General features: G+C 38.4%; 2 long non-coding RNA genes across 2 annotated transcripts; both read left to right on the top strand.

The window, feature by feature from the left end:
• Positions 1–11890: 11890 nt before the first annotated feature.
• On the top strand, positions 11891–16464 carry LOC133819352 (uncharacterized). The gene is made up of 3 exons (XR_009886320.1): positions 11891–12720; positions 13655–13718; positions 14879–16464. It is a non-coding gene; the product is annotated as an uncharacterized LOC133819352 (long non-coding RNA).
• A 40-nt stretch (positions 16465–16504) lies between these two features.
• Positions 16505–20949, top strand: LOC133819353 (uncharacterized). The gene is made up of 3 exons (XR_009886321.1): positions 16505–18529; positions 19466–19529; positions 20690–20949. It is a non-coding gene; the product is annotated as an uncharacterized LOC133819353 (long non-coding RNA).
• The last annotated feature ends 51140 nt before the right edge of the window (positions 20950–72089 follow it).

The following is a 72089-nucleotide window of genomic DNA, read 5'->3' on the forward strand; positions in this document are numbered from 1 at the left end:
GTGTTGTTTAAATCATTCTAATGATGTTTTTATTAATTGGTTTTGAGTTGGGAGCTTTGGGATGGCCAAAAGTGAGGTTTAGAGGTTGAAAATGGTGGGTTTTTATGGGTTCGAAGGGTCGGGCCGTGGCATAGTTCTTGGAGAGCCGCGACCCTTCGAAGCTGATGCATGCTGAGGAAGGAGGGCGGGCCGCGGCATGGTCTAAGCAATGCCGCGACCCTTACCTACTTTTGTGTCTTAGAAGGGCTCTGTTTGGGGCCATGCCGCGGCATGGATGGCCTATGCCGGGGCCCTTAAGGGATTTTGGGATTTTGAGATTTTAGGCTTGGGAATTTAACCTAGGGTGCTCAGGATTGAATCTTTTACCATATTTGGTGAAGTTCAATGTTCCGGGGACTAGAACTTGGTTTAGAAACTCATTTAAGATTGTTAATGGTATCCTTCATCATGGTTGTGACTAGGTGCTAAGCTAGGACTCGGGGATCGGATCGCGCTCAAGGAGTATCGGTCGTAACTAGTATATCTAGAAGCCAAAGGTAAGAAAACTACACCCGGTTGAATATTTGAACGGGACTAAGGGCTCCCTGATATATATATGATTGAAAGAATAGTATTATGCCATGTAAACTGTAAACCAACAACCTAAGCGTGCCACGGTTAACTTGTGCAATTGGCACGGCTCGGACACTGGTATCCGAGGACAACTTATTATGCACTGAGCTTGGTTTAAGCGGGCCGGAGTCAGTGGGCTAAACAGAGGGTGCGACCTAAGGTGTCAGCCCTAGCATTTGAGTTAATTGATTATTATATTTGGCTATGAATGTGATTAATGAGTTTGTTGAATGATCAAAGTATAGATGAGGTTATTTGTACCTTGAAGTATGCTTATATGCTATGGATTGAACATCTGAACATGCTTATTAGAATATTTGTTTGATAATATTGTATATGCTGTGTATGTTGTTCTCTTGCTGGGCCTCGGCTCACGGGTGCTGCGTGGTGCAGGTAAAGGCAAGGGCAAGATTGATCAACCCTGACCGGAGAGCTCTGCAGGATGAATGTACATGTCAGGTCGCTCAGCTGCCATGGTTGAGGATATTACAGGGACGAGAAGACCAGAACCTTGTATTTTTCCTTAGTATGACTAATGTTTACCTTTAACTGTTGAATTTTGTAAACTGGCTTTTAAACTTTGTACTTCTGGGGATCCCTTCTGTAAATTGTTTATAACTTATAAAATGTATCTTTTGAGGCCAAAATGTCTTTTAGCCCTAGAACACTTTAACTAATGACACATTTTGATTAAACGACTTGATTAGCAAGTCTCACACTTTTATAAATACACAGTGTAGCGGTCTTGGCTATCCAGGGCATTACAGTTTGTTTGAGCCATTTCGGGGACCATGGACCTATAACATTAAGCTTCGATAAATTGAAACTAAATAATTAAAATCTTTAATTATAATAGTCAATTTATTAATTATGATATTTCTCTACTATAAATTCAGAATTGCACTCTTTATGTTATAGATATACTTTTACAGAAATCTTATCTTAAGTCATCCATTGATATAACCATCTTACAATAGTTCAACCCTCTAATTAATTAGTTCATAAATTAGAATGGAAGAATTACCATTTTACCTTTCTAATTTACCTCTTATTCCTTAAGTACCATTAATTCACTAATGAATAATTAATCTATAATCTAATTATAGATTTGAGCTCAAAATCATTCAGTTCCAGAATTAACCCTTAAGGGAACTAATATACGATCCGTTAGGAAATATTAGATTCCATATTGTTGATACCTGTTCCCAGCCATTCATGATATTAAATCTCCAAAACAAAAGTCATTAGCCTCATTCTATGAAGAGACCTTAACGAATGAATCAAAAGATTTAATAAACATGAACAGGAGTTCATGAACACTCAGGATTTAGGTTGATCTATAAATGATCATCAGTTATGATATGAATTACAAGTCTTTATTGTTAAATGGTTTTTGGATAAAGACTTTAATTCATATCGGTCCATGTCATATATAATCATATTATATAAAGCACATTTACCGAGATGTCTTACCACATCAACAATCCGAATATAGATTATTTGTATCATTATGATACTCAGCAAATCGTACTTACAACTTTAATTAAAGAATTCCATAACTTTAATTTGTTGTTGTTGACTATTTTTATTCATTCATGTGATCTCAATTCTCTCGTACTAATACAAGATCACATCCTCAATAATGAATATGGAATTTTTCTGATATTTACAAAATTATTCAAACAATAATTTAACAATCTAAATATAACAATAATAATAAACTATTGTATTTATTTATTCATAGAAAAAACAAATGTCTTTTACATGCTTTTAGGACACACTCCTAACAACCAAAACCTAGCCTCCGAGACATCGAATCCCACTAAACTGGGTAGTAGGAACGATCCCGAGGCCTAAGGTTTAGTTCCCATGATCAAAACATCCGTTTGGCCTCAAACATCCTCATGAGCCGCGGCGCACTTTACCCAGTGCTGCGGCCCCCAGCACACACAAAACCCACCGTCATCAGAATCGAGCTCGGGCCGCGGCGCCCAAGAACAGGGCCGCGACCCCACCTGGGAAACCTGCCATAACTCTGATTTCTCACTTTTAAATCCCTCCAAAAAACATACCTAAACATCTCCAAATTCACAAATCAAAGTTTCCAAACATCCCAATGATCCAAAATCATCAAATCTCGAGGCTCAAACGAATCAAAAACTCATCAACACACAAAATCCAAATCAAAGCTTAGAAACTCTAAAACTCAAAACTTAAAGCTTGGATTACCTTTGATTGGGTTGTTTCTTACTAAATCCTTCGGTCAAGAAGCTTCTAATCTTTCCTAGGATCGCTATGCCTCGATCCTCGCTTGATTCCGACTCCTAGAACTCAAGTTTTCTTCGAAATTGCCACTAATAGTCACAAAGGATAACGGGAGAGAGAGAAAGGTGTTTTTAACGTAATGTTCTTTCTGACAGACTACTTCAGGCTTAAGTAACCTCAAATAAAACCTAATGCTCAGGGTCCCAAAAACACCCTGGGGACAAAATAGTCAAAACTCCTAGAATTTCCTCCTGATCTCATTAACTCCCAAAATATCATCAAATAAGCATTCTCATTATCCAATATCCCAATAATTGACCCCGTTATGACAAAACTGCTAATTTGCAATACAAGATCATCTCATGCCAAATAGCTCGAATATATCCACATAATAATGAGATCTCATCCATAAATCACAACATGCACCAAAATATACAAATATGCCATCAACAGGCCAAATTACCAAAATGCCCTTCTAATCAAATGTGGACCCATATGCATGCATTTAACATCATAATATAATATAATTCACATAAACATGCATATAATCATTTAATGGCGTAATAAAATAGTTATAGCCCTCCCGGCCTACTAATCCAGCCATTAAACCGCATTAGAGATTTTGGAGCATTACAATATTAGTGGTAGTAGTCCCTGGAAAAAGAAAAGAAAAGAAAACATGGGTGAGTGAAAGGTGGTCGGCCAAGAAGAAGAATAAAGAAGGAGGCGGGGGGATTTGCACAATATTTCCACATACTGTATATTTTAAAAAATAATCATTTTGGAGTGGGTTATGTAATTTTTTCAAGTTTAATTCTAAGTTTTCAAAAAAGCAAAAAAAAAAAAAAAACACTGTTTGGTTTTTAAATCAGCAAAAAAAAAAAGACTTTCTATTTGCTTTTAGTTAAAATTTTATTTAAAAAAAATGTTTGACTATTAATGTATTTTAATTAAGAGTATTATTTTTTGTCTTTTAAAAAAAAAACTGACTAAGAATAGACTAAAGGATCATTTTTTCATACTATTTAAAATAATAAAGGTCATTTTTTAATTTTTTTAACACATGGTTAAACTTTGTAATGGACTCAAATCAAAAGGGCCAAAATAATAATTTTTTATTTCATGATTTTAAATTATAAAAAATTATATAAATGGTTCACTTGACACCCACAATAAAAAGAGTGAGGGTAATTAAAATAAGATGAATGCGAAAAAATTTGATCGTAGTTGAACTACGAATAGACATATTTGTTTAATAAAGTAATTGCGTGATAAGCATATAATTGAAAGTAATTGGAGACTCATCATAACATTTTTAATTCTCATTCCTTCTATTGAGAATTAATGTAATTATATTGGATAATTACTATCTAAAAATAATTTTACTCATCAAATATAATTTTTTGTTTTGTTTTTACTCTACAATTACTAATTGTCTTACAACAAACAACAATGAGAATTTATATATAATTACTACTTAACATCCAAACATATCATTTTATTTTAAATATAATACCCTCAAATAAAAACAAAAACACCATTAAACTAAGAGTAATTGATCATTTTGCCAAGGACCCTCAAACTAATAAACAAAGCATAAAGCACATCATCACAAGTGATGAATTTGTGTGCATGTAAGATGAATGAGAAATATATACACTTAGCAAGCAACAAGGGAAGATGAACCCAACAATTAAAGTTGAAACTTAAAACTAGTAAGTAATAGTAAGAGGCAAATAATATAGGTCATATCAGCAAAATCATTACCCAAAACTTATGTATAAAGAGAAGCACAAATGAATATAAAATGAGAAATTATAGGAAATGACCCAAAATAGTAATATGAAGAAACTAATGTCCTTATTTTTAAAATTGTAGAGAAATGACTATTTTATATTGTTAATTACCTAAGTTATTATTTTGCACCAAGCCCAAAGTGAATATTAATGTTTACCTAAGGCTAAAGAGGTTGAAGAGGGTAAGGGTAAATGTGGAATTTCGCTATACTAATTTGTTGTATTGAGTCGTTTATTGATTTTTTTTAAAACTGAGACATTTATCTAAATAATAATTATTTTGTGGGCTATTTTGCTCGTTGCCTGTAGCATCTCGGAATTTTACTTAGTTAGCTAGATAGTAGTAGTTGTAGTATTTTAGATTCCGTGGATTTTGGTTCAAACAAGGACTTAGTTGGAAACTCCTAGCAATAGTTATGAATTTTATAAGTTAAACCTATAGTTTAAGAATATTAATTATAACATAAGGTTTGATTAATATTGCTGGTTATTAATATGATAATTATTATAACCTAAAGTTTAGATAGAGCCAATAAGAATATGATACTTGTCATGAGCATGGTTATTCCTAAGGTTTAGATAGAGCCTATAGGATTATGACACTTGTCATATGCATGAATTATTATTTTAATGATAAAATAAGGGAAATATAAGACTTAGTCTTCACCAGAATCTGTTAGGAGCATCACATTTGTTACGATTTAATTTAATTGTGGATTAGGTTGTTATTTAGATTATTAAATAGATTTTCCTGTAACTTAAGGGTACTGTAACTTCCGACCTATTTTTGACCCAGTTATATTATAAATTTCAAAAAATAGTATTTCTAAAAATTTGTAGATAATTGAATTAGCTTTCTAACAGTATAAAGATGGTTTAAATCGGAGTCCTACAGCTGTATTTATGTTAATTTTACTATAGATGATTTTAGACTTACGAGATTTAGGAAGTTAGAAGTTAGGATTCTATTATTTTTATTTTTTTTATTTTTAAAAAACCAACTTTGACTCCTTAGACCAACCTCTAATAGTTTTTACCGAGTCTTCAGCCTCTGATTGACGAATATTCAAATATCTTCAATAAAATTCATTATTTTTATTCAAGCCAAAAAGAAGATTTTTATTCCTAGAACTCTATAAATATGACTTAGGACCGAGCCCTTTCACTTACTCTTCAGCTGTGATCAGACTCCAATGTGCTAGTGAGACCATAAGAGTGATAAACATTTGGGTTGAGAAAAAGCTTTTCTATTCTTAAGCTTTATAAAACACTTTGGGAAGTGAGGTTAGAGTGTTTCGGTATTGGAGTTAGACTAATCCATAAGGTCAACTGAGGTACCCTTATTCTTAAGTTTCATTTTGTTTGATTCCTTAGTTTCTTTAGTTTTCATTCAGGTTCTAACTTTTGTTATGATTTTGTGGTGAGGATTTTAAGTTCTTTGAACTTAAGGTGTCTTTTCGGTAAGTTTCCTCTTGGTGGTTTAGTTCTATTCCTTTCATCTCTGTCCTTTAGAAATACTCACTATTTTTATTGCTGGTTTTAGGAGTGTTCCAAGTTCCGTATTTGTTCTTAATTATCCCGGTGTTGGTAAGGAAAATTAGATAGTTTAGTATTATGATCTAGTTTATGTAATGTAGGATATAACTTATGTTTGTATGACCTAACATTTCAGGTACAATAAAGGGGTAAGTGTGTCTGGACCTAAGGTGTCCAATGATGTATGACGGACTATGTCCGGTAGGATCGGTTGCCAAAACTTTATGATGGACCTATGTTCGGTGTATGACGGACTTTTGTCCGGGGCTTAATTGACACCCCTGTATAAACACGTATCTTTTTATTATATCTGATTTGTTATTTTTAGTTATGATTATGATATATGACCTATAGTTATGATTTATGATCTATGATTTATGACCTATGACTTATGGCTTAGAGTATGATTTATGATATTATGGCTTAGATTATGATTTAGAATTATGAATTAAGATATGATATGATCTAGATGTTGTGTTTGTATGACTTTGGTGAATATATGTTATGTTTGATTATATGACTAACCCTTATTTGTATTTTTCTTACTGGGCTTAGAAGCTCACTCCTTATGATGTTGTTATTTCAGAAAATTAAAGATAGAAAGGCCGGTGGCGAGTGAGACCTAAGAGCTTCGTGATGTATTCGTTGGGGACCATATAGTCGAACAAGATCAAGCGGGCCAAATTATTTATTTATTTATTTTAAAGTTTGTTTTATTTAAATGTTGCTCATTTTTATGTTAAAGACAAGTATTTTATTTTTTTAAAACCGTGGATCCATGTATTTATTTTTAAGTTTTTATTAAATAAAAGAGCAATATTTACGATTATGACCCAACGCTGTATTCTCGGTAATCTATGAGAAATTAGGGTGTTACATTGCCCCTGCCAAGAAAGCCTCATAAATGTGGGAATGATTATTGAATTATTTTGGGATAGGCTCAATGGACACCTATATTTACACTAATTTTATATCATTAGATGAAACTTAATACAATATTTAACATTAAACCATATTAGAATAAATAAATTTTAAATATATATTCCAAAAAGATAAAAATAGTAAGCAAGTAATAAATAAGAAATATATATGGCAAAAATAATATCTTCAAAAGTATTAAAGGAAAGAATAAAATAAAAAATTGGAGTTGAATTTCAATTTTTTTTTTAAAATTGATCAAACTTTAAATTATATTGTTAGTAATATATTGTAGTTACTGTTGTTTTTTACAATTTACATTTTGTTATTAGGGATATTTGTAGTGAAAATATCTAAGTTATACAAAATATTGCACTTAAGTATCCGATATATTTTTTTGATGGCAAAAGTACTAAAGTTTAACTTTTACTTGCACCGTTAGTACCCATCTAAAGACGAATTAATGACGGGTACTCATAATGCAAGTAAAAGTTGAACTTTAGTACTTTTGCTGCAAAAAAAAGTAAACTTGGGCACTTAAGTGCAAATTCAGATAACTTGGGTACTTTAGTTGTAAAGTCATTTTTTTATTTATAAATTCATAATCTTAAATAGAATAACAAACTATTAAAAAAATATATCCAATTTTTTTTATTTTAAAAGATATAATAAAAATGAATTTGCTATTTTAGTTGTATAAAATTAATATTTTAGGATAAAAATCAATATGTCAAAATTTTAACTTTGTTTTAAGGAATTTGTAAAAATAAATTAATTTTATAAATAAAATAAAAAAATTGGTCATTTTTTTTTATCTTAATGATTTGTTATTTCATTTGAGGTTGTGAATTTATAAGTTTATAATAAAAGTTAATAAAAAAAATGATATTTGTTGCTAAAGTATCGAAGTTATATGAATTTTCACTTAAGTACCCAAATTTATTTTTTTGGGCAAAAATACCTAAGTTCAACGTTTACTTGCATAGTTAATACTCGCTGTTACTATCTAATGACAAAGTTAACATCTTAAATTAAAGTAAAAGTTGGATACTTAAGTACAATATTTTGTATAACTTAAGTAAAAGTTGAACTTTGATACTTTTGTAATAAAAAAAATAACTTGAATATTTAAATACAACATTTTGTATACCTTTTCACCGTAAATATATATTGTTATTATATGAATTCAATTGTGGTATTGTGGCTTGATGATTCTCGTAAAGTAAATCAGAAAAATAATATATTACAGGAGAGTAATATTAGAATGTTTGACTGGTCCGAATATTTTTTTTTCTTTTTACAAATGTCATTCATTCACAAGAAAAAAAAAAGCAAAAAGAAAAACCACCAAATGAGAGGAACCATTCATTTAAATCACAAATACAAATAGTATGAACATTAGCTGTGAGTACAACTTCTAGAAATATGTGACAAAAGGAGCAACAAACAAAATTACCCATAATATGTTAGACTCAAGAATAGAGTTATGATCAATCTTTTATTACTGGAACTGCCTTTTTAAGGCTCCAATAACAATAATGTGTTAGATTAAATATGTGACAAAAGTTTTGAGTTTGGACTTCAAGGGTGTTGTCAACCACAATTAATCTTGCTCTTGAGGTGGAGGGTTCTGAAAGATATTTCTCAGAACCTAAGTCCCTGGATTGATCACTCTCACTAATCAAGACATTTTCAATAAATTTTGTATTCTTTGATTCCACAATTTTAGTACTATGAGATGGACAATACAACTTGTAACCTTTAGACCGTACAACATATCTAATAAAGTATCTACTTATAGTCCTTGGGTCCAGTTTCTTTTCTTGTGGATTGTATACCCTAACTTCAGATTGACATCCCCAAATGCGTACATGTTGCAAACTCGGTTTCCAATCTTTCCATAATTCAAAAGGAGTTTTTGAGACTGCCTTGGTTGGAACTTGGTTTAATAAGTACACGGATGTCTTTAGAGCTTCAGTCCACAAGGATTTAGGAAGATTAGGGTTGTTGCTAAGCATACTGCGCACCATGTCCATCAATGTTCGGTTTCTCCTTTCTGCAACACCATTTTGCTCAAGTGTACTAGGCATGGTATATTGGGCAACATTCCCATTTTCTTGAAGAAACTTTGCAAAAGGGCCAGGTGCTTGTCCATTTTCAGTGTATCTACCATAATATTCTCTATCTCTATCTGATCTCACTATCTTAATTTGCTTGTTGCATTGTTTCTCTACTTCAACTTTAAATATCTTAAAGACATCTATCGCTTCGCTTTTGTTATGAAGTAAGTAGATATATATGTAGCGTGAGTAATCATCCATGAAAGAGATGAAATATTTCTAACCATATGAGTCCATGTCTGGACTACATATATCACTATGTATGATTTCTAATAGGTCATAACTCCTATGGACACCACTTTTCTTGGACTTGGAGGTATGCTTTCCCTTAATGCAATCCACACAAGTATCAAAATCAGTAAAATCTAAGGTACTGAGTACCCCATCTTTCACTAACCTTCTAATTCTATCAATGGAGATATGTCCCAATCTCCGGTGCCATAATGTAGAGGAATTCTCATTCATAACACATCTTTTATTGCCAGCGTGAACGTGCACAGTATTATAAGCGGTATTGTTTTGTAAATTAAGGTAGTAAAGACCATCAGACAAAATACAATTTCCAACACATTCAGATTTATTATATAAATTAAAAGATTTGTCTTGAAAATGTATAGGAAAAACCAAAAGGAACAAGTCTTGAAACGGAAATCAAGTTTCTAGAGAAACTTGGTACATAAAAGGTCTTTTCTAATTTTAAAATAAAACTGCTACTTAAAACTAAATGGCATGTACACATGTGAGCCCATCTTATTTCCGGGTAAGATGCTTTGCTCACTTCCCACTGACTTCCTTAGGTTTTGTAAACCCTGCAAGAAATTTGAAATGTGAATTGTTGATCCAGAATCAATCCACTATGTTAATATTATCATTAGCCATATTAGATTCATAACATACGAATGAAATTGGAATGCCTTTGTCGTCCATCCATTTCTTGAACTTGGCACATTCCTTTTTCGCATGTCCCTTCTTTTTGCAGAAGAAACACTTGATGGAATCCTTCTTTATTTTTCCTTGGGGAGGCACTTTATTTTTCCCCTTGTCCTTCTTGGATGGTTTGAGTTTCTTTCCTTGGGTGGCCATGTGAGCACTTTCACCTTGTTTCTGTAGGAGCATTGCTTCTTCTTGAGCACACATGGTTATCAGTTCATTGATACTCCATTTGTCCTTATGTGTGTTGTAGGAAATTTTGAAAGGCCCGTATTGAGGTGGAAGATTGTTAAGGATGTAGTGGACCGGGAAGGTTTCAGGAATGACTACATTGAGCTTTTTTAGTTGAGCAGAAATGTCCCTCATCTTTGAGATATGTTCTCTAACTCCTTTGATACCAGTGAGCTTTGTGGATGAGAACTGGTGGATGAGATTGTTGTAAAGTGGTTTGTCTGATGTGTTGATCTGCTCATCGATCAGTTTGATAAAGTCTTTGACTTTCTCATGTTGCTCCACCGATCCACGCATTCCCAGAGGGATCTTGGACATGATGAACATGATGCTGGGGCGAATGGATCACTCCCATTTTTCATATAGAGCGATCTCAACAGTAGTTCTAGTCGCAGTGATTGCAGCATGTTCGTCCTTCCTTATTGCGTAGTCCATGTCGGCGCAGCCTAAGTGAAGAAGAACTCGTTCCTTCTAGATTTTGAAATTGTCACCCCTAAGCTCAGGAATTTCGGTAAGGATTTCAGCGAAACTAGAGGAGGATGAAGAAGCTGCATGAATGAGATTACAAACTTAGATTTTTTAAAGATTGAGGCTTAATGAAGTCATGTTTTACCAATGTATAATATGCTGAATGATGGAATTTTATTAAACAAAAATTGCCCGTGGGCTGAATTTTTATTTTAATAAAGTTGGATGTACATGATGATAGATTATTTAAACAAATTATTTGGGATAAATTAAGGTTTGATACTTCTATCTAAATTAAACTTTATGATAAAACTATTAAATTAATTATCATAATTGCTGTGGGTAAATTAAGAAAATTAAGTAATATATTATCATAATTAATTATATAAATATAATAAAATCCCTGTGGGGTAAAATTATTATATCTATATAATCAATCACAATTTATATCCATTATGTGATCCTTTCATATTAATATATAATTTTATATAATTAAAGATGTTGTGACTACTCCCTAATTATTTAAAATTATATGGTTCACTAGACATTATGTTTTAGGCACTATGAAGACCTAAGAACAATTTCGTTATAACATAATAGGCAATCACAGAGAGTTGTGCTCCTAGTGTGGTCGTCCGAAGATCATTAAAAATCGTTCTAGATTGAGCATTTGTCTCAGTTTCATGCGTTCTTATGTCAACCACAATTTTTTTTTATGTATTATTCATAATTTTATTCACCCTAAATATTTTATGAATATTAATGTGCTAAATATTATTCAACCTAACTTAATATTTGAATATAATCTAAATATATCTAACACAATAATGGAATATATAACGTATTTAAAATTATAAAGTCATACATATAACATTAAATATAATTATACTAAAAATAAATTTTGCAGAATAATAGCAAAATAATCATACAAATTAGCATAATTATTTATATGCAGGAAAATAAATACAATAATTCCATATATACACTTTGTAATATCCAACATTTTCATAATACATTTATTTATTATAAATCAAAGTTTTAATACATAAAATGTACAACTTTACAAATTTAAGAAATAGTAATGGAAAAATAGTGTTTAAAATATGATTTTATGTTTTTAATGAGATTAAAGAAAGAGAAACTTGAGTAGTCAAGTATTGGACCCAAATGTCAAATAATTTTAATTGGGGATTTTTATAAAATTAAGAAAGTTTGGCTAAAGGGCTTATTTGAAAAGAATTTTAGTATTTTGGGTCCAAGTGTAATTTTTAAAAATAAAAAAAATAAAATAAAATAAAATAAAATAAAAGGCTTCAGCCTTTCATTTTACCCGAGCCCCTCTCTCTCTCTCCTCAGAAACCCTCTCTCTCTCTCTCCTCAGAAACTCTCTCTCTCTCTCTCTCTCTCTCTCTCTCTCTCTCCTCTGCGTATTACTGTTGCCGACGACGCAGGAGTACTTTCCGGCCACCATTTTTAGCCACGCGCCGGACCGTTGGATTCAGAGGCCTCCGAACTATCGACCAACGCGGGAATCTAGAGCTCACTCGCCGATTAAACGCCTCAACCACTCGATTTAAGTTCGGCCACCCCGCGACTTCAAAGTTGCGATTCGGCCACCTCGGGCATCCGTTTGCCGATCCGTCACCACCATCGTGCTCCTCGTGTTGTGGGCTTCAAAACCCAATAACTTGTTCCTACATCTACCATAGTTGGGTGGTGGGCCCACCACGAGCCACCGCGATCCACCGTAGATCGACGGTCGAAACTTAGTGTTCGAGGTTCCGAAGTACGTTTTGAGTCTCAGAAAATCATCGTTTGACTTATTGTGGAACCCGATCATTTTGGTATAATTTCTTTAACCTATATATTGTGATTTAATTGTGATTGATTAGAGTAATTGTTATTATGTGTATTTATAGTATATAATTATATATTATTGATATGTGGAATATTTTCTGTAATTTACTGGCTGTCTGGGATTATATATATTTTTTATACAGGTTTTGATTTTGGAATTGTCCACTTTATAGCCGTTGTGCTGTCTAATTTTCTAGAAAATATTAGATATTAAATAAAGTATAAAAATACATATTTAATTGATTTTATATTAATATGGAAATTATTATGATTAAGTAATTTTAATTATTATTGTTATTATTTTGTTAAGTAAATCAAGAATACAGATTCATATATATATATATATATATATATGAAAAGTATGATTTATAGTAAACCTATTATCTAACCATTATTATTGTATATTAATATTTGAATATTAAAATAATATCAAATATTAGTTTCTTACAGTTATTGATATTTGTAAGACCAGTGAAGTTTGGAGAAAGTATATTTATTATATCACTGGAATTGATATTATGACTAATTAATAATAATATAAATATTTATATTTATATTATTATCATTATATTGATTATTACAACTTTATGTTAAAAATATGATTTCTTTTATAAAATGACTATTTGAATATATACATCCATATACGTATTGCTATTGAAGTATTTTGTTATTAATATCGAAATAAGTTTAATTATAGACGATAATTATTATTTTTGTTGGGATTATTATTATTATTATCATAAGGGTACATTATCTTATGAGCAAGGTTTAAAGCATGGTTTTATATGAAGAGTTATTTGCATTACGTTGATAATAATTTATTATTATCATTTATATAGTTTCTGGTATTATTAATATACACTATCAATAGTGTATATTTATGATTTTGATAGAATTTAATAAATGATGTGCCTTGAATAGGATTTGTATGGATTTGATTGATTGACTCTTGGTGAGGAATTTTAAAATAAGCTAAGGACCTAAGGTAAGTAAATCTCACATTTTGTGCTTAAGTGTAAGATGCATGACTACATTGATTGTGTACATCTGATGAGTTAAGTATGGTATGATGATGATGCATATGATAAGTATGTGAAAAATGGTTATATGAACACCATAAGGGTGTTGTGTGATATGTAATTGATGAATTCTGTGATATGTGAAAGATGTCTTACTTGGTTAAGAATGATATGAATTATGTGCAAGTATGTGTTCTTATGTTGATGGATATGTGGATTACTCTATGTTCATGATTTGTTATATGTTATGATATATGAAGCGTTTAAGTTTTTAGGCTGGAAACCTTAGACCTGAGCCATAGCTCTACGTTAAGGTATAACAACGCCACCAACCCAAAGCTTCATGTATTATGACTAAAGATGTTTTGAGTTATATGAGATGTGATACAATGCCTTGATTGAATACCATCAACATGAATCATGAACACGAACATTGGCATTTCAGCATCAGCATGTATGCATGGCATGTACAGTTATGTGATACATTATTATGTGATATAAGACCATGCATATGAATATGAGAAAAGTTATGAAATGTCTTGAAAAGTCTTATGTAAAGTTAAACATTTTAATGACACAAGGCTTAAGCAAAGTGATAATAAGATGTTTAAAAAGGGTGCCACTGTTTTGATGAAGCAATCAAGTAAGTTCAGTAAAGAAGACGGAAGTCTATAAGACTTATAGTGGCTGCCCACTAGTGTGGGCTAGGTCAGAGTTGACCATTCAGATATGTTTGCCATGTTTCCGTCTTTCTCCTCCATATGTGTAATAAGTATGGCAGCTATGGCAACGATGAAATGAGTGTTATGATGAGCCTAGCTGAGATGATGGCTAGCCGGAGGAGAACCCATGGGATTCTATATGATATGTGTAACAAGCCCTGCAGGCATTGGCTGAATCAAACAGTGTGCACAAGTGATATTGGGCCCATAAAAATGTGAAACTAAAAGAAAGAGCATAAAAGTAAAGTTTGAAAGTGCATGAGCAATAAATGAAATGCATAAGTATATAAGTCAGCATATTAGTATATGTGCACTACAAACTCACGACATTCATGTGTATGTGTATGCATGAGATTTGCTTACTGAGCGTTAGCTCATTATGTTATTTTCCAACATTTTTCCAGGTGTGGCTTTAGCTGTTGAGCAACTTGTGGAGCACGGACTCAGTAGCAATGCAATAATGGTTTTAGAGTTTTCATATGGCTGCCTTAAATTTAAAGTATTCATACGTGTAATAATTTCTTCTAATAAGTTTATATAAAAGTTTAAATTTTTCTGTATTTCTTCGTATCATTTTATTTAATTCTTTTGGTCAAGTGCCTTACATACTCGTAAACCCTAGAATTACGAGTATGTGGCAGACGTACCCTACCTTAGGGACGTTACAAATGGTATCAGAGCTTTGAGTTTGTAGATGTCGTATACTCGTTATGTTATTAGATTTTGGGATCTGAAATGCTACTGAGTTCCGCCACAAGACAAGCCACACGTTAATGGTTAGTATAATTTATCCATATTTTAGTTAATGTATGTTAATGATGTTGTATAATTGTATTAGAAACTCATTGTGTGTTTGAGTTTCCATGATATAAGTATGAGTTTGGATTAAATGAATATTCTCATGCACGGTAGAGAAATTGAAGTTTGTTATTTATCTGAATGCATGCCTTTATTATTGATGTGATAAATAATTGATGATTTATCGATGTCGATGTTTGGATTGTTAATTGATATTCTCAAGCTTTGAAAGTGACCTATTAGTCCAGTTAGTGTGTTAAGAGTTAATATGTCAGGTTAGTGTTTTGGAGAGCAAAGTTTTAGGTTGTTGCTGAGAGCACACACAATAAGAGACTTTAGTGAAACAGTAGTAATATATAGAAAAAAAAAAAAAAAAAAAAATACATAATACATTAAGGATTGGGGTTTTGGACACGTTCTACCTCGTCAATCAACTTTTGTTGTTCAACTCTAAGGGTCTCCCCAGTAGTTTGCAGTGTCTGAAATTTTTCCTTCATATCGACTGAGTAGTTAGCAAGAAGTGTAGTTAAAGTCCCATTCTCCTTAACCAACTTCTCCTTCTCTCGAGTCAATGCCTTGTTGGCATTTCTAATGGTTATCATCTCTTGTTTTTGTGTTTCTATATACCTTTTCAAGTGGTCAACCTCTTGTTCTCTTGCAAGAACCCGTTGGCCTAGGTTTGAGACCGATGCTGCCGCCTGAGTGGTAAGAACTAAGGAATCTTTTACAGCTTGTAGGTCTGACCTATGGGATAAAATTATTTGGTCTTTAGGGGTGAGTATGCTTTGACCTATACTAATGGCCACCTTTTTATCGAGCATAGCTGAATCCTCCACCGTGACAAGGCCAGTATCAGAATAAAATTTGGGAAGCCAAACTCTGGGAAATTGAGTATTTCGTTCTGGGATGTGTACCGTAGGATACACCATTAGCTGTGGTAGGGGTGCAGAAATTTGTGGTGAAGATTCGATAGTGGGAAGATTTGGCTCAGGTAAAGCTAAAGTTAGGTCTAAGTTCAGCTGAGATGATGAGGATGCCATAGGTTGCTTAGCTTGAGTAATGGACGGAAGTAATAATGATTTGGTTTTCAAAAGCTTGAGATTGATTGTGTTTTAGTGTGTATGTGATGAATTTTATTTATAGAAAAATGTGTTGAACTGTTGGGTCATTGGATCCTTGAGTTTGTTTGTTTTCAAGATAGATATCACAGATTTTATCTTGTTCAATGTGTTACGCTATCCTCTCTGATGATGAAAGTCAAACTTATTAGATGTTGTCGACATGGAAATCACTTCTATTGATTTTGCGATCCTGATTTGAACATGGAAACAATTTGTAAATTGTTGAATGAATCGAGGTGATAAATGTTATTTACTGAATTACTATGTAGTGTGAATTACTTTCGGCGATTAAATTATAGTATATTAGCTGTTTTATCCCGAAAGTAAGATAATGTATTACTTGTGTGAAGTGATGACTGAGTATTATTGGTATAGGTGTTGAAATGAGACATGTCTAACTTATTAGACATGTGAGAATTATTCGTTTTCGTAGATGAAGTGGTGGATTGGTCAGTCAAGACTTATCCCATGTTTTATTCAATGAAGGGATACTAAGCTAAGTGTGTGAATTTCCGAGTGGCCACGGTTATTTGCATTCTAGCATAGTATCAATATGCCCTTTATTATTTTATACATTTGGAAACAATTTTGATTTTTAAATGTTTTCTTAGAGAAAGAATGAGAGTCAGGCTTTTCTGAACTGGTACCTAATGAATGGCCTATCTCACTATTTCTCATTCAGGGCAAGAAGTCGGTTTTGACAACGAAAGGGTTTCACAGAGACTTGGTTTTAAAGAATAATCTTCATCGGCTATATAATTGTTTTCTAGTTATCCAATTTTTTTTTTTATGCCGAAAAACTTTCTATTGAACAAACTTGTTGCTCAATTTAGCATCTATTATCAAGGTATAACCAGTCAATTGCATCTGCTTAAAAAAAAAAATTGACTGTAAGACATGAAGATCAAGGATGTTTTCATGATGATGGTCATTTTCTCTTCTTACGTTATGTGGTTTGTGTTCAAAAGTATGGATGATGAGGGTTCGTTTGTATTTTCGTATACATTCATTGTAATTTATACTATTGTTATAGCTTATTTCCTTTCTATCTATATTGTAGTCCTCATGTGAGGTGTTTACACATCCTCGCCTTTTTATATATGATAAGGATTACAAGAAGTCAGGAATAAGTTTTGTTTTCGGGGTGAAAGTAAGTGTTGTGTATAAAATCTTATGCTGTGAAATGTTGTTCTGTTTATTTGTAATGGTAGTTATTGTCTCCGATTATCAAATTTTAGTTTGAAATTTCGAGGACGAAATTATTTTAACGGGGGAAGGATTGTAATATCCAACATTTTCATAATACATTTATTTATTATAAATCAAAGTTTTAATACATAAAATGTACAACTTTACAAATTTAAGAAATAGTAATGGAAAAATAGTGTTTAAAATATGATTTTATGTTTTTAATGAGATTAAAGAAAGAGAAACTTGAGTAGTCAAGTATTGGACCCAAATGTCAAATAATTTTAATTGGGGATTTTTATAAAATTAAGAAAGTTTGGCTAAAGGGCTTATTTGAAAAGAATTTTAGTATTTTGGGTCCAAGTGTAATTTTTAAAAATAAAAAAAATAAAATAAAATAAAATAAAATAAAAGGCTTCAGCCTTTCATTTTACCCGAGCCCCTCTCTCTCTCTCCTCAGAAACCCTCTCTCTCTCTCTCCTCAGAAACTCTCTCTCTCTCTCTCTCTCTCTCTCTCTCTCTCTCCTCTGCGTATTACTGTTGCCGACGACGCAGGAGTACTTTCCGGCCACCATTTTTAGCCACGCGCCGGACCGTTGGATTCAGAGGCCTCCGAACTATCGACCAACGCGGGAATCTAGAGCTCACTCGCCGATTAAACGCCTCAACCACTCGATTTAAGTTCGGCCACCCCGCGACTTCAAAGTTGCGATTCGGCCACCTCGGGCATCCGTTTGCCGATCCGTCACCACCATCGTGCTCCTCGTGTTGTGGGCTTCAAAACCCAATAACTTGTTCCTACATCTACCATAGTTGGGTGGTGGGCCCACCACGAGCCACCGCGATCCACCGTAGATCGACGGTCGAAACTTAGTGTTCGAGGTTCCGAAGTACGTTTTGAGTCTCAGAAAATCATCGTTTGACTTATTGTGGAACCCGATCATTTTGGTATAATTTCTTTAACCTATATATTGTGATTTAATTGTGATTGATTAGAGTAATTGTTATTATGTGTATTTATAGTATATAATTATATATTATTGATATGTGGAATATTTTCTGTAATTTACTGGCTGTCTGGGATTATATATATTTTTTATACAGGTTTTGATTTTGGAATTGTCCACTTTATAGCCGTTGTGCTGTCTAATTTTCTAGAAAATATTAGATATTAAATAAAGTATAAAAATACATATTTAATTGATTTTATATTAATATGGAAATTATTATGATTAAGTAATTTTAATTATTATTGTTATTATTTTGTTAAGTAAATCAAGAATACAGATTCATATATATATATATATATATATATATGAAAAGTATGATTTATAGTAAACCTATTATCTAACCATTATTATTGTATATTAATATTTGAATATTAAAATAATATCAAATATTAGTTTCTTACAGTTATTGATATTTGTAAGACCAGTGAAGTTTGGAGAAAGTATATTTATTATATCACTGGAATTGATATTATGACTAATTAATAATAATATAAATATTTATATTTATATTATTATCATTATATTGATTATTACAACTTTATGTTAAAAATATGATTTCTTTTATAAAATGACTATTTGAATATATACATCCATATACGTATTGCTATTGAAGTATTTTGTTATTAATATCGAAATAAGTTTAATTATAGACGATAATTATTATTTTTGTTGGGATTATTATTATTATTATCATAAGGGTACATTATCTTATGAGCAAGGTTTAAAGCATGGTTTTATATGAAGAGTTATTTGCATTACGTTGATAATAATTTATTATTATCATTTATATAGTTTCTGGTATTATTAATATACACTATCAATAGTGTATATTTATGATTTTGATAGAATTTAATAAATGATGTGCCTTGAATAGGATTTGTATGGATTTGATTGATTGACTCTTGGTGAGGAATTTTAAAATAAGCTAAGGACCTAAGGTAAGTAAATCTCACATTTTGTGCTTAAGTGTAAGATGCATGACTACATTGATTGTGTACATCTGATGAGTTAAGTATGGTATGATGATGATGCATATGATAAGTATGTGAAAAATGGTTATATGAACACCATAAGGGTGTTGTGTGATATGTAATTGATGAATTCTGTGATATGTGAAAGATGTCTTACTTGGTTAAGAATGATATGAATTATGTGCAAGTATGTGTTCTTATGTTGATGGATATGTGGATTACTCTATGTTCATGATTTGTTATATGTTATGATATATGAAGCGTTTAAGTTTTTAGGCTGGAAACCTTAGACCTGAGCCATAGCTCTACGTTAAGGTATAACAACGCCACCAACCCAAAGCTTCATGTATTATGACTAAAGATGTTTTGAGTTATATGAGATGTGATACAATGCCTTGATTGAATACCATCAACATGAATCATGAACACGAACATTGGCATTTCAGCATCAGCATGTATGCATGGCATGTACAGTTATGTGATACATTATTATGTGATATAAGACCATGCATATGAATATGAGAAAAGTTATGAAATGTCTTGAAAAGTCTTATGTAAAGTTAAACATTTTAATGACACAAGGCTTAAGCAAAGTGATAATAAGATGTTTAAAAAGGGTGCCACTGTTTTGATGAAGCAATCAAGTAAGTTCAGTAAAGAAGACGGAAGTCTATAAGACTTATAGTGGCTGCCCACTAGTGTGGGCTAGGTCAGAGTTGACCATTCAGATATGTTTGCCATGTTTCCGTCTTTCTCCTCCATATGTGTAATAAGTATGGCAGCTATGGCAACGATGAAATGAGTGTTATGATGAGCCTAGCTGAGATGATGGCTAGCCGGAGGAGAACCCATGGGATTCTATATGATATGTGTAACAAGCCCTGCAGGCATTGGCTGAATCAAACAGTGTGCACAAGTGATATTGGGCCCATAAAAATGTGAAACTAAAAGAAAGAGCATAAAAGTAAAGTTTGAAAGTGCATGAGCAATAAATGAAATGCATAAGTATATAAGTCAGCATATTAGTATATGTGCACTACAAACTCACGACATTCATGTGTATGTGTATGCATGAGATTTGCTTACTGAGCGTTAGCTCATTATGTTATTTTCCAACATTTTTCCAGGTGTGGCTTTAGCTGTTGAGCAACTTGTGGAGCACGGACTCAGTAGCAATGCAATAATGGTTTTAGAGTTTTCATATGGCTGCCTTAAATTTAAAGTATTCATACGTGTAATAATTTCTTCTAATAAGTTTATATAAAAGTTTAAATTTTTCTGTATTTCTTCGTATCATTTTATTTAATTCTTTTGGTCAAGTGCCTTACATACTCGTAAACCCTAGAATTACGAGTATGTGGCAGACGTACCCTACCTTAGGGACGTTACACACTTAATGCCAAAAAATATCCATGCTAAATAAGACAATAAAGTCATTTATTGATTTAGTGAATTAATAAAACAATTGCACAAACTTAATTGTAAAATAAAATGTAATTACATATTTAAAATAACACAATTATTTAATGTTGCATGAATAATAACAAATATATCATACAATAAATACACCAAAATCAAATATTTGCACATTTTAATTAATTTCCAAATAACATACAAATTACCAAAATTATATGTTTTAATTAAATTGACAAAAAATTAAAAAATAAAATTTATTGTCTAAATAAGCATTAAAATCAAGAAAATAATGAATTCCAAAAATAAATTAAAAAAGTAATTTTCAGAATTTTTATAAATTTTTCTTCATTTTTTTTAAATTCTGCATCAGGAGTCGTTTTCTTGATATTGTGTCGTACGGTTGAGAAAATGACAAGTCGTTTTCAGCTATTCAGTGGAAAATGACACGTCGTTTTGTGTCGTCCTCTTCAGTCACCTGGGTCGTTTTGACCCGTTTTTCTGAAAGCGGGTCACGCGACCCGATTTCCGAACCGACTAGAAAATTCCATTTTGACGTCGATTTTCGAGATTTCAAAGCCCAGAACACACTTAAATGAGTAGATAAAGAGATCCATGACTTTAGATTGATTAAACAACAACTAAAAATCGAACTTTAATATCAAATAAATTTTTTGGCCATAACCAGTTCTTAAGGTTTCAAAGCTTGTTTTTGAGGGTCTATAATATGTTTTTCATTCTTAAAATCATTAGAAAATTAAATAAAACATGAGGAAAAGAATCTCTAATGACATTGAAAAATAAATATGCAAACCTATATGAACTACACTATTGGCCAAAAATAATATATACGTTTTTTAATATATATTGATACAAACACTGTTTCTAAAGTTTTATTGATCAGAAATGTGAAATATATATATATATAAATATATATATATATAAATACTAGAACGTTCCCAATAATAATATGCAGTTAAACAATCCAAACAAATTTTTTTAATTATTCGGCAATATAAACATACACGAATACATATATGTGTATCTATGAATACATAGACATATATAATTCATAAAAATATATATGTATATATACATAAAAAAAAATAAGGCAGAGATAAAACTGGCTCTTGATACCAAATGTTAGATTAAATATTAATCTAGATGCATAACAATCCTAATGCGGAATATACAGATCGTTATAAAATTTAGAGGATCGAATATATGTACCTCTATCCGTTGCTATTGATAATCTCGATCTACAAAAGAAAAGAAGAGAAATTAGAACGAGTACACATGCTTCCAAGCTCTCACTAACTATTTTAGATGAAGTTACTGAAAGACAGAATAATGAGTTGTGAGTTTGAGGACCGGTACTCTATATTTATAGAGTGAGACATTTCATCAGAGTCTCTGCTATATATTAAGATATTCTCTCAATCAGTTGAGATATGAAAAATCGGGTAACAAATAAAATTGAGTAACAAATAATGTGAACATTAATTAGAATATTTGTCAATAAATAAAATATTGACTTCGATATATTAAATCTAGTTGTAACAAATTAATTTTATATACCATATAAATAAATATTTTAACATAATAGAGTAATAAGAGTCACCTTCAACAATCACCACAAATAAATATTTGTCTTCGGCAGCCTTGGTCAAGACCAAAAGAGCAACTTGAGCTTCTCCCACAAAGAAGCTCAGATTGAAACGAATCATAGTTCAAGGCTTGCTGAAGATAGCATTAGGGGCAAGAATATACACCTCAATGCCTCATTTCTAGATTTCCAAATCTAGTCTGATGCAATTGAAGCATAAAGCTTAAATAGTGTGTATCAATTCTAGAAAAACGTCGAGAACAAAAGATTCTATTTATAGACTTTTTATTTAACTATATATAAATGTAATTTTTAATTGTTATTAATATATCAAGTTTCATCTAATGCTATAAAATTAGTGTAAAAATGTGTGTTAAAAGATGTGTCCATAGAACCTATCCCCTAAAACATAAGGTTGGAAATATATAGTAAGTATCCTCATTAGTTATGTTGGCCAAACACACCATATATTGGTAATGTTTAAAATATTATAAATTATTAGTAATATTATGATTGATAACCCTATCCATGTTTTTTTTCCTAAAAAAGTTTGCACGGGTAACTTCTCAACAATATAATTTAATTCCTCAGCATAATAAGTTGTGAAAAATTAATCGATATCTCAGAAAGAGAGTAAAATAAGAGAAAAAAAAATGAGTATGAATAGATGAAGGTTTATTATTAGTTATTTTTTAACCAATTCATTGACATAGGCTTGTGTTTATGTTGTGTTTGTACAATGAAGTTGCAATATGTAGCTTAAGCAAATTTTTAATTCTTTTTGATGGAGAACAGATTTGGTTAATGGAGATACCTCCACCTATGTGCTATTGTAGTTAATAATTTATGAAAATTTTATTGTATTTATATATAGAGGAGCTTTCATTTTTTTTTTCAATCATTGCGTTTTTATATAATAGTTATATATGACATAAAGATCTATGTCATAAAATTTATGTAACCATTATTAGTCCATATATATAAAGGTAACAAATTTTTTGTATCAATATAGCACTGTCATACTTGTTTCATTGCCCATTTATATTTAAGAAATACATATATCAACAAAGCAATTCCCAATTGTTCACAAGTTTATTACTTTCTATAATTTATTAGCAATACCAACTCCATTTCATATTCAACATTTTGTTTTGTTGCCAATATTAAAGAAAAAAATATCTCTTTTTCTTTTTGTGTTTATTTGATCAATTTCAACGGCTTTATAATTGTGGAGATTTTGGGTAAACAAGTTTGATGGCTTAGCCTTAGCCAGCTTAGCTGCTCAATACACTAGCTGGTGGTATGGTATGGTCTTCTGCTGCGAACCACATGCAAATATGAAATTTCTAACCACTAATAATTCACCGAAAGCATCACCAAATAGTGTAACAATATATTTTTATATGAATATTATATATATATATATATATATATTTATAGCACACATTTCTTGACAACTTTTTTAATTGAGCTCTTTTTTGCCTTATTTTCGTCCCTTTTTGCTTTTTACACTACGTGGGAAAATATGAGAAAAGAACAACAAATATAATATATTTATAAGAACAAAGGCAAACCATTATATCATCTCCTTTAAAACTTTTTGTTTCTTTATATTTTTTGAATTAGAAAATAGAAAGGAACCAAATCAATTGTGGATCTCTCTAATTAATAATTACTAATCAAAGCAGAAAAGGTAGCAAAGTGAAGGCAATACAACATTATCTTTGTTTATTTAGATTCCCTTTTCTATTTTTATTCCCAATATGTAATGTAAAGATATTTCTTTAATGCATTTCACCTCTTCACTAAGGAACACTATGCCTTGTTTGGACCCTGTTCAATTTTTTAATGAAAGAAAGTGTTTTCCACAAATTTGATAAAAGACTTTTTTTAATATTTTTTTGTATGTATTTATAATTGTTGTAAAATTTAAAAATTATATTACATTTAAATTTTAATTTTTCTACAAAAAGAATTTGTTATTTATTGATTCAATCTAAACATGAGAAAATGGAATCCTTAGGATTTTATTTTGTTCTCTCTTAAAATCCAAAGTCTAAACAAGGCATAATCAAACCCCAAGGATTTTAGAATACACCACAGAAGAAGAAAAAAACAACATGCTCTTAGATTCAAGAAGAAGAAGTAGAGACTAACAAAATCACCATGAACCAAGTACTTACCCTAGGGATTTCGAACCCTAATCCCTTTCTTCTTCCTTCTTCTTTTCCTCTTCTCCTAGCCTCACGAGCCCTTCTCTCCTCCTTCCCTCTCTAGGATTCGGCAGCCACCACAACAAATGAGCCTCCAAACCTCACTTGTTTCCCTTTCTTAACCTAGCCGAACCCTTGCATCACTTGCCCAAAATTAAGCCTCATTCTTCTCTTAATTCCCTCTCCCCAATCCATTTGATTGCCATCTATGACCTAATTGATTTGTGCACAAAATGGAAACTCTCCCTATGCACTCACTGTAACGCCTTGGTTACTCCAAGACTGTTACTGTGGACTTTAAACAGTGCTTAACTTGCTAAACAAGTCATTATGTTATAAACGTGCATCTAAGTGTTATTAATAGGCCAGGGTGAAAATCTTGGTCAAAAAGAATGGATATATTTTATTTAAAACATTAAACTGTACATGGGCCCATAAAAATGTTTACAAAGTTATTTACAATCCAAAATGGTCATTACAGTATAAAAATTACAACCCGCCGACCTAAGCGGCAAAAATAGGGTTAACCCCTAGTTCCCCTGAGAAACGCCTTGGCCGTGGTGGTCAAGCGACCACATATGTACACATCACCACCTAAGCTCTCCACTCAAGGATGGGTGAGCTTTTATTTCCCTTTACCTGCACCACATAGCACCCATGAGTCAAGGCTCAACAAGAAAACTTATTACTGCATGTATACAATATCAATAAATGATCATGTAATCATTATGGGGCTTGCAGCCCTAATCAGATAGGTGACTAATGAGTCACACCCTGGATAGGTGACTAATGAGTCACACCCTGGATAGGTGACTAATGAGTCACACTCTGGATAGGTGACTGATGAGTCACACCCTTGATAGGTGATTGATGAGTCACACTTTGGGGCTCTGCACCCTAAGCCATGTGATGTTTCAGTCACCTGAGCCTTTTGGCCCCGACACTAAGTAACTAGCCTTTAGACTAGACCAACGCTTTAGTTTTCTTTGACCTTTGGGTTGATCAAGCATTTAATGCTCATGTTGATTAGATCTAATCATTTCGGCCTGTGTTAAACACATTAATGTCGTTCTTGACTCGTAAGCCAATACCATACGACCAGTGCTCAATACTACTGTTGATCATGACTGATATGTCAAGACTTCACGACCAGTACTAACACCATTGCCGTTCCCTGACTAATAAGTCAGTGCCATACATAGATAAGCAAAGCTGCTATGCATTTACTATGCAATCAATGTCCATATATAGAGCACTCAACATGCCTCATCAATAACCATGCATATCACATACTGGGTGCAGTTTTCTTACCTCTGGTTCAAGCGTGATATAATAAAAGAACGACCCTTGAGAAAAATCGGTCTTTAGGCCCCTTAGCAGTCACCTAATCATAACCAAATATGAAATCCCATCAATAAAATAAGTAATAAAAGGTTCCCGGACCAAGACCTAGCCTCCGGGACGTCGAATCCTACTAAACCAGGTAGTAGGAACGATCCCGAGGCCTTGGGTTTGAGTTCCCATGATTAAAACACAATTCTGGCCAAAAATGCCCTTAAGTGCTGCGACCCCACACCTCTGAGCCATGACCCGCCTCCAAACAGAGGCGCCAGCTACACATTTCCTGCACCACGCGCCGTAGCCTGCCTCCTAGGCGCCGCGGCCCCAACGCTGTTCAACCTCTCCTCTCTTCTTCACTAAGCTTGGGCCGCGGCACCCAAGAACAGGGCCACGACCCCACCTGGAACTCAGCCAAAAACCTTCATTTTCCCATTTTAAAATCCTCCAAAAACCTATTCAAACATATCCAAATCCCAAAATTAAAGTTCCCAAACATCCCAATGATCAAAACCATCAAAACCTGAGGCTCAAAGAACTCAAAAACTCATCAACACATAAAATTCAATTCAAAGCTTAGAAACTCAAAAACTCAAAACTTAAAGCTTGGATTACCTCTGATTGAGTCGTTTCTCGCTAAATCCTCCGATGAATAAGCTTCTAATCTTCCCTAGAATCGCTATAACTCGATCCTCGCTTAAATCCGAATCCTAAAACTCAAGTTTCCTTCGAAAATGCGACGAACGATAAAAAGGGATAACAGGAGAAAGAGAAAAAAGTGTTTGAATGTATTTTCCTTCTGACAAGTTACTTCAAGCTTAAGTAAACTCAAGTAAATCCTAATGCTCGGGGTCCCAAAAATGCTCCCGAGGGTAAAATAGTCAAAATTCCTAGAATTTCCTCCTGATCTCACTAACTCCCAATATATCATCAAATAATCATTCTCATTATCCAATATCCCAATAATTGACCCCGTTATGACAAAACCGCTAACTTGCTTCCTAGGATTGCCTCATGCCGAATAGATCAAACATATCCACATAATAATGTGGTCTCACCCATATATCACATACATGCACATAAATATACAATTATTCTCTCAATGGCCAAAATTACGAAAATGTTCTTCTAATAAGAAGTGGGCCCACATGCATGTAATTATCATCATATAATAATATAACTCACATAATCATGCAGATAATCACATAATTGCATATTAAATCAATTATGATCCTCCTGACCCCCTAATCTAGACATTAAGCCACATTAGGGAATTTAAGCCGTTACACTCACATTATGCTTGACCGAACCCATCACCCCCTCTCTTTCTATACTCGGCCAAAACCACATATTCTCTCCATCAATTAATCATTTACTTACCCAAATAATAAAAAGACAATTATTGTCATTTTCCTTAATGTAATAAAGTCCTTTTTTTAAAAAAAAATATATTGTTTTTTCTATAAATCTTAAATTTGAGAAAAGATGGAAAATGAAGAAAAAGTAAGGTTTGCACTCTTCCAACCTTGCCCGTTCACACTACACGCCCCTCTCCCTATTTCATTCCTTTTTCTTTTATTTTAATTACTAAAATAAATAAAAAGAAAAAGAAATAATTCAAAGGAAAAACTATTGCATGCTCACCATGTAACCATGCACATGCACACAAGCAAGTGCTCAAGTGCATCTTTACTAACCATGCATCTTGGCGCACACAACCAAAACTCATGAACTTACAAATTAAAATAATTAAATAAAAAAAATTAAAAAATTAAATTCACATAATTTCTACCAAACAATTAAAAATAATAATTTCCTAACACTTAATAATTAATAATAAAATAAAGCACAAAATTAATTAAAAAAAGTGGTGCGCTACAATATACCCTCCTTAACTCAGGGTATCTTTCTCTCATGTCTTCCTCCAGCTCCCATGTTGCCTCTATTTCCTTGCTATTCTTCCACATGACCTTAACTAATGGAATCCTTTTGGATCTCAGTTCCTTGATTCCCTTTTCGATGATACGCTCTGGCTGCTCATCGTAACTCAGGTCCTGCTTTAGCTGTAACGACTCATAACTCAGAACATGAGAGGAATCTAGCACGTACTTATGCAACATCGATATATGAAAAACGTTTTGCATTTCAGCTAGTACTGGGGGCAGTGCTAAACGGTACGCAACTTGCCCAACCCTGTCCAAAATCTCAAATGGACCTATAAATCTCAGGCTCAATTTCCCTTTCTTCCTAAAATGCATAACACCCTTCATTGGCGAGACTTTCAAGAACACAAACTCGCCAACTGAAAACTCGATGTCCCTTCTCTTAAGGTCTGTGTAGCTCTTTTGCCTACTTTGAGTTGTAAGCATCATTTGGCGAATTTTCTCAATTGCCTCACTGGCTTCTCTAATAGCCTCGGGGCCTAAAATATGCTTTTCCCCAACCTCATCCCAGTGCAAGGGAGATCTACATCTGCGCCCATAAAACATTTCATAGGGAGCCATCCCAATAGTGGAATGATAACTATTGTTATAGGAGAACTCCATCAGAGGTAAGTATTGGCTCCAAGACTCTGAAAAGTCCAAATGCACAACATCTCAACATATCTTCTAGAATCTTAATAGTCCCCTTAGACTGCCCATCAGTCTGGGATGAAAAGCGGTACTGAACTTCAACTTTGTGCCCATAGGTTTCTGCAATCCCTTCCAAAAGTTTGACGTGAACACTGACCCTTTGTCAAAGAAAATCAACTTTGGTACCCCGTGAAGTCTCACTATCTCACTAACATACAATTCTGCGTACTGGTCCACATAGTAGGTAGTCTTAACTGGCAGGAAATGGGTGGACTTAGTGAGCGTGTCTACTATCACCCTAGCAGAATCATGTTGTTTTGTGGTCCTAGGTAATCCTACCACAAAATCCATTGTTATGTCTTCCCACTTCCATTCTGGAACGTAAAGTGGTTGAAGTAGCCCTGCTGTCCTTTGGTGTTCTGCTTTCACTTGCTGGCACGTCAAACATCTAGCAACAAACTCAACAACATCTTTCTTCATTCCATCCCACCAATACAATGCTTTAAGGTCTTGGTACATCTTAGTCAAAAATGGATGTAAGGAATAGGGCGTTGTATGCGCCTCTTTCATAATACTTTCCTTAATATCATCACTGTTAGGTACATAGATCATATCCTTATATCGCAGCAATCCTTCGTTAGACATAGCGAAGTCACCGCTACCACTCTTTTGTACCAAAGCCTTTTGCTTCATTAGGGTTTCATCTACCTTCTCTGATTTGTTCTAATAGGGAGGATTGTAGAGTGAGATTTGTTAGGCCTCCTTGTTACTAACTTAATTCCAGCGTTAATAATTTATTTTTGCAGAGGTGCCTCTACTGTACTCGGAGCTAAGACTGTTCGAAAAATATGAATTTGCCTCAATGGAAATAGTAAGAAATTACAACTCTATGCAATATATTACAAATAATAATGATTGATTTAAAAGAGTTACAACTCTATAACTGAAAATTACAAATAAAAGGAGAAGGAGATGTAAGATGATAGAAATAGAAAATACAACTCTATTACAAAAGATATAAATAAACTATAAGTGTTTGAACAAAAGGAAATAAAAAGATTACAACTCTTAAACAAAAGGTACAAGTAAATAAAACAAGAAGAAATAGTAGAAAAGCAAATGGAAGAAAAATAAGAACAAGAATAAACTCTCACTCACACAACCAAAGTGAAAAGTGTTGGGGATCACCAACTTGAACAAGGTTTGAAACCTTTGTCCAAAAGCTTATTTCCCCCTAACTCAAGCACTGAGGGATCTCTCACAGATATTGGAAAATCTTTCTGGAATTATCAAGCCTCAAGGTGTTTCTAGCCAAGTGCTCTAATTGATAGAAATGTTGTGTCTTACAAGTGAGCTATAGGCTCCTATTTATAGAGTTTAGAGACACCCTTTGAATTTCAAATTCCACCAACCCCCATAGCTGTTACCAATGTTTAATTGGATTAATATGGAATTAAAAATGAGATTTGGGAGCTATTTGGGTTTTTTGAGCCGTTCAACGAAGATTGAAAAAATTGAAAAATTGGTCAGTTTTGGCCTGTGGTCGCGACCAGAGACATTAGTGGCCGCGGCCACTGGTCTCTGTCCCATAGGCCGCGGCGACCGACCAATTTCAGCACAAAAAATGTGCTGTTTTTCCAAACCCTCCCAAATGATTTTGTAACTCCCAAAACACATTATTGGGGTGAAAGTCATATCTCTAACAGTCATATCACATATGGCTTTATGAAATTCATCTCAATATTGTGTAACAACAATTTTACACAATAAAGGGTAATATTTGGAAGTTACAAATTTGTAACACCAAATATGTTACATTATTTGGATATATCTCATATATCTAAATATTGTAACTCTTTATTATATGTTACAATATGTGACCCACTTTGTCACATTTATTTAATCTAAAATATTATATTATAATATAATATAATATTACATTATTTATAAAATAATATAACAGAGACACTTCCATGTACTCGCCTACTTAATGCATCGACCACCACATTGGCCTTGCCTGGATGGTATAGAAATTTGCAATCATAGTCCTTTACTAATTCTAACCACCTTCGTTGTCTCATATTCAACTCTTTCTAGGTGAAGAAGTACTTCAAGCTCTTATGATCGGTGTATATCTCACACTTATCTCCATTAAGGTGGTGCCTCCATATTTTTAGTGCGAACACTACTGCTGCTAGTTCAAGATCACGAGTGGGGTATCTCTGCTCATAGTCCTTGAGCTGTCTTGAGGCGTAGGCTACCACTTTCCCATTCTGCATCAAGACACATCCTAATCCATTCTTTGATGCATTACAATACACCATGAACTTCCCGCCCTCTGTAGGAACACAAAGGATCGGTGCAGAGGTCAACTTATCCTTCATAGTCTAGAAGCTTTCTTCACACTTCTCAATCCATGTGAACTTTTGGTGTTTGTGAGTTAAGTTGGTCAAGGGTGTGACAATCTTAGAGAAACCCTCAACAAACTTCTGATAGTAACCCACTAACCCTAAGAAGCTTCAAACCTTTGGGGCATTCTTGGGTTGGGGCCAGTCTCTAATGGCCTCGACCTTTGCTGGATCCACTGCTATTCCATTCTTGGACACTATATGCCCTAGGAAAGTCACTTGTTCCGACTAAAATTCACACTTTGAGAACTTAGCATTGTTAGGATTAATGCCTTAAAAGCATGTAATGACATTTTATTGGTTTTAAAACAAAGTACAATTTTATTATATTTGAATGTTATAATTATTGTTTGAATTAATTATATAATAATATCAAGAAAATTCCATATTCATTTATGAGAATATGATCTTGTATTAGTACGAGAGAATTAAAATCATATATAATGAATAAAATAGTCAGTAACATATTAAAGTATGGAATCTTTAATGAATGGTTACTTGTACAGTTTCCTAAGCATACGAGATGCGAGTAATCTAGATTCAGATTACTGATGTGGATAGACGTCTTAATAAATGTGTTGTATATAATAGAGATTATATATGAAAGAACTGATGATAATTACTTATCTTTATAACTTGTCGTTTGACGTAAATATTTAATTCTTATCATAATAGATGATCATTTGTAGATCAGTCTAAATCCTGAGTATTCACGAACTCCTATTTATATTTAATGGATCTTTTGATTCACTCGTTAAGGTCTCTTAGAATAATGAGGCTACTAACTTTTGTTTTGGAGATTTAATATCATGAATGGCTGGGAACATGAATTACAATAATTGAATCCATGCTTTCCTAACGGATCGAATATTGGTTCCCTTAATGGTTAATTCTGGAACTGAATAGTTATTGAGCTCAAATCTATAATTAGATTATAGATTAATTATTCGCTAGTGAATTAATGGTACTTAAGGATCAAGAGGTAATTAGAAGGGTAAAACGATAACTTTGACCAGCTCTAATTAACGAAATAATATTGGAGGACAGAACTACATATATTGATTATATCAATGGACTACAAGAGAAAACTCTGTAAATATAATTCTATAAATACTTAGAATGAAATTTCATATATATAGTGGAGTAATTATGAAATTAATAAATAAGATTGTTAGTGTACGCCCTGATTTTCCCACGGGCTGATTAACAGGCCGAGTTACTGACTAATCACAATTAGTCCACGAACATCCCCAAGACCGGAGCTCCCGCTTCAAGGTCGTACCTTCTTAGCTCGAGCAATCCCTAAGGACACGCCATGGTTGCCCAGGACTGGGGGAAAGTACCTGAAGGCCGAAGGTCGGGTCAGGGGAGCAGCTCGTGGTACGAGCTATATACAGAACTCTGACCCTCTGTAAAGTCAACACACGCAAGATAAACGTGCATATATCTGACATCACGTGTCCGATATCTCCCTGACTTCTCGGACACGCAGCAGGAACGTGCATGTTCTGAAACCCACGGCTGGATTGGGCCGTGCGGCCCAATATCTTCTTACCTATCAATTTGACCATACTTATGTGTCAGGTTTATGAATTAATCATGAATGTCACAGAGTTGATATGACAAATAATAAGGTCACGGGATGACCTCCTTACCAACTTCCAGGTGCCTTCTCCTATAAATATGGAGAACCTGGGAGTTGATAAGGGTTGGGAAAAATAGTCTCTGAATAGATATATGCTTTGTAGCCAGATACCCAGAGTATATCAATAATATTGACTAGTGGAGTAGAAGGATTTTAACCTTCGAACCACTTAAAAAACGTGCCTGGAGTCACCTAGTTCATTCTCTAAGATTTTATATTTGCGACGGTTCTATATTCAACACTAATCCCTTTCTCTTATTCTCTTAATTACTTGTTGGCGAAGAACCGCGTCAACAGTTTGGTGCTTTCATTGAGAGCAAGTTTGATTAGTGCTGCCACAAACATCCAACTATGGTGACTACTCGATCCAGGCATGGAAACGAGACAGAACAGCATGATGGGCAGGAGGCTCATCATATCGCCATCCCTGATGAACAAATTCCTGAAGTCCAGCAGCGGCCAGGAAAGCAGCCAGCGGGCCAAGACGATACGGGTAGTTCGGCGCCCCGACCACCTAATCCGAACCCGTGTTATTATACTGCGGTGGAGATGGAGAACGCTCAGCTGAGGAGCCAGTTGGCCACTGCTAGTCGGCAAATCCAGGATATCCTGGCCCGATTACCCCCTCTCACAACCAACGCTAACGTTGGAGAGAGGCAAGGTGAGGCTCCTAAGTCTCGCCGGGGTAGTCGGTCCAGGCATAGCCGTTCGGATAGACTTCCAGCAGCCAACTCCACCCCTTCATCACACCATCGAGACGCAAACTTCGGGGAAATGCCTGGGACCAGACAACAGCAATACAGCCGTTCGGTTAGGACGTCGACTCCTAGCTCTCAACCATCCACGAGGACGCCCAGGAGAGCTCGAGGAAATTCTCGGAGGAGATCTGAGGAGGGCCAAAGACGTCAGCCCGTCCCCGAAGATCGTCCCACGCCTCGTCCAGGTCTCCCGGCGCGGGACCAGCAAGCTGGCACCACCAAGTTTGATCCGTCCAGATGGAACCAGAATCGCTTCTCCAGTCAGGCATCCTCCATCTCCGATCAGATATCCGTCTCCTCCTCGGCCCGTCCGAGACGTCCCAGCTTACGGGAGTAGTAGGAGAAACCCACCATCAGCGGGACCTTCCCGGCATAGCAGGGCGCCGAAAGAAAGCCCAGGTCCTCACCACCAAAGATGGACTCCAAGTCTGTCCAACAGGAGTCGTTGGACCGGGAGTCGCCGGAGTGATCTCTCTGGAGGAGAACTACGTCAGCAACTAAGTTCGGCACAAAGCCACCAGACCACCCAGGGAGGCGACCTTCGAGATCACCTCAACTCTCACAGAGAGGACAGGGCTAGAGATGGTAGTCAGGCTCGCTCGGGGGGGGGGGGGGGCCCGATCTGAAGTACGTAACGGAGGGAATGTCCCAAATAACCTATCTCAAGATAGGAGGGGCAATAACCCACCTAATATGTACAATGGATCCGGAGCTGCTGGACAGCCCCGAAATAACCAAGGATCTCAGGATCAAACCCTCGAGCGCTTCACTCAGATGGAGGAACTGATGAAGAAGCTCTTATCAGAAAAGGAAAAAGACGAATATGATTCGGGAGACGAGATGGAACTCTTCGCCCCCAACATAGCAGCGACGGCATACCCACCTGGTTTCCGTATGCCTCATTTATCAAAGTTCAACGGGGACGGAGATCCGTCGGACCATTTAGGGATGTTTAACACCTTAATGATGGCTCATAATATTGGCCCGGAGCTGAGATGCTTGATCTTCCCCTCCACACTGACCGGACCTGCCCGACAGTGGTTCAAGCAAAGTAAAAAACAGTCCATCAGCTCCTGGAAGGCCTTCTCAGCCGACTTCAAAAGGGCCTTCCGCGCCTCCCAGGCCGCCCGAGTTCAAGCCGACTCCCTGGCCAATGTGAGACAGCAGCCCGGCGAGACGCTGAAGGCCTACCTGAGCAGATTCGCGAACTTTGCTGCCCGAGCTAGGGACGCGGATGATAGCTCCAAGCTCATGGCCATGAGAACCGGAATCCTTGTCGGGGGAGACCTATGGAAGGATATACAGAGGAAGGGAGTCAGCTCGGTTAACGAATTCCTTAACAGAGCCCAAGAGTGGATAAACTTGGAAGAAGCGGAAGCCTCAGCCGCGGGAACCAGCCAGGTTCCCGAGCAGCCCACCGGAGTGGGGACGGAGGTCGTGGCAGCGACCCCAGGCGCCATACAGAACAACCAACCGGGTGGAGGCAAAAGAAAGGGAAATGGCGAAAACAATCAGCAAGGCCAAAAGAAGAATAAGTCTGTAGACAAGTTTAAGCCCGTGTTCGCGACATATACCGAACTCACCCAGTCCAGGGAAAGTATCTTCCTGGCCAACTCTACTCGGGTCCCCTGGAAGAGGCCGGAACCATTGAAACACCACAAGGGAAAGAGAGACACTTCCAAGTTCTGCCGTTTTCATAACGACGTCGGCCACAATACCGACGATTGCAGGCATCTCAAAGATGAGATCGAGACTCTTATTCGAGCAGGCCCCTTGGCTCAATACTCATGGAATAGGGTCCCAGCAAGTCGACCTGCTCCAGACGTCCCAACCAGTCAGCCTGGGGCTCGGATAGATCAGGACGTCCCTCCTCCCGTGATCGAAGGAGAGATATCCACCATCTCTGGAGGACCGCATATGGCTGGCACGAGCAGAGGCGCCTAGAAGAGATATGTGAATGAATTAAAAGCTCACAACGGAGTGGAGTTCGTCCCGGAGCAACGTCAGTCAAAACAGCAACGGTTGGAGAAACAACCGATCACTTTCACGGAGGAAGATGCAGGCCATGTCCAGCTCCCTCACAATGATCCCTTGGTTATAACAGTCCAGCTCGCCAATCGGAAAGTAAGAAGGGTGCTGGTGGACAACGGGAGTTCGGTGAACCTTTTATTTCGCTCCACTTTAGAGAAGATGGGTCTGACTGTCGCCGACCTAAAGGCGACCTCCATGATGTTGTATGGATTTTCGAGAGAAGGATCCGCAGCGATAGGGACGATCAAACTGGTGATCACCCTAGGGGAAGAATCTCGGACAGTCTCTAAACTACTTGAGTTCGTGGTCATCGACTGCTCCGCTGCCTACAACGCCATTTTGGGCCGACCTACGCTCATAGCTTTCGAGGCTATCACTTCCATTCGACACTTCGCCATGAAATTCCCTACTTCAACAGGAATCTGCACCATCAAGGGTGATCAGCTCGCTGTCAGGGAATGCTACAGCATTTCCATGAAGGGAAAATCTAAACCCGGGCAGCTGGCTATGGCCATTCTGAGTGAAGAGGAATCCCAGGAGCCCTTGGTGGCTCCTGAGATTGAAAAACCTCAAAACGCCCAAGGGGAAAGTGTCGCCCTTAGTGAGGACATTGACCCCCGAATAGGCGAAGACAGGTCCGAGCTCCAGGCTATTGAGGAGCTCGAGGAGGTGAACCTTGATCCACAAAATCCATCATGGACGGTCAAGCTCGGGAAAAACCTCTGCAGCAAGAGGAAGGCGGAGCTGATTACGTTCCTCCGGGCTAGTTTAGATGTATTCGCATGGTTGCACGAGGACATGGTAGGAATTAGCCCGAGTGTCATCATGCACACGCTCCATCTGGATAAAAGCGTTCCCGCCAAGTCTCAGAAGCAAAGGCGTTTAGGGACAACCCGAGCTGAAGCCCTAGAAGAAGAGGTAGCCCGACTCAAAAAATGTGGCTTTATCCGGGAAGCCAAATTTCTAATTTGGGTCGCCAATCCCGTGCTAGTTTCGAAGCCCAACGGGAAATGGCGGACCTGCATTGACTTCTCCGATCTGAATAAGGCCTGCCCCAAGGATTGTTTTCCATTGCCAAGGATCGACCAGCTGGTGGACGCCACGGCGGGGCACGAGCTCATGTCCTTTATGGACGCGTACTCAGGCTACAATCAGATCGCGATGAATCCGGCAGATCAGGAACACACCAGCTTCATGACCCCGACTAATGTCTATTGCTACAAGGTCATGCCGTTCGGTCTGAAGAACGCCGGCGCAACCTACCAAAGGCTAGTAAACAGAATGTTCTCGGACCAGATCGGAAAAAACATGGAAGTGTATGTCGATGACATGCTCGTCAAGTCAAAGACTGCCGACAACCATGTTTCCGACCTGGAAGAATGTTTTAAAATACTACGAGAATATGGCATGAAGCTCAACCCCCAGAAATGCACTTTTGGTGTCGCATCCAGGAAATTCCTAGGGTTCATAGTTAATACCCGGGGAATTGAAGCAAACCCCGATAAGATCAGGTCACTGCTCGAGCTTCCTTCCCCCAGGTCGCGGAAAGATGTCCAAGGCCTCACAGGAAGAGTGGCAGCACTCAACCGGTTCATTTCCAAGTCGACCGATAAGTGTTTGCCCTTCTATAACCTGCTCCGCGGAAACAAGAAGTTTGAGTGGACAATAGAATGCGAAAGCGCATTCCTCGACCTGAAGGCGCATCTGGCTGAACCGCCCGTGCTATCCAAGCCCAAGACGGGAGAGCCTCTTTTCCTCTACCTGGCCGTCACTGAGGACGCGGCTAGCGCCGTACTAGTGCGAGAAGAGGACCAAGTTCAGAAGCCAGTCTATTACATCAGCAAGAGACTCCTCGGGGCAGAATCACGATACCCACTGATGGAAAAACTGGCATTCTGCCTAATCACGGCCTCGCAAAAGCTCAGGCCGTATTTCCAATCCCACTCGATACACGTCATGACCGATCAACCTTTAAGGCATATTTTGCAAAAGCCTGAAGCATCGGGACGTTTGTTAAAGTGGGCGGTCGAACTCAGTCAGTTCGAGATGTTCTATACTCCACGAACTGCCATAAAAAGTCAGACCTTGGCCGACTTCGTGGCAGAGTGCACGGGATTCCAGGAGAATCCAGCGGAGGACTCATCTCAGCTCACCTCGCCCGACTCGTTGTGGAAGATCTTTGTAGATGGTTCATCCAACGAGAACGGCTCCGGGGTCGGAGTCATTCTGATATCCCCCGTGGGACATAGGTTCCACTCGGCGCTAAGGTTCGAGTTCAAGGCCTCCAACAACGAGGCGGAATACGAAGCTTTGTTAGTTGGGTTGAGGATAGCCAATGAGTTAAAGGCGAGCTCAGTCCAGTGCTTCAGTGACTCTCAGCTCGTGGTTAACCAGGTCTTGGGCGAATATCAAGCACGAGGGCCCAAGATGGCCGCCTATCTGTCAAAGGTAAAAGCCGAGCTGTCCGTGTTTGGGCGAGGATCGATCGAACAGATACCTCGGGAACAGAATACCAATGCAGATGCTCTAGCCAAACTCGCCACCTCGGGAGAGACGGAGACCATGGGATTGGTACCAATAGAATTCTTGGAAAAGCCAAGTATAGAAGGATATCGGGCGGAGGTCGAGATGGTCGACGCCAGGCCGACCTGGATGACCCCTATTCTTGAATATCTCGCCGAGGGCAAGCTGCCCGAAGAACGTAACGACGCGCTGCGAGTCCTATATCAAGCTCCGAGATATACGACAATCGATGGAGTGCTGTATTGACGTGGACACTCCCTACCTCTCCTCCGGTGCGTTCTTCCAGGTGAGGCGAAGGCCATCCTGTAGGAAATTCACGAAGGATTCTGCGGAGACCACACTGGGGGGAAAAGCTTGGCCTTAAAGGTTCTCAGGCAAGGTTATTACTGGCCAACTCTGTCCAAAGACGTGATTTCATACGTGAAGAAGTGCGACAAGTGCCAGCGATTCGCTGCAGTTTCCCGAGCTCCTCCAGTCGAGCTGAGGATGATCTCGGCCCCTTGGCTGTTTGCTGTCTGGGGAATAGACCTGGTGGGCGCCCTGCCCACTGGAAAGGGCGGAGTCCGTTATGCCGTAGTAGCCATCGACTACTTCACCAAGTGGGCCGAGGCCGAGCCGTTGGCAACCATCACGTCTAAAAAGGTGCTTGACTTCGTGATTAAAAGCATCATCTGTCTCTTCGGCCTGCCCAAGAAGATCGTCTCCGATAATGGCACTCAGTTCGATAGCGACTTGTTCAGCGAGTTTTGTGAAAGGCACGGAATTGTGAAGAGCTTCTCCTCCGTGGCCTATCCTCAGGCAAATGGTCAGGTCGAGGCTGTCAACAAGACTCTAAAGACGAGCCTCAAGAAAAGATTAGATGAAGCAAAGGGAGTCTGGCCGGAACAACTCCCCCAGGTCCTGTGGGCATACCGGACCTCGCATCGGACTCCTACGGGTCATACTCCTTTCTCCCTAACCTTCGGGAGTGAAGCAGTCCTCCCCGTGGAAGTTAAGGTTCTGTCGCATAGAGTTCAGTCCTACGACCAAGATCGGAACCACGAGCTCCTATGCCATTCCCTAGACCTCGTTGATGAAAGGCGAGAGGATTCGCAACTCCAGCTTGCCCATTATCAGCAGAAGATCACTAGCTATTTTAACTCTAAAGTCAGAAAATGCGCCTTTAGCATGGGCGACTTGGTCCTAAGGAGAGTTTTTCTGGCCGGGAAAGATCCCAAAGATGGAGTCTTGGGACCGAATTGGGAAGAACCCTATCAGGTCATCGAAGTCATCAGGGAGGGAACTTATAAGTTAGCTCGACTTGATGGAGGGGCCGTCCCACGGACTTGGAACGCCATCCACTTAAAGAAATATTATCAATGATCCACTTGTAAGGCCTGGAAGGCCACTTTTTATGTATTAATAAAATCAGCTTTTTGCGCATATTTGCAAGTGTAATCTTAAAGTAACCACAAAAGACCCTTTCCCAGTTACTTGGGGGGCATATGGTACCTGGATATAACCAGGTCTCCTTAACGACTTAGATGTTGATTTTTATCTATGGATCGTTGCTCTTTCTAAAGAGCTCGAGACACGGATAAGGGTTAACGCCAACTAAGTCATAAAACTTGGAAGTTGACTTAAATTTATTGATCGTGGTTCTTCTTAAAGAACTCGAGATATGGATAAAAGTTAACACGAACTAAGTTTTCAAAATAAGTTCCTGGTTTTAACTAGGTCATAAAACTTGGAAGTTGACTTAAATTTATTGATCGTGGTTCTTCTTAAAGAACTCGAGATATGGATAAAAGTTAACACGAACTAAGTTTTCAAAATAAGTTCCTGGTTTTAACTAGGTCATAAAACTTGGAAGTTGACTTAAATCTAAATTTTTTCAAAAAAAAAAAAATATATAATGTAGCCAAAAAGCATGAAAAAAGCCTAAGTTAAAAAGTATAGATTAAAGGCAAAGCGTCTCAAGGTGAATACACCTCATCCAAAGGTTACACAAAACACTTAAAAATATCCGAAGGTAAAGAAGGAAAAAGCGTCCTAAGCCTCATCGGTTGGCCCCTTGGAGGTCGCCGTCTCACCATGCTCTGCCGCGCCAGAGGCTTCCCCAGTCTCCGAGGGTGGGGCCTCTTTGTCGAGGCGAGCTTGGAACTTCACCAGCAGGCGCGCCCAGAGACTCGGTGGCATGAAAGAGAAGTCTGCCTCTGGGTTGTGGGCCCAGCAATGGTAGAACAGATCCTGCATGGACTGCTCCGAGATGGTCCGTTCAGCTTCCAGGGAGGCCTGGGCCTCAGTCTTAGCTGCCTCGAGGTCTGTCTGCGAGGTGGCAAGGGAGGTCTCGAGCTCTTGAACCTTCGAGCGTGTCCTCTCCAACTTGTCCTTTGAGGTCGCCAACGCATCCTTTGCCGCCTGAGCTGAGCTCTGGCCCTGGTGATGCTCCGGTGGATTGCAGCGACGCCCTACGAGAAATGAAGGATAAATTGGCTAAGTGGAAAAATAAGGCAATATGCAAGGGTAAAAGCTTTAAAATAACGGGGCAGCTTACCGTTAGGGTCATGCCCATTGAAGACTCTATTACGTCAACCGGGCTCATTGTCTCAATAGCCCGGAGCTCCTTCTCCTTGAACTTGTAAAAATGGCTGACGGCGTAGTTCGCCGTTTCGTACACCGTTCCCCGGAAGGCCTCTGGGATCTTCTCCAGGTCCTGGGGATCGACCGGGATGCGTACCTCGGGGGCCACCACGGCCGGAGTCCCAATCTCCATTCCCACGTCCTGGGTGGCTGATGGAGATCGCTGGTGCGGTGGGAGTTGTCCTGCTCCGGCAGCTGGAGGGATCGCGCCCACGACCTGGGCTGGCGGGGTTTTCTCCTTCTCCTTCGCAGGAGATTTAGTGGGGACCCCGACAGAGCTCTTGGAACCCCGGAGCCTTTTCGCTCTTGGCCCAGCTGGGGGGTTCCCCCCAAAGACTATGCCCCGCAAGCTATCCTCGGGCTGAGACATCTCTTCTGTCAAACAAAAAACATGATTATTACAAGTTAGCGATCATACAAAGATAAGGACAAAATTTTAAAGCAAAAAAGCATGTGAATACTGAGGGAGCCCTACCCCCCGAGCTGGAAGAACCTAAGACGACTATTTCACGAACTGGAGCAGGTTCTAGCTCCGGTTCTGACTCAGGGCTAGACTCTTCTACATACTGCCTAAGCCCCGGAGCATAGATACCCCTCTGGAGTGATGGCCATGTGCGTAGGTTGGTCCCATACTCCTCGAATAAGATCGACCTAAAAGCTAGGGTATTATCTACTACTATGGTACCCCTAGGCCGGCTCTCTTGGTGATCCAGCACGAGCCGGTCAACACAATGGAGCAGGAGTGTGTTTAGGTCCGGATCCCTTCGGTGACGGTGGACGAGCTGCCTAGGATTAAACCTAACCAGCCGGGGGTCTGCAGTGGCCCTATCTACATGCTTAAACGAGTAAGGGTTACCTTGGCCGGAAGGACCCGCGGCTGCTCCGGATTGGATCCTCTCCTCCAAGGCCCTCTTCCTATTCCTCACGAGCGGAACTTCGGCCGCCTCGTCCTCCTCGTCTTCCTCTACCGCGACCTCCTCCACGATAATAGGTTTGTTGTTACGGGCTGGGGGCGGCCCCTGGGGCCTCTTCAGGTTCAGGGTCTGATTTGGGAAAATCAGTTTGCAGAACACCATCGTCTCGTCCGTCACGAGTGCGCGATAGTCCTTCTCACTGGGGGGCAAGCCCGCCAGTGTTTCATATTGGCCCCCGAGGGTCATAGACTTTTCGGTCCTCGTGTAGATGGCTGCAAGATTGGCTGGAATCAAAGTGGGGTCTAGGAGAAGCTAAGATAAAATAACACTCAAAAGGCGAGCTAAGATCGGAGGGTACTTACGAGGACGATTGAAGTAGTGGTGGTCGCAGTTCCGGAACCCAGTTGACATGAAGAACTGATCCTTGAAGTCATTTGGGTGGCTGGAAAGCTCGATGACCGCCGCCATATTGGGAAAACGGGTTAAATAGTAGAACCCGTCACCTCGCCCCCGCTGATCCGGGCTGGCTTTGAGGCAAAAGAAATATAAAATATCAGCAGGGGTGGGGACCTCCCACTCCTGCTTCTTGAATAAATACCTCAACCCCGCCAGCAGACGGTAGGAGTTGGGGGGGAGCTGAAAAGGGGCTAACCCCACGTAGTTCAGGAAATCAGCAAAGTACTGATCCAAGGGGAGGAAGGCCCCTGCCTTGAAGTGTTCACCACTCCAGGCCACGAACGATTCATCGAGCGGCGTGCAGCTCCTCTCGCCATCCGAGGCAGGTCGGGCGATAATGGAGGCTTTCCCCAGTGGAATGTTGTGACTGAGGAAGAGTTTGTTGATCTTCGTCTGGTCGGTTATCTTTGAGACGATTCTCTCCGCCTCAAAGAATGTGTCGGGGGCCACCTCGACCTCCTTCTCCACAGCCAGGCCGAAGCGGGGGATCGGGGAGCTGGGCATCACCGCCTTTCCCTTTTCCTGCCGGGAGGCCGAGCTTCCAACGTTCTTCTGGGGAAGGTTCTTTTTTGGAGCCATCTGGTCGCCTAGCGAACAAAAGAAAACACTTTAGAAAAGGCGACCCAAGCAGGAGAAAGAAGCAATTATTATTTACACGAGCTGAGGTAAGCCCAGCCCGTGGAGAGTGAAACCACGCGGTTCAGTGAACACTCGCGTATACTCCCAACAGATCCCAGATTACTCGGAATTCGCGTGTCAGGGGATTCAGAATAGAATTTTCCTTGGGGGGGGAAAGTTTCAACAGGCGGAAAATTACAAAACCGCTTAAAGGCGTGTTCCCTAAGCTACCTGGTTTTACACCCAAAAATTCCCAAAGCTCCTACCCAGAAATTTTTCCAGAAAAAGCATCCTGAAACCCATACTCTAAAGCGATTTCCTACAACAAATGTGCCCTAACCTAAAAAGGGCTGTCACCCCCCATATTCACACAACCCAGAAAACCCTTGCATGCGGCTACAGTGAAATTTTTTACCTACGCTACAGTAGCATGTTTTCAAAGTGAACAGGGTCAGGAAACTTACAGTGTGTAGCTGGGAGGTGGACGAGGGCGTTGCGTTGGTAGGAGCTTCATTGATGTAGTAGCTTCCAAAGCTTCGGAGAAATCCGCGCGCCTCAGCTTCGTGAACGATGAAAATGGCAGCAGCAGGGTTGAGGGTTTCGTTCTTCTGAAATATGGAGAGGGAAGAAGAAAGGAGATTTGGGAAAATTTCGAATGAAAGGGTGGCCCGTGCGTAGGGTGGCCACCCCCTTTTTATATACGTGAAGGATCACGTGTAGAAGACTCTTGGATGACCCTGGTGAGGGATCTGAGGCCTTCCACTCTAAATACGAAACGACGGCTGGGCATAGGCTAGGCCATTAAATGCGGTTCTCATAAGACGTACCGTTGCCATTCACGACGTTCCACGTGTCAGACGCCTGCGTAAGGAGTGGAATGCGAGGAATCTATAGGGAAGTCTAAAAGCCCCTACTGTGGTCTTATATACGACGTCATGTACCACGAGCAGGAGCTTGGGGGGCAGATGTACGCCCTGATTTTCCCATGGGCTAATTAACAGGCCGAGTTACTGACTAATCACAATTAGTCCACGAACATCCCCAAGACCGGAGCTCCCGCTTCAAGGTCGTACCTTCTTAGCTCGAGCAATCCCTAAGGACACGCCATGGTTGCCCAGGACTGGGGGAAAGTACCTGAAGGCCGAAGGTCGGGTCAGGGGAGCAGCTCGTGGTACGAGCTATATACAGAACTCTGACCCTCTGTAAAGTCAACACACGCAAGATAAACGTGCATATATCTGACATCACGTGTCCGATATCTCCCTGACTTCTCGGACACGCAGCAGGAACGTGCATGTTCTGAAACCCACGGCTGGATTGGGCCGTGCGGCCCAATATCTTCTTACCTATCGATTTGACCATACTTATGTGTCAGGTTTAGGAATTAATCATGAATGTCACAGAGTTGATATGACAAATAATAAGGTCACGGGATGACCTCCTTACCAACTTCCAGGTGCCTTCTCCTATAAATATGGAGAACCTGGGAGTTGATAAGGGTTGGGAAAAATAGTCTCTGAATAGATATATGCTTTGTAGCCAGATACCCAGAGTATATCAATAATATTGACTAGTGGAGTAGAAGGATTTTAACCTTCGAACCACTTAAAAAACGTGCCTGGAGTCACCTAGTTCATTCTCTAAGATTTTATATTTGCGACGGTTCTATATTCAACACTAATCCCTTTCTCTTCTTCTCTTAATTACCTGTTGGCGAAGAACCGCGTCAACAGTTAGATTAAAGAGTTTAATTAATAATCTGGTTTATTGGAGCTTTGTATTATAGGTCCATGGTCCCCAAATCATCTCTGTTCTACACTGTCAAGGGTAAGGATGTCAAAAGAAAGATTTGTAAAGAGAAATGACTAAATTGCAAAGGAATTAATTTTCTAGGAAAAGGAAATAATTATGTGATAATTATGGGTAGTTGAATAATTATGATTTAATTAATTATTTAACTATATAGTTTTTATTTTGAAAAACTATAGGTTGAAATTAATATTAATATTATTTGGATTAAAATGAAGAGAGAGAATAATAAATATCTTATTTACAATATGATATTATATTAATTTAGTTAGTTTAAAAATTATATTTTAAGATAAAATTAATTTTGAATTAACTGATATTTATGTTGGGATAAATATATTATCTTAAAAGATTAATTAAACAAACAAATGAGAAAATCAGGGAAACCCTGATTAGGTTGGGCGACACACATTGTGTGTGTGTGGCGCCTAACTTAGGGATTTGAATTTTGAATTTCAAATAATTTTTTTAATCAATTATTTAATTATTATTTTTAAATATGATTTAAATAAATAATTAAATGTAAATATCTGATCAGTTTTAATTTGAATTATATTTTTAATAAACTAAATATTATTTAATTAGATTAAATATCTTTATATAAGTCTGATAGTACGTGACTTTAAGAATAAAATTTATTATTATTCTTGAGAATAAAAATATAGACTCTCTCTCCAAAGCGATAGTTTTTTTTTTTAAAAACCTGAAAACTATTCTAATCCTTCACTCTGTCAAACATCTATGGATCTCATGTGTTAAGTACATCTAGAGAGTCACATAAATCAACCTTTTGAATTATAATTGCCCACACACGTCCTTGTGTGTTTGATGATTGGTCTGGAAGATCAGGGTGTGAGCTTTCAGATTGCTAGATTGGAAGATCGTTGATTTTATACAAAAAAATTCAAGGACACTTGATAGGTTACAAGAGGTAATTCATGATATGTTTTGTATGTGTTTTAATTTTTATATATGTGTATGATCTTGACTGGTATTAATATTTATTAAAAGGGGTCTATATATTCTGCTGCGTATCTTTGATTTTATCATTTAATACCAACAATTGGTATCAGAATATTCTATATATATATATTATATATATATATTAAATATTGCGTAGATTTCTGCATTTGTTATATGTATGTTGATATGTATATTGAATGGATGGATATGTTTTTTAATGTATGGTTGAATGCTGGATTGTTAATTAGATGGTGCTATTGGGTTAGAGATTTTATTGCTTTTCTAGATCTTGTGTAAGCCATAAAAGGTATAGGTTTTTTTTGTAAATTTTACTTGTGAAATATGTACTTTGAAATACTGTACACAAGATATGAGAAGGACCCAAGCCCAATTGCATGCACTATCCTCGGGACAGGCCCGAGCCCTAGCTGTCTGCAAGCCCCACGACTCCCTGCGCACACCCTGAACGCATGCCCAGGCACTCGAGCCCTTGCTCCCGTGCACACATGCCCAGCCGCGCCCATGCGGGCGCGCACGCGCCCCTGCGCACGCGCCCCTGCGCCCTGGTCTCATCCCGCGTGCGTCCCTACAGTGCATCCAACACCTAGCGTCAAGCCCCTACTGCAGCCATGCACTCGAGCCTAAGGCTCAATGGTACCGCCGGCCCTAGGATGGCTAAGGCACCAATCTTGGTGCCCAAACCCTAGTTCCTAATTTTGTGCAAAAATCTTTTATTTAATTATTTTTTAAATTATTTGAATTTAAAAGTTTAAGTATCTTATTTTTTTTTTTAGAAAATAAAATATATTTTAGTTGATTAAGATATTTTAATATCTTAAGTTTAAATAATTATTTGAATTTGATTATTTAAATACAACTAAATTAAAAAGATGACAAAAATGGTTATTTAATTAGAAAGTTTGTTTCTAATTAATAGGTTGGGCATAACAAAGTTCCTAAAGATTAGCAAGAAAACCTAAAGGAGAGGAGGAGCATTCTTGGAGAGTCTTGAAAGCTACATAGGCTTAGATTGCAATTTTATTTCTAATTTTTCAAGGGTTGTAAATTTTAGAAATATCCAATAGTACTCGGTTCATCATTTATTGTTTATTTATTTAAATAAATGTTCATTGATGTTTGTCGACGCGGTTTTTCGCCAACAGATAATTATACGAATAAGTAGGATGGATTAGTGCTGATTGATAAACCGTAATATGAAAATGATAGTAATCTAGGATGCAGAAATTAATTGCAAGGAACTAACTGTCACTCCTTTTTAGGTGGTTCGGAGGTTAAAATCCCCCTAGTCCACCAGTCGATATTATTAATATCTCCTCAGTATTTCTTACAAGATGTTTGTTTTTTTACAAGAAGAAGCCAACCCTTTGCACTACCCAGGGTTTCAGTATTTATAGGAGATTGATATCTGAGTAGATATTGGGGTCATCCTGTGACCTTTTCATCCATCATGTTATTTATGTGACATCGATGATTAATTCCTAAACCTTACAGTGAAGTGTGGTCTAATCAATAGGTAAAGATGGGTAATAGGCCGCATGGCCTAAATCAGGCGTGGGATGTCTGAACACGCACGTTTATACTGCGTATCCGAGAATTCAGGAATAGAACAGACACGTGATGTCTGATATACGCACGTTTATATTGCGAGGTTGACTTTACAAGGATTCGGGGGTGTCAGGCCTCTGATGCACTACGAGCTTAATCTAGCGCTAGCTCGTGGCTCTTATCATGCCGACACAATGACTCCAAGGCGCAACTAAATGAATAACCAACTCGGTGATGGACCCAAAACGGGTATGTTTTAAATATTTATACTCGCAAGCGCACGAATTATATTTGGAATATAGTGTTCGTGTAAGCACGAGATCGAACTCAAAGGAGTTGTCTAAAATAAAAAAGAAAACTATTTTAAATCAAAAGTAATAAATTCTAACCTAGCTCCAAAGATTGATGAGTTTTAATGTTATGAGCATAAAATAAAAGATTGAAAAATAAAGCTATTTAAGAGAATAAAAATAAACCAATAATGATTTGAAAATAAGTGTTAAAAGAAAAATTATTAAGATACTAGAATCCACAAAATGTAAGTTTAATAATATTTATTAGTATATTGATTCCCAAGTTTTAGTGATAGTTAAAATGATTCAAACTATCATTTTCCAAATAGATTTATAATTTTAAGCACAAATTACTTCTAAAAAGATAGGATTTTTCTTCACTTTTAAAAAATTATAATTTCAAAGTATTTAATGTGAATCAACCTAATGAAACAACAAAAAATCAAATAACATTATTTATAAGGAAAAACATAATATTTTTGTTCTAAGCATGGATGTGTACAATTTAATGACACATCTTACACAAAGAATATTATGTTTTTGCAAAATAAAGAACAAAGTGCATATTATCTAACAATCCAAAATATGAGATATTAAAGATGAAAGACATATATGAAGAAGAAAAATCCATAAACTTTGTTGCATTACAAGGGAAATCAACATACAACATAAATATTATCTAGTTACAAGTTGCTTCATCATGATCTTAATAATCTTATGAAAAAGATTAGAAGCACATAACTAGAGTAGAAATTACAAAATAAATGAAATACATACTTGAAAATGCTCTTGAAAAACCCAAAATGGAAGAGAGAATGGTAGAGAGAAAATGAGAGAAAAGAAGATGGTAACAAAAAATTAAGCACCCTAAAATGGTCTTGAAATTCCATATTTATAGCCAAAGTTAGATTATTAAAATAATCAATTTAAATTGATTAGATTAATTAAATAAAAATAAATATGGTATGTAGAGGTAAATTATAGGGTGTAATGATGATGTTGTGGTAAAAAATGTGTAGAAAGTGGGGTAAAAATGTGTTATTTTTAGACAAATGGGACAAGGGGACATTTAGGCATTTGTTGGGCTCAAGAGGGGTGTTGTACGGATGGGCCAGGCAGCTGGTGGCAGGATGGATTTACTGATGGTTCGACCCAATTGTGCCAGGCGTTGGATGGCTGTTGAGAGATCTTCGTTGATGCAGCTGGGAGATGGCACTCTGTTGAGGAAGGAAACGGCTGAGCTGCTGGGGCAGATTGGGCCAGGTGGGCTGCTGGTTGCAGAGAGGCGTAGGCCCATGTTGAAGGGGCTAGGATGCTGGCGGGCCTTCTGGTGTTGGGCCGAAGCTAAGCAGCTGGTGGAGTTTCAAAAATGCCATTTCCACTTCTTTTTCAGCTTTAATTATTTTATTTTCTCTTCTTTTCAAAGTACCAAAATGCAACATGTTTCCTACAAAGTAATCATAAACTAAATTAAAACTAAATATTTTCACTAATAAAATATACCATATAACTTCCATGAAAATATTAATTAAAATTTAATTTACATAACATTTAATTTCAATGAAATCATATTTTTAGCATTCAAACTAACAACACTAATTTTAAATAATTAAATTACAACATAAAACAATAAAATATCTATATAAACACATAAAAATATATAAAATCAAAATAAACCCAATAAATTTAAAATTACTTTAAAACTTAATAAATCAATTAAAAACTCAAGAATTAAGCAACAATTAGCACATAAAAAGTGGTAAAATAACTCTATTTTGTAGAGTTATCACTCGGGCTAGTTACTTAGGGGACGGTGACAAACAGCTCCGGATGGACGGTTGACACATGGCAGATCGAGTTAGGCCCTTATTTAGCTCGCCAAAGTGTGTGCCGATATTTAGGGCATAGATGTGCCCCCAAACCCCGACTCGTGATCGATGACGTCATCTGTGATCTTCACAGCGGGGGCTTTTAAACTTCCCTTTCGACTCTTCATGTCCTGCCCACTACACAGGTACCGAACACGTGGAGCGCCGTGGTTGGCGGCTGTTCGGATTCCGAGAATTGCATTAAATGGCCTAGCCACCTTTCTGCCATCGCTTCGCCTCTCGAGTTATGACCCTCGTATATCACATTAATTTGATCGGATGGTCCTCGTTTCCTTATGCCTCTTACGTATATATAAGGTGGGCAATCTTCAGTACTAGTCACTCTTCATTTGATTTTTTTTTTAATCTTCTCTCTTTTGAGTTTCAGAAGTTCTTCTTCTTCCACGTTCTCGCCACAAGAGTCTCTCAGAAGTCCAGCTTTAAGGATTCCACCAGGATTCATACTCCTACGCTCTCTGCAACTTTCACTAGGAAAATACACTGTAAGTTCCCTATTCGTTTGTATGTTTCAGTTTTCCTGTTTATTTGATAGGCAAGTTTATTTCTCAGTCGTAAACAATAGGTTGCTTTTGGCTGGGCTTTGGCGCATAGGTTCCAATTCTAGGCATATTGATTATACTTAGAAACATGCCTAGGAATATGATGTTCATAACTAGGTAACTTCTGGGTAATTTTCTGGGTAAATTTAGGAAATACCTATTTGGAATATAGAAGGTGAGAGGTTTTTAGGGTGCAAAACCGGGTAGCTTAGGGGTCACACTTCCTAGGTGGTTTTGCTCCCAAAACTTCCCTTCAAAGGCAAGAAATAATCTGTCCCTCCTGACACAAAGATCCCTGGAGATCAGGGATCCGTTGGAAACGTGGGCGCGTGACTGTGGCAACGCGTGACTTCACACACTGCGGGCTGAGATTACCTTAGCCCGTGTATGAAAATCATTTCTTCTCACGCTGTTTTTCCTTTCTTACTTTTTAGGTCGCCTATTAAGCTTTTCCTCATTCTTGTTCGCTAGGCAATTAGATGGGACCCAGAAAGAACGTGTCCAAGAAAAGCATGGCCGCTCGTTATCCCAGCAGTTCAACAAAGGGAAGGAGATCGAGGTCGAGTCTCCCATCCCCCAATTTGGTCCCACGGTGGAGAAGGAGGTCGAGGTGGGACCTGACGCTTTCTTTGAGGCGGAGAGGATAGCCTCTAAGATCACGACAAAGGGAGGGTCAATAAGATTATGCTGTCCCATAACATCGAGATTGGGACTGGTGCTCTTATTGCCTGACCTCCCTATGAGGGGGAGAGGAGCTGCACGCCACTTGAGGAGGAATTCGCGGCCTGGAGCGACGAGCACCTGAGGGCTGGGGCCTTCCTCCCCCTCGATCAATAATTTGCCGACTTCCTCAACTATGTGAAGCTGGCACCATTTCAACTCCCCCCTAACTCGTACCGTCTGTTGGCCGGGCTGAGGTATCTTTTCCTGCAACAGATGTGGGAGGTCCCCACCCCGGCGGACATCCTTTATTTCTTCTGCCTCAAGGCTAGCCCAGATCAACGGGGACAAGGCGACAGGTTCTACTACCTGACCCGCTTCCCGATTTCTCCTCCAGTCATCGAACTGCCCAGCCATCCCAACGACTTCAAAGAATAGTTCTTTATGTCGAACGGGTTTCGCAACTGCGAACATCATTATTTCAACCGTCCTCATAAGTTCTCTCTATTCTCAGCTCACGAAATCACCATATTACTTTATTCCTTTTCGCGTGTACTGGTTTAAGCATCATCGTGCAGCCATTTTTGCGAGGACAGCCAAATCAGTGACCCTTGGGGGTCAATACGATACTTTGGCGGGGCTCCCGCCTAGTGAGAAAGACTACCGCCAGCTCATGTTTGATGAGACGATGCTGGCGTGTAAGTTAATCTCTGCGGGTCAGACTCTGGCCTTGAGGAGGACGCAGGCTAACCACCCAGTAACTCACGAGCTGGTGCCTATCCCCGAGGGGGATGCCGCAGACGGTGACGGCGATGAGCAGGACGAAGAAGATGAGGTGACGCTCGTGTGACGAAGGCGAGCTCTCGAGGCTGCTCGGGGCCTCGACGTGGATCGGGCTCAGTCGGGGGCAGCAGCCGGCCCCTCCGGCCAAGGCAACCCATACCCGTTTAGGGACCTAGATAGGGCTGCCGCAGACCTTAGGCTTGTTAGGTTTAACCCACACCAGCTCGTACATCATCATTGAGATGACCCAGAACTTAACATAACCCTACTCCAGTGTGTGGACCAATTAGTGTTACGCCATGATATGGGCCGTCCTAGGGGCACCGTAGTAGTAGACAACACCTTGTCCTTTAGGTCGGCCTTTTTTGAGGAGTATGGGACCAACCTTAGGTCGTGGCCCTCCCTTCTGGAGGGTGTAGTCGCTCCAGGGCTTAGGCAATACGTAGAGGAGTCTAGTCCTGAGGCAGATCCGGACCCAGAGCCCTCTCTGACCCGTGAAGTAATAAACTTAGACTCCCCTATAGAAGTTCCGAGGCCGGAGGTCGTGGCAATAGATTTCTCCTCTAGCTCGGAGGGTAGGACCTTTTCAATACACCTCTATATGTTTACATGTATACTAACGTTCCTTTCTTTTTGTTTCAAGAGAGGAGATGGCACAACCCGGAGACAACGCCCTGCGATCCATCTTCCACGGGGGACCCTCCTTCCGGACCGTTCGAGCCATTGGTCAAGAGACCCCGGCTGGTCAAGAAGACTCCTGCTTTCGGGAAAACCTCCAAGTCCCCTGCCAAGGGGAGGAGTCAGATCCACGCAGCCACAGAAAATATGCCTCCACCTCCCCCGTGACCTCCAGCCCCTACTCGGGAATAGGAGGCACCAGCTAGAACTCCGCCAGTCCCTGCTCCCATCGTGTGCATCCCGGTTAATGCCCAGGACCTGGAGAAAATCCTGGAGACCTTCCGAGGGACGGTCTATGAGATCGCGAGCTATACGGTGGAGCATTATTACAAGGCCAACCCGAGGGACTTGAGGGAGATCGAGGCGAGGAGCCCCGAGAACGTTATAGAGTCCGCGCTGGGGATGAACCTCATGTTGGGGTTTTATGCCCTAATTAAAACCCAAATTCTTTGTAATCTTATTTTATTATCAATAAAAGAATAGAAATCATTTTTTGACTTGGTCAATCACTTTGCTCAGATGTTTTATTTTCATGATTATTTGTTTAATATAAACTTCTATTAAATCCCGAGCATATAGCTAATCTTATTTATAGTGACGTAATCACAATGGAATATAAATATGATTATATGTTCAAAATAAGTTAGTCCTAAGATTAGTCAGTGCACCGGATTTACACTGACTTGCCAATCTACGATACGATCTACTTACACATTACAGTGTTATGTTCTTTCCAGAACATTAGCAAAGTAGATAAGATCGGATGTATTTGCTACATCGGACAGGACCGATATTGACAGTTGATAAGATAAGTAAACATGCCGTTATTATCTATTCTAGTCATATCATATAGTTGACCATAGGTCAATTCAATCTCAATTCTGAGTGGTTAGTATTCTAACTGATTGTATTATTTGAGTTCTTTGACTTGTTCATTACCAGCTTACCCTATGGACTAGCCCATACTTACATCTTGGGAACTCGGTAGTATAATTGAGTGGGAGTGTTAATCATAGATATGAACATCTATAGCTTCTAATGAAGAAGTGAAACGATGGTTTCCTTTTAGTTTGGTTCAAGGTGTTAAATGATAGAGATCTCATTTCAGTAATTAAATTAGTTTACTGAAATATCATTTACAAGGAACTAAGTGTTTTAAGGATAAAATACAATGAGGGGTAAAACTGTATTTTAGTCCTATCTCATTGTAGACCGTCTATAGGGGATTGAGTGACAATTATGGTTGTAACAATGGATAATTAATAGCGTATCTATATTTGTTATAGAGCGTTCTATGAATTCAAGAGTGCAATTCCAAGTCTATAGTGGAGTCACGAGGAATTAATAAGTTAGTAAATTTATTTGTTAGATTTATGATAACTTATTGGAGCTTGATTTCATAGGCCCATGGTCCCCATTGTACCTTGGATAAAATCATCTAGATAGTCTCAATTAATTGATTTAATTATCAATTAGAATTATCAAAGTTGACCAGGTCAATTTTGGATAGTTTCACAGAGTTGTGTAATTTTGAGAAGAAAAGAGAAATTATGGCCGATTTATTAATTAAGATAAATTGGTATCTAAATTAATAAATAAATTTAAATCAAGGTTCAAATTATAAATAATTAATTTGATAAAGGATTTAAATAATTATTTAATTAATTAAATCAATAGAAAATAATACAGGCCTTGATTTTAAGTCCAATGGGCTTATAATCAAATGGGAAATTTCATGGGCCTATAGCCCATGATAATTTCGACATAGGGCTTCAAAATGACTGTTATTTTATTGATTTTTTAATTAAATTGAATGGCCTAATTGAGTCTATAAAATGAGTGCTTAGAGAGAAGTCAAAAGACGACAGATAAGTCACAAGTCAGATTTTCTGATAGTTTTAGATTCTCTCTAAACACAAGTCCTTTTCTAAGCCACTTTGTTATTTTCTCTTCTTCTCTCTATATCTATCTCATGTGTTGAGAATTTCCCACACTAGTCTAGGTGGTTCTAAGGATACATTGGAAGATCGTGAAGAAAATAGAAGATCGGTTCAGTTTCTTGATAATACTCTGCGACAGAAAGGATACAAGAGTTAGAGAAACTGAAGGAAGGACTCTTAATTCCGCTGCGTATACTGTAAGTATTATATTATTTGTTTCTCTTTGAATTCAATTTTAGAAACATGTTTTAGGCTATCTCGTATTAATTTGTTTAATATTAGATATACATGAAAATAAATAAAAATCTTGTATAAGTTTTTCCAACACCTCACGGTAAGTTTACTTAGTTAAATTTCTTTGCTTTCTTCCCAGCACGTGTCTTACACTTTGTATTTGCAGGCGGCTTTGGCTCTACACCGCTGCATAGCCCGGACCAGGGCCAAGACTGACGAGCTCAGAGGCAAGCTCCAGACTGCTCAGGCCACTCTCGCATCTGCTCAACAGCAGGAGTAAAGTGCCAAGGTTGCCTTGAATGCTGCCAAAGAAAATGAGAAGGCAGAACATGCCGCCTTGGCCGTTGTGAAGGTCGAGCTCGAGGAGGCCAAGGCTAAGCAGTTGGAGGCCGAGGCCGCCACCGTGGTAGAGAGGGCGTCCTCTAGCTCCTCCATGCAGGCCATGCTCTACCATTTCTGGGCCTTCAACCAAGATGGCGATTTCTCTTTTCTGGCGCCCGAGGTGTGGGAGCCATTCCTTGAGATGTTCAAGGCCCGTCTTCAACAGGAGCTGCTTTCTGAGACTGGGGAGACTTCTGCTGCTGGCGAGCAAGAAACAGAGGGGGTGACCTCATCGGAGCGACCTGGGGGGGCCTAGAATTTTTGGATTTTTTGTTTTTATTTACCTATAATTATCTACCACGAGGTTTTTCCTCCTCGAGACAATTAATTTCAGTTACCCTGGATTTTATTTCAATCTACTTTATTTATTATTATTGTTATATTTTTTTATGTGTTTGGGAAAAACTTAGTTCGTGTTAGTTTATTGACCATTTTTCTTTGAGATTGCAAAGTATTGCTAGTCAATTTTTAACCAACTTCTAAGTTTTAGGACCTGGATGTGTCTAGGATATCAATTTAAAAACTAAGTTCGCGTTAGTTTTATCGACACCTCGTGCTTTTTAGGAAAAACACTGGTTAATCAATTTAACTAACTTCTAAGTTTTAGGACCTGGTTGTGTCCAGGATATCAATTTAAAAACTTAGTTCGCATTAGTTTTATCGACACCTCGTGCTTTTTAGGAAAAACATTGGTTAATCAATTTAACTAACTTCTAAGTTTTAGGACCTGGTTGTGTCCAGGATATATGCCCCCCAAGTAAGGAAAAAGAGATCTTTCTCGGTTACTTTGAACACGCTCTTTTAAGCCTGCATGCACACGGAAACATACGATACAAGAAATATACTTCTCATTTTTTGATAAAACAGGGTGACTTTTATAATTAAGCCTTACAAAAGCACGACTATTGATAATATTTCTTTAGGTGCACAACATTCCATGTCCGTGGGACTGTTTCTCCTTTAAGCCGAGCTAGCTTAAAGGTCCCTTCCTTCACAACCTCTATTATTTGATAGGGCCCTTCCCAGTTTAGTCCCAAAACTCTGTCCTTGGGATCCTTACCGGCTAAAAAGAGCCTTCAGAGCACCAGGTCGCCTAAGTTAAAGACGCGTTTCTTGACCCTTGAGTTGAAATAACGAGTGATTTTTTGTTGATAATGCGCGAGCTGCAGCTGTGAATCCTCTTATTTTTCGTCAATTAGGTCGAGGGACGCGCTAAGCAATTTATCGTTTTGGTCTTGGCTGAACGCCCAAACTCTGTGCGAGGCTATCTTTGTTTCAACAGGAAGGACAACTTCACTTCCGAAGGTCCGGGAGAAAGGAGTATGCCCGGTCGAAGTTCAGTGTGAGATCCGGTATGCCTACAACACCTGTGGGAGCTGTTCAGACCAAAATCCTTTAGGTTCATCCAACCTCTTCTTAAGGCTCGCTTTGAGCATCTTGTTCATAGCCTCGACCTGCCCATTAGCTTGGGGGTAGGCCACAGAGGAAATTTTTTTAATTATGCCGTGTCTTTCACAGAATTTGGTGAAGAGGTCGCTATCGAACTGGGTTCTGTTATCCGACATGATCTTCTTTGGCAGCCCGAATCGGCAGACAATATTCTTAACCACAAAGTCGAGGACCCTCTTTGATGTTATTGTTGCCAGGGGTTCCGCTTCTGCCCATTTCGTGAAGTAGTCAATAACTACCACCACATAGCGAACTCCTCCTTTTCCCGTGGGTTGGGCACTATCTAAGTCAATTCCCCAAACCGCAAATGACCACGGGGACGAGATCATCTTCAGCTCGACTGGCGGAGCTCGGGCGATCGTGGCGAACCGCTAGCACTTGTCACACTTTTGGACGTAAGAAACCGAGTCCTTTGATAGAGTGGGCCAATAATATCCTTGCCTCAATATCTTCAAGGCCAGGCTTTGCCCCCCAGCGTGATCCCCACAAAAGTCTTCATGTACCTCTTGCAGAATAACCTTGGCCTCTTCTGGCAGAACACATCGCAGAAGAGGCAAAGAAAGGCCACGTCGGTACAACGTCCCATCTACGATGGTATACCTTGGGGCCTGATAAAGTATTCTCCTTGCGCCGCTTCGCTCTTCTGGAAATTTTCCTGTTGTGAAGTGTTCGATTATGGGAGTCATCCAGGTTGGCTTGGCGTCAATCATCTCGACCTCTCTCCCAGTTTCCTCAACGCTTGGACTTTCCAAGAATTCCACCGGTGTTAGGCCTAAGGCTTTGGCCTCTCTGGAGGTGGCGAGCTTTGCTAAGGCATCAACATTGGCGTTTTGCTCCCGAGGGATCTGTTCGACTAGGCTGTACTCAAATGCAGACATCTCCTTCCTTACCTTGGCCAGGTAGGCCGCCATCTTGGTTCCCCCGTGCTTGGTATTCTCCTGATACTTGGTTAACCACGAGCTGGGAATCGCTATAGCACTGAACGGAGCTGACCTTCAGCTCCCGGGCCACCCTTAGTCCAGCCAATAAAGCTTCGTACTTGGCCTCATTTTTGGACGCTTCGAATCCGAACCGTAACACGGAGTGGAAATGATGTCCCTCTGGGGATATCAAAATGACCCCAGCTCTGGACCCGTTCTCATTGGACGAACCGTCCACAAAGACTTTCCACAAGGCCTGCACCGGTTCATCCATCGGTTCCTCTTGGAATCCAGTGCACTCTGCCACGAAATCAGCCAGAGCTTGGCTTTTGATCCCAATTCGCAGTACGTATAGTATCTCGAATTGGCTGAGCTCGATAGCCCACTTCAAAAGACGTCCTGATGCCTCAGATTTCTGCAATACCTGCCTTGAAGGTTGATTGGTTATGACATGGATTGAATGGGACTGGAAATATGACCTGAGCTTCCTGGAGGCCGTGATAAGGAAGAATGTCAATTTTTCCATCAACGGATATTGAGATTCGACTTCGAGGAGCCTCTTGCTAATATAATAGACCGACTTCTAAGACCGGTCCTTTTCCCGGACCAGCAGGGCTCTAGCCGCATCTTCCGTGACGGCTAGGTAAAGAAAAAGAGGCTCTCCTGCTGTCAGTTTAGACAACACGGGTGGCTCAGCTAAATGTTCTTTTAGGTCGAGGAAGACACGCTCGCACTCATCGGTCCATTCAAACTTTTTATTTCCCCGGAACAGGTTATAGAATGGCAAACACTTGTCGGTTGATTTGGAAATGAACCAATTAAGGGCTGCCACCCTTCTTGTCAGACTTTGGATGTCTTTTCGCGACCGAGGTGATGGAATTTCGAATAGCGATCTGATTTTATCGGGGTTTGCCTCTATTCCTCGGGTGTTGACTATGAAACCCAGAAATTTTCCTGACGCAACCCCGAAGGTACATTTCTGGGGATTCAGTCTCATACCATATTTCCTTAAGATCTCAAAACCTTCCTTCAGGTCGGGAACATGGTTATCGACTTTTTTGACTTGACCAACACGTCGTCAACATACATTTCCATGTTTTTCTTGATCTGATTAGCGAACATTCTGTTGACCAATCTCTGATATGTAGCTCCCGCATTCTTCAGCCTGAAGGGCATGACCTTGTAACAATAAACATTGGTTGGAGTCATGAAGATAGTGTGTTCCTGGTCCGCAGGGTTCATGGCAATCTGGTTATAACCCGAGTATGCATCCATGAAAGACATGAGCTTGTGTTCCGCAGTGGAATCCACCAATTGGTCAATTCTCGATAATGGGAAGCAATCTTTGGGGCATGCTTTATTCAGATCCGAAAAGTCGATGCAGGTCCGCCACTTCCCGTTGGGCTTCGGGACCAAAACGGGATTGGTGACCCAGATCGGGTATTTTGCTTCGCGAATAAAGCCACATTTTAAAAGTCGAGCTACTTCCTCTTCTAGGGCCTCAGCTCGGGTTGTGCCTAGGCGCCTCTGTTTCTGGGACTTCACAGGCATGTTTTTGTCCAAGTTAAGGGTATGCATGATGACGTTTGGGCTAATTCCTATCATGTCTTCATGAGACCAGGCGAACATGTCTAAATTTTCTCGTAGAAATTTTAGCAGCTCCGCCTTTCTCTCATTACAAAGGTTTTGCCCGAGCCTAACCACCCTCGAAGGGTCTCTAGGATCGATGTTCACCTCATCGAGCTCTTCGATGGCCTGGAGCTCAGATCTATCTTCGCCTATCCTTGGGTCGATATCATCACTCAAGGTGATACCTACGCCATCGGCTTCCCGAGGTTTTTCTATCCCAGGAATGGATCTCACTTCATGAGATTCCTTGTTTCCACCCTGAATGGTCATCGTTTGCTGTTCGGGTGGTGATTTTCCCTTCATAGAAATGCTGTAGCATTCCCTGGCAGCAAGCTGATCACCTCTGACCATACATACTCCCATAGACGAGGGGAATTTGACTGCGAGGTGGCGAATAGAAGTTATGGCTTCGAATGCCATCAACGTAGGTCGGCCCAGAATTGCGTTGTATGCGGTGGGACAGTCGATAACCACGAACTCAAGGAGTTTGGAGACAGTTCGGGGTCCCTCTCTCAAAGTTATTACTAACTCGATCGTTCCTATCGCTACCGACCCTTCCCCGGAAAACCCATACGACATCATGGGGGTGGTCTTCAACTCGGCTATAGACAACCCCATTTTTTCTAGTGTGGACCGGAACAACAAGTTTACCGAACTCCCATTATCAACCAGAATCCTCCTAACTCTCCGATTGGCGAACTGGGTAGTTATGACTAGAGGATCGTTATGTGGGAACTGGACATGACTAGTGTCCTCTTCGGTAAAACTGATTGGTTGTTTCTCCAATCGCTGCTGTTTGGGTAGACGCTGCTCTGGGATAAACTCAACTCCGTTATGAGACTTCAGCTAATTGACGTACCTCTTCTGGGTACCTCTGGTCGTGCCGGCCAGATGAGGGGCTCCAGAGATGGTGGTTATCTCTCCTCCTATTATAGGGGGAGGGGTATCCTGATTTACTCAGGCCCCAGGTTGATTTATCGGAGCTTCCGGGGTTTGCTAACTGGTAGGGACTCGATTCCGCGCATACTGAGTCAAAGGTCTGGCTCTGATGAGTGTCTCGATCTCGTCCTTCAGATGCATACAATCGTTAGTGTTGTGGCCGATGTCGTTGTAAAACGCCCTTAACTAGTACTTAATAAAACATTCACATTTTCAATGGTTTATAATAGAAAGCCACTTATTATAAAGGTTTCAGTGGGGTTTCGCTTAAAACATGCAAGTTGGGCCCAAAAGTTTAAAAAGAAAATATTAGTTTTATGCAAAGTTCTAAAACAAACAAAATTTTAAGTCCCACTGACAATTTTAAGAAAAATCCCATTAAACATAACATTATTAAAAATTGGCATTTAAAGTTGATCGTTTCTCGTCCATAGGATGCCCCACGCCATACACACCAGGACGACAAAACTCCCCACATCACCACGCGTGCCATAGAGAAACCTATTTGCTACCTGGAAGGGAAAGTAAGGGGGTGAGCTAAAAGCCCAGTAAGGAAGTACAAACAACAAGCAAGTAAGAATACAACAAATTACAAACACTATCATTCATCTTTATACATCATAGCATCATCATAAAATTGGCATCAATATCATATACATACACATATTCACGTCAACTTAATGCCACCATCATATCATAAACATCATAACAAAATCATAATCATCACCAAACATCATAACATAATCATAAACAATTCCTTGTGAACATGGCCCGCTAACTTGTCCATGCCACCCTTTGAGGTAAACAGGAGTCTCTGGTCCTTGAATAACCTCGGCGCGTCCGCCCTTGGAGTTACGTCTTTATATCCTTAGTAACTTGGGCTACATCTTCATATCCTTAGTAACCCATTTGTTGAGTCGCGTTCAACAAACTAACAACCATTACATATAACTCGGTTGCGTCTTCATATCCTTAGTAACCTCTTTATTTGATGTGTCGCGTTCATCACGCTAACATCCATTCATATCATACATCATTCATACAAGACAACATATCATCACGTTATAGCATTTCATAACTCATAACATTTTCATTCATACAAACAGTCTTACCATTCATAGCATAAACAATCATAAATTCTATCTAACTTCCTTACCTCAGGTCCAAGCTAAGTAAAACCACAACTTCTCAACGAGCCTATACCATAATCAAAACGACATTTCTTAGCTGCATATAATTACTATTTTGTCCTCTCATATAACTCATGTGTGCATGGGCCATGCACACATGGTAGGAGTTACCCACAACATACACATATGCTTAATTACACATAAGGTCATAAAACGAATAATGCTCATTCTACCTATATTGCATGCATGATCTTTCTATAAAAACTACATGGTTGGATAATAGACATAATTTTGGACGTAAAAGTGAATTTGCATGTAACATGCATACGTGGGAACGTTGCGTAAATGTGGCGTTTAAAACGATAATTCCATGCGTCTTACTTCTATCGTTTAAAAAATAATAGACTTGTAGCATGTTTTGTTTACCATTGTTTATCTTCTTAAAGTTACTAGGTTGATTAAATCTCCCAAGACATTCTTTTTATTTCATAAAAACAATTTTATTTAGCCATTAAGAATATATAAAAGACCCATTTATTATTTTTAATTACAAAGAAAAGCAAAGGCATTGGAAATTATTTATAAAAGAAAATACCTATGATTATCATGTCTCCTTAGAAAATAACAATTTAATTTAAGTTAATAGAATTTCATTTTTTGATGCGAGAAAAATAATAATTTTATGTGTGGGAAAAATATATTTTGTTTGAATTATTTTAAATACTTAATTTTATGTAACACAAATTCATATGTGAAAATTAAATAACTATATTTAAAACTTTTTAAACTAAACTTTCAGCCATTATTTAAAAATCACAAGTGAATTAAATCCAACGTTTTTCTTAATCCAATTAAAGAAAATCATAACTTGTAAAATAACCACTCATATTTTATTAAAAAAATATCACTTTTAAGTTTTACCATTGTTTATGTTATTTATTTATTTCAAAATACCAATCAAATTCCTTTTATTGAAACACATTTTACATTTTTAAACAAAAATTCCAGCAATCAAATTTTATCATTAAAATCACCATCCTTATTTTTAAAAACTCATATTTTCTAAAAAATATGTAGGTATTTATTTACACAAAATATCATTTCAAGGCATAATTAAATTTCCTATCAAACTTCTTAAAACATCAAAACACTTGCCAATTTTATTTAAGCACTCAAAACATTATTCTCATCATAAACAACGTCATTTTTGCACAAAAAACAGCAAGCACATTTAATCATAAAATTCATTCTTTTCATTATATTCACAAAATTCATGCTTTTTTATGTACAATATTCCAACACAAACCATAGCATGCTTCTAACATCTTTAACCATTTTAATCACACCATGAGCATACAATAATTCATCAATCACTTTGAAACTTACTCACAAGTCATGAACAAATAACTACCATTGATCTTGTGTTAAATATACTCTCAATATATTATTACTATGCAATTATTCCAAAGAATAAAACCATCATAACTTCATACAAGATCTTGCCACAACCTATCATGATCTCTAAGATTAAATTGACATTAAACATAAAAAAATAATCATCATGCTTTTGAATATCACATTTAGGCCGAAATCCCCATAGCCAAAATAATCAAATCCTTTCATGTTATTTTTAAAAAAGATATTCATCATCATTTTTATAGATCACAATTTAAAACCTTTGTATATTTTCACATAGAGTCTTTAAGCCAAAACATACCCATCATCAAATCATAGAAGATCTTTAAACAACATATCATCAACACCACATTTCAATAAGATTAATCATCTAATATATCAAAGGATAACAAAACAATGAATCACCATTCTCAGACAATATTCTCCAAACCACAATAAACCAAAGATAAAAACAATAACCATAAGACAAAAAGGTTCCCATTACCTCTCTTGCTAGAACTCAAGGACAATAGTGACAATAACCCAAAATATGGCCACCACTTGTTCAAGCCTAGGGTTTCGAAACCCACATGAAGAAAAGAAAAAAAAAATGATCTTAGATTCAAGAAGAGGTAGAAATTAACATCACTATGAACCCAAATACTTACCCTAGGGATTTCGAACACTAGCCTCCAATCCTCTTGCAACAAAATCCAAACCTATCATCACTTTCATTTTGCCTTGCTTAGAATCAAGATGTAGATGAGACAAAATATAATGCTATGAACCTTAACCCATACCTTAGGATCCCTAGCCTTGGCCTCTTCTTTCTTCTCCTTCTCTTCTCCTTCACGTTCTTCTTCTCTACCTCTCTCTCTAGAACTCACGAGCTCTCCCTCTCCCTTCTCTCTAAGCATACGGCAGCCACCAAGCCAAATGAGCCTTCAATCTCTTTCTTATTTTCTATTTAAATTCCTCAATCTTCAAAACCTAGCTAAGGAAAATGTAATTATCATTTTCCTTTATTTTCCCTAAATCAAAATATAATTCAATTAAAAATTATACTCAGCCAATCAATCCATTTTATCATTGACATCACACTAATTCCTCTCTTGTCTTCCTTGGCTGTCCATGGCTAATAAACGAAATAATGCTATTCTCGTAACTCTAGGGTGCTGAGACTTGGGTCTGGGTTTTGACCCGTTTCTGTTACGTTTTAGGAAAAATGATATTCACAGAAAATGTAGATAATTTTATTAGCTTTCTAACGGTACAAGTTGTGTCTAAAGTGGATATCCACAGCCCATGTTATACCCATTTTACTGAGGCTGGGTCTAAGGTTACGAGAATTAAAAAAAAATGACAACTCTATCCTTTCTCACCATTTGTTTCCCAATATTTTTCTTGTGTGAACACAAGCCTCTTTATTTCCCTTTCATTTTATTTTCTTTTTAAATCCCTTAATTAAATAAAAATAAATAAACCAATAAAAGGAAATTAATGTGTAGAAAACTATTGCATGCACACCATGCAACCATGCACATGCACATACTCAATCACTAGGGTGCATCACTACCTACCATGCACCTTAGTGCATTCAACCAAATCTCACATAATCACATTTTAAAAAATAAAAATAGTTACATATCATTTAACAATTAATTTCACAAAAATGCTACCAACAATTCTAACAATTAAATAAAATAACAAACCATTAAATACAACAAACAACAATTAAATAAAAATAAACAACATTTAAATAAAACAATTCACCACACTTAACACTTAAATAAAATAAAACAAAAAAATTTTAATAACTAAATTTTTTTGTTGGTGCACTACAGTCGTTGTGGAATCGACAGAATTTGGAAGGGTCTCTCTTGGCCTTCTGGTTTCTCAAAGCCTCTGACTTTCTCTAGGGAAGGCAGGCAAAATTTGCTAGGAAAATATGCTCCCTAGTATCTGTGAGCTCGATATAGACCGCGTAGACTGGCTTGAACTTTTCCGCGGGCTTGTTCTTCTTAGGACCGTGCTGACCTCCCTCGTCGCTCCCCTTTCTCTTGCGTCCACCCCTTTGGTTATTCTGGGCAACGGTTTGAGTCATTTTTACGACATCCGTTTCTGCTCCAACGGGCTGATCAATGGTTTGGCTGGTTCCCGCGACCGAAGCTCGTGCCTCTTCCAAGTTTATCCATTCTTGGGCCTTGTTCAAGAATTCATCCACGGTGCTGACACCTCTCCTCTGGATTTCTTTCCACAGCCCGCCCCCAACAAGGATTCCAGTCGTCCTAGCCATGAGCTTGGAACTATCGTCCGCGTCCCTAGCTCGAGCCGCAACGTTTGCGAACCTGCTCAGGTAAGCTTTTAAGGGTTCCCCGGGCTGTTGCTTCACATTCGCCAGGGTATCCGCTTTGACGCGGGCCACTTGAGAGGCTCGGAATGCCCTCTTGAAATCGGCAGAGAAATTCTTCCACGAGCTGATTGACTGCTTTTTACACTGCTTGAACCACTGTCTGCTGGCCCGATCAAGGTCGAAGGGAATATCAAGCATCTCAGCTCGGGGCCGATATTTGGGCCATCATCAGGGTATTGAACATACCCAAGTGATCTGACGGGTCCCCGTCCTCGTCGAATTTTGATAGATGGGGCATCCGAAAACCCGACGGGTACGTCGTGGCTGCTATGCTGGGGGCAAAAAGCTCTAGCTCGTCTCCCGAGTCATATTCGTCCTTGCCCTTTTCTGACAAGAGTTTCTTCATTAGCTCCTCCATTTGAGCTAACCTTTCGAGGGTCTGGTCCTTGATCCCTTGGTTGTTCTGGGGCTGTTCAACAGCTCCCGCTCCATTGTACGCGTTAGGTGAGTTATTGTCCCTCCAAGCTTGAGCTTGGTTTGGCGGGACATTCCCACTGTCACGTACTTCGGAAGGACCATCCTCTCGACGAACATGACTTTCATTTATGGTCGGGTCCCCCCTTTGTGAGTTGAGGCGATCTTGAAGGTCGGTTCTAGAGGCGGCCAGAGGGCTTTGCTCCGAAATTAGACGATTGCGCAGGTCTCCACCGGATCTGCCACTTCGGTGGCTATCGGGCCAATAGCTCCCATTGGAAAAGCTTGGAGCCTGCTGCCGGGGGTGAGGATCCAGGACATTCCTGCGTGCTCGCGGGCTATTGGTAGGAGCGGCGGGAGGAGGATTCCTTCTCCTCCTCAACCTGCTGGATGGGAGACTGGTGAAGCAATCCCGGTCCCGTCCAACCGGATCAAACTAGCTCACGGTCGTTCCACTCTACTGCCTCCTACGCCCGGCGGTCTGACCGCGGCACGAGAGGGCTGGCTGGGGCAGGTTGTCTGTGCGAGCTTTCCCCGGACCTCCTCTCGAGCTGCCACGAGCCCTTCTAGGTGCGTTCGATGGTGGAGTCGAACTAGGAGTTGAGGTTCTGACTGATCGACTGACTTGCTGATTGGTCTTGGGAAAGTCCTCAAACATAGCTTCCTAGCTATAGTATGACATGGGCCTAGAACTTGGGGTTGAGGTTCTAACCGATCGACTGGGTCTGGGTCGACTATCCCTGCGGGACTTGTGAGTCCCGCTTTGCCTCTTTTCGATGTTAACATCGGTTGCAAGAGGGGGTAATCGAGCCAAGACCTCCTCGATTTGCTTACTTGCTCTGGATAGCTGACCCCTCAACTGTACGTTCTCCATTTCTATCGCCGTCAGGTAACCAGTGTTCGGATTTGGCGGTCAGGGCGCCGAACTTCTGGTGTCGTCATGGCCTATCGGCTGCTTTCCCAATCGCTGCTGGACCTCTGGGTTTGGTTCGTCGGATATGGCGGCATGGTGGGCCTCTTGCCCATCATGTTGATCCGCCTTGTTACCATGCCTCGACCGAGTAACCACCATGATCAAGTTTTTGTGATAGCACTAATCTAAACACTCTCAACGAAAGCTCCAACCTGTCGACATGGTTTTTCGCCAACAGATAATTATACGAATAAGTAGGATGAATTAGTGCTGATTGATAAGCCGTAATATGAAAATGATAGTAATCTAGGATGTGGAAATTAATTGCAAGGAACTAACAGTCACTCCTTTTTAGGTGGTTCGGAGGTTAAAATCCCCTTAGTCCACCAGTCGATATTATTGATATCTCCTCAGTATTTCTTACAAGATGTTTGTTTTTTACAAGAAGAAGCCAACCCTTTGCACTACCCAGGGTTTCAGTATTTATAGGAGATTGATATCTGAGTAGATATTGGGGTCATCCCGTGACCTTTTCATCCATCATGTCATTTATGTGACATCGATGATTAATTCCTAAACCTTACAGTGAAGTATGGTCTAATCAATAGGTAAAGATGGGTAATGGGCCACATGGCCCAAATCAGGCGTGGGATGTCTGAACACACACGTTTATACTGCGTATCCGAGAATTCAGGAATAGAACAGACACGTGATGTCTGATATATGCACGTTTATATTGCATGGTTGACTTTACAAGGATTCGGAGGTGTTAGGCCTCTGATGCACTACGAGCTTAATCTGGCGCTAGCTCGTGGCTCTTATCATGCCGACACAATGACTCCGAGGAGCAACTAAATGAATAACCAGCTCGGGCTGGTTACTTAGGGGGTGGTGACAAACAGCTCCGGATGGACGGTTGACACGTGGTAGATCGAGTTAGGCCCTTCTTTAGCTCGCCAAAGTGTGCGGATATTTAGGGTGTACAATGTTTGATTGATAACATGATCATGCATTGGTCAATTACATGCCATTCATGAAACTCCACACAGTTTCTCATTAATCATGCATCTTTTAGAAACATGATTATCTAGGATTGTCATATTTGTTTATATGAATTGTTTTGGAGAAACCAATTACATGTAAACTACTAAGTATTAAATTAGTTAAAACTTGGTAACTCACACCATAATAAAGGCAAGAGATTTTATAGGCGTTTAATATAACCAACTTTATGTAATGAGTAATTATCTAGATCACATTAACTATAGAACGAGACTCTTTTATAATTATAAATGTATTTTGTAATTAATTATATCATAGAGTTATTAATAAACTAGTAATTAATTTGGAATTAATTGATTAGTTTAATAAAACACATTTAATCTAAAATAACAAGTGGGAGAAGGTGAACATCTCAATGTGACCTATGGTTGGGTACTAAACTGAATCCAAACGAGGTTGGGTACTAAACTGAAGTTCAATACTTCTTTCCACCCGCAAATAGACGGTCAAAGCGAACGAACAATTAAAACCCTGGAAGATATGCTAAGAGCATGTGTGCTCGAATTTCAAGGGTCATGGAATGAGAAGCTTCCACTGATAGAGTTCAGTTACAATAATAGCTATCATGATTCCATCAAGATGGATCTGTATGAGGCTTTGTACGGAAGGAGATGTCGATCACCGATTCATTGGCACGAGACCGGTGAAAGAAATTTTCTCAAATCGGATGAGGTTGATTAGATTACCGAGGACATCCGACAGATAAGGCAACGCTTGCAAACTTCGGTTGATCAACAACGCAAATATGTCGACCGATTCAGGAGACCCCTAGCATTTGAGTTTGACGATAATGTGCTGCTGAAGGTAGCTCTGCTGTCGGGGGCTATGCGGTTCGGGAAGAAAGGAAAGCTTAACCCAAGTTTCGTTGGACTTTTCAAATTCATAGAGAGGATCGTGGAAGTAACTTATCATTTAGCTCTTTCTCCCGCCCTATCTAAGGTGTATGACGTGTTTCATGTATCCTTGTAGAGAAAATACATGCGCGATCCCTTGCATGTACTCAGCTATGAGCAGCTGAGCATTGATCCTCAACTCGTCTATGAGGAGAAGTCAGTGATGATTCTAGACCGAAAGGAAAAAGTGTTAAGGAACAAGACTATGCCGTTGGTAGGTGTAGTGGTGTAACCATGGCATGAAGAGGCAACATCGGAAACATAAGACAAGATGAGGGAGCTGTATCCTCATTTGTTTTAAATTTCGAGGACGAAACCTCTATAAATTATAGGTATTGTAACGCCCTGCGTTTTGGGTACCTTAAAACAACTTAGGTCAGGATTTTTCCCCGAGTTAAGAATATTATTTTAAATAATATTATGTTTGTTTGGAATTTATTTCCATGAGTTACTGCTAGCCAAATTATGAATTTTGTGATTAAAAGTCAAGATAAGACTTTCAGTCTTGGATCGACACAAAAACCCTAATTGGGTAATAATCTCGGAAAATAAAATGAAAAACTATGGAAAATATATTTTGGGCATAAAGTACATTCATAAAAATTAAAGTTTGGTAAAAAATAATAAATAGAAGAGGAAATGGAAATTTTAGGGCGTTTTGTTTTAAAATGCTTAATTTTACCGAATTGGGGAATTTTATTCCATAAATGGACCTAGGTTAAATTGTATTGTGTGATTAATTAAATTAAATGTGAGATACATTTAATTTAATTATTATATGTTAAGTTTTATTTTTAAAACTTTATATGAGTGAAAAATGTTATAGAAAGTCATTTTGAATTTTTCTTTTTAGGAAATATTTATTAACCTTTATAAAAAAATAATAACATAAATTAAAGAAATAGTGGCTGGCCATGTGAAGGAAATTAATTGGGTGGACCAAATTTTTTTAGTTTTAATCCCCATTTAAATTAGGGTTAATGGCATCAAGTGGTCAAAGTAAAAACACTAAAGTGTTTTAGATATTTTAGAGTTGTCTAAGCTCTTCCAACCTCCCCAAAACCGACCTACCCTCTCTCAAATCACTCTCATCTTGTTAAAAAATTCTCTCTCAAGTTTTCTCTCAATTTTCAACCATCAAGAACACTAAGAAAGCATGGAAGCTTAAGCTTTGGTTTAGGAAGAGTTTCCCTAAGGTAAAGTTTCAAAAAACTTGACTTTTGTAAAGTTCTTAACCATAGATCTTGTAATGCCCTGACTATTTCTAAGACATCGGACCATTAAAACTACTAGACATAGCTATTAATTTGATACAAATATAAGAAATAACATAACTTTATTTAAAACTCATAATAGTGTATCAAATACAAAATAATGTATGAATATAAAATATGGTATGAGATCCCATTGTTATAAAACATAAAACATAAACTTTAATTGTTTAAATACTAATTGCGGAATTACATCAAAACATAATTTAAAAGACTTAAAATTAACGTCATCCTCGATCAACACGCAGTCCATTCAATCCATTCATCTTAACACACAAGCCAAGCTGCCACGAATCTTTCCGCCTTCCATATTCATTTTCTTGCATCAAGCTAAAAATAAAGGAGTGAGCCTAATGCCCAGCAAGGAAAATCTACTAATAACATATATCATAAATAATAAACATAAGACTATATCATAAACGTATACTATAAAACATATGACTATAAAAACATATATCATATAGGACTACAATATTAATGGCCATTAACTCATTAACATGGCACGTGATAAACCATCTAGGTCCTCTGTCTACTAATCGAGGTAGGTTAGATCACATGGTAGTATATGATAACCCATCTAGGTCCTCTGTTTACTAATCGAGGTAGGGTAAATCATAACTCTAAACTATGAAAATGATAAAAGTTCTTGGGGCTTGCTATCTAAGCAACTCATATGCCCAAGCGGCTATAAAACATATTCTTGGAGCTTGTTATCTAAACAAGTCATATGCCCAAGGACTATAAAACATATTATAGCATAAAACATATCATAACATAATCATATAAGCACATATAATCTATCCCTATTTTCCTTACCACAAACCAGGATATGGAGACAAGAACAGGATTGGAACACTCCTAAAACCAACAGTAAGAATAGTGAGTTTACAAAGAAAGAGATGAAAAAGAGAACTATACCATCAAAGTAGAAACTTACTGAAAAGAACCTTAAGTTTCACGAAACTTAAACACCTAATCAAGAACCATGAAGATATGAACTTAAGGACAAGAATACCTTGAATGATCTTATGACTTGATCTAAACCTCGATATCAAAATCTCACTATATCACACTTCCCAAGTGTTTAGAAAAGCTTAGAATGAAAAGCTTTTAACTCAAAAACCCAAGTGTTTCTCTCTATAGTAATCTTAGCAACTTGGAGGCTCTGAACAAATGCTTGAAGAATGAAGGAAATGGCTGAGTACTAGGTCCTATTTATAGAGTTCAAGGAGTGAAACTAACCCCTTTTAATTTGAATAAATAAATGAATTTAAAAAAAAAAAGATTTGAATTTTCGTTCAACAGATGACCAGAACTCGGTAAAAATCGTTCAAAGGCAGGTTCAAGAGGTTAAGGGATGTTTTAAACTCGGATTCCATGGAGTTCAAAAATTCAAGGGTGGGGCCAATATATCTCCCCCTATAGGCGATATATCGCCTCCCCTATGATCCCGAGCTTCCGTGGTTTCAGTCGTCCGAAGACGACGTGTTTTCTGTATCTTCCGTAGGTGATATATTGGCCCTATAGCTGCAATATATCAGCATACGTTGATATATCAAACACGTATTTGCACTTTTTCAGCATATTTTGAACTGATTAAACAGCTTTGACTTAGTCAAAACATGATCCCAACAACTGCTGGAAGGTTCTAGAGCTTCTAGATCTTTCTTTTAATTAAACTATTTATCAAAAATACTTAAATCCTTAATAAACATGATTATGACAAGTGTCACTTTCTTAATAATTCTATCTAAACCTTAGGTTATAATAAATAATATTTCTAGAACCAGCAATATTAATCAAACCTTATGTTATAATTAATATTTCTAAGCTATAGGTTAAACTTATAAAATCCATAACTGTTGCTATGAGTTTCCAACTAAGTCCCGGCTTGAACCAAAATCCATGGAATCTAACATACTACAAACTACTACTAACTACTACTACTATCTAGCTAAGTAAAATTTTGGGACACTACAATTCTCCCCTACTAACAAGAATTTCGTCCCCAAAATTTACTTAACAAAAAATTCTGGATACTGTGCTAAAATGTCTTCCTCCAACTCCTACATTGCCTCCCATTCAGAACTATTACTCCATAGGACCTTGACTATCAAAATACTCTTAGACCGTAATTCCTTCATCCCTCTATCTAGGATGCTAACCGGTCGTTCCTCGTAACTCAAGTCTTTCTGGAGTGCCATCGTATCGTACTTGAGGACGTGAGATGGGTCTGACACATATCTCCGCAGCATCGAGATGTGGAACACATTGTGGCTATTTGCTAGAGCTGGCGGTAGGGCTAATCTATATGCAAATGTTCCCACCTTGTCCAATATCTCAAAAAGGACCTATAAACCGGGGACTAAGCTTGCCTTTCTTCCCAAACCACTTCACACCTTTCATAGGAGATATCTTTAAGAAGATTTGATCTCCGACTTTGAATTCCACATCAAGCCGTTTGTCATCCGCATAAATTTTCTATCGACTCTGAGTAGCGAGCATACACTTTCTAATCAATGCTACTGCATCCTGAGTTTCTCTAACAGTTTTGGGTCCAAGAAGTTGTCTTTCTCCTACCTCGTCCCAATGTAGCGACGATCGACACCTCCTTCCATAAAGTAGCTCATAGGGTGCCATCCCGATCGTTGACTGGTAGCTATTGTTGTAGGAGAACTCTATTAGTGACAAATACTTACTCCATGATCCTCCGAAGTCAACTACACAAGCGCGCAACATATCCTCTAAAATCGGTATGGTACGCTCGGACTGACCATCGGTCTAAGGATGAAATGTCGTACTAAGACTTAGCTTGGTACCCATGGCTTGCTTAAAGCTTCCCCAAAATCTTGATGTAAACATCGATCCTCTATCGGATACTATGGTCTTAGGGATTCCATGCAGTCATACTATTTGTCGGACATAAACATCTGCGTACTAATCTGCTGTGTACGTAGTCTTGACAGGCAGGAAGTGAGCTGACTTGGTTAGTCTATCTATTACTACCCAAGCTAAGTCGTGTTGCTTATTTGTTCGTGGTAGTCCTGTCATGAAATCCATGGCTATGTCTTCCCACTTCCATTATGGAATACTAAGCGGTTGAAATAAGCCTGCAGGGCGCTGATGTTCTGCTTTCATTTGCTGGTATACTAAGCATTTTGACACATACTCCGTTACATCTTTCTTCATTCCTGGCCACCAATACAAAGCTTTAAGGTTGTGAGTGATCTTGGTCGACCCTGGGTG

Source organism: Humulus lupulus, chromosome 2 (assembly GCF_963169125.1).
Source record: "Humulus lupulus chromosome 2, drHumLupu1.1, whole genome shotgun sequence".
NCBI lineage: Eukaryota > Viridiplantae > Streptophyta > Magnoliopsida > Rosales > Cannabaceae > Humulus > Humulus lupulus.